The sequence below is a fragment of the Catharus ustulatus genome, chromosome 5 (assembly GCF_009819885.2).
Source record: "Catharus ustulatus isolate bCatUst1 chromosome 5, bCatUst1.pri.v2, whole genome shotgun sequence".
NCBI lineage: Eukaryota > Metazoa > Chordata > Aves > Passeriformes > Turdidae > Catharus > Catharus ustulatus.
Window position 1 is genome coordinate 47,927,720 of NC_046225.1, and position 72,089 is coordinate 47,999,808.

Genomic DNA, 72,089 nt, shown 5'->3' on the forward strand with positions numbered 1-72,089 from the left:
TCACACCCTCTGTGTAAACACCACCTTTGCCTCTGATATTGGCCTTTCCTCATCTATAGCTGCTCCTTTGCTGCCAGCTTTGAGCCAGGTTTAACTTTGGTTCATTTAATCTCTAGCACCTTCCCTCGCTGTGGACTTGTCTCTGCTCTTTTCATGCCTTTCCTCATTAGCCCAAGATACTCAGCTTTTCTTCTCAGCTCCCCATTTCTCATTAATTTATTTTCCAAGAAGCAAAAAATGAGAATAATTATACATCGAAAACCCCAGGAAGTACCAAATTAAAACCAGGGAGCTGATCTGTGTCCTGAGAAGACTCCAAGGTCACAGTCCTCTACCACTCCTCATTGTGACCAAGAAACCTCCTCGACAGCTTCAACACACCCAGAGAGCAGCTGTAGGAAAATAAAGGACAAACATCACCCCTCTCCAGCTGTGCCTTCACATACACAGACAAATCCTGCTAGGAAATGACAGGGAGCAGCTAAAGGAAATGGACTTCAGAGATACAAAACGCTCATCACTGCCTCGCTCGGAATGGACGAGATGAAAGAGGAAGTGTCAAATCCAAACCAGACCCTGCACGTACACCTGTGACTGTGTACACACAGCCAGCTGAACCTGCAGAAGATGAAAAGCAGATGAAGAACTGTATTTGATAAGGGAATATAGCTATTTATGTTATTACATGCTAATGACTGCATATAGGGCAGAGTATAAACCTGACTTTTTGGAAATGGGAGAGATAAATTGAAATAATTCATGGCTTTCTTGCAGTTCTGCTTTATGGGTGTGAATATCTGAGTGCCTGACTATCCTACTCTGTATAGATCCTGAACTTTATTTCAGTTGTATTCAGATTGCTGCTAGTCATTAAAGCTCAACAGGCAAATTCTAGAACTATTTAGCAACATTCTGGGATTCCTATTTTTAAAAGTACTTGCAAATGGAAAAATACAAGAGAAAGGATTTTTTTTCTCTGCCAAAGCCTGTAACTGAGTATACAACTCTACTTAATCAGCTGAATGCTGGTGGTTTTCCCACAGAGTGAATTTCTGGAGAAACCCTGTAATCTGTGAGTTCCTGTGGACTTCTGGCAGGAGAGTGGGACTGGTGATGGGCTGTATCAGGTTCCTTTGCCATGTCCTTGTGATGGATGCAGAAGTCCCAGCTACGGGAATCACAGATTGTTCACTTTCATTTGTGCATTGCTAACTCTCGTCATTAAAGATAAACAACATCATGTAAAACAAGCACAAACTTGAAAGTCCATCAAGTGCAACTGAAGAACCCAGCATGTTTTGTCTTGATTTCAAATCTTGCTTTGGAGGATCAGCTTATGACTCCTGTTATTTGGTACAGCAGTGCTTCAGGTTTTCTCTTGAGCACCATAATCATTTTGCTTCCTAGGCATCAACAGGGTTAATAAGGTCAGCCAGCAAGAAGCAGATTGCCCACTACATAATCAAGACAGACTTTGAGTCAAAATCTTTCTATGCCAGTAGGAATATTTTCAGACTTGTATTAGAAGATGAATAGGGATAAAACAACATATGAGGATTTTTTTAATAACCCTGTGATAGTATTTTGGAAGCAGAGATGAAAATGTGCCTTCATTTACAAAGGATTGAAGAGTCATGAATTGAGGAACTGGGGAGGATATTGGGCACTGTTGCATATTTTCCATTTATCATTTTGACAATACAGTTTCTCTGCTTTGTACGTCTCTTCTTCAATTCGAACATCTTGCATCAAAGTACATATTTTAAAATATACAATCCCACTGAGTTCCTGCACAGTTACTCACATGTACAGCCCTTCAAAACCTGTAGGTTTTAAACCCAAGGCCAATATATGATTCAAAGTATTGCAGTGAGCATGGAGTAAAGTACCTCGTTGAGCACTGAGCAAAGCGTGTGTCCTCCAGAGCAATGCTCAGGCAAATGACTCACAGCACCTGCAGGGAGGGAAGAAGGAGTCAAAATGATTTTCTGAAATACTGACCAAGTATCATGGGAGTGATGTGGCCTTAAGGGAGAGGAGGGACGTGAAAGGACAATAGTGTTGTTAGTTTGTGACTTCCACAATTATATGTTTGCAGAATTAGGAGGGAGGGAGGGAGGGAAGCAGGAAAGGCAGGTATTTATCAGTTGCCACTTTCTGCTTGTTGCATGCTAAGGAATATTTCTGCCAATTCCTTTGCTAAAAGAGCTGAGCTTGCTGAAACCTAAAGAGGGGGCATTAAATTGGGACAGGACATTGGCGAGCCACTGCCCAGGTAGCCCCTGCTCCTCCAGCTCTCCCAGGACCTTCTCAGTACCTAACATCCTTTGCTTTCATTGCTCTGTCCAACACAATAACTGCATTTTCATGCAAAATCTCCTCTGCTGAGAAACTGTGACCCTTTAAAGTAGATATCTAACTGTACATTCACATATTTAGCAGAATTTATGATACTGAATTACTGACAAATAAGATCACATGCAAAGGTTGATAAGCTAAAACTGCATTTCAACAAACCATTTTTATGTAGTCATGACAATTTGAAAGATGCACAATTTCTGTAATAAATGAATATTCACTTTTGTTCTGAAGTATTAGTACTTGTGTCTAGACTTTGAGTGCTTCCAATCACAGAGCTACTATAGCCAGAAGAATTCAGATGGTTAGTAACAATGGTATGTCTTCAAGATGTGCCTGCTGCACTAAAAAGATTTTATCTCAGCCTAGGCTGTGGGTCATGTGAGATAGAAAATAATTGATTTTATTATTTAATTTATTTATTGCTATTTTAAAATGTTTTTTTTTTTTCTATTATCTTTTCCCCAGATTCATTAAAAAATTAAGAACTTGCAAACATTCCTAATATTTGGAGTGCTTGTCTATTCAAAAAGAGAGAAGGTACAGTTAAATATCTATAAATATAGACAATACAATCTCATGACATCACATCAGGTTCAACAATATAATGATTGTTAATATAGTATAAATAATATAAATATAGATATTATATAAAATAATTTCATTATTATAAAAATAATGATCAGACAGTATTTTAACTGCTGCATGGCTACTTGATGTAAAACTGTAGGTGAAATGAAGACTGGGTGATTTTGGGAGTTGACAGAAATCCCCAGTGGTATCCTCAGGGGTCTGTGCTGAGACCAGTTCTGTTCAATATTTCTATTGATGACATAGATGAGGGTATTTGAGTCTTTCATTAGTAAATTCGCAGATGACACTAGTCTAGGAGCTTGTGTTGATCTGTTGCAAGGGAGGAGGGCTCTGCAGAGAGACCTGGAATGGTTGGGTGGATGGGCAGAATCCAATGGGATGAGGTTTAACAAATCCAAGTGTTGAGTCCTGCATTTTGGCCACAATAACCTCCTGCAGTGTTACAGGCTGGGGACGGTGTGGCTGCACAGTGCCCAGGCAGAAAGGGACCTGGGGTGCTGGTTGAAAGCTGAATAAACCTGAGCCAGCAGAGTGTCCTGGTGGCCAAGAAGGCCAACGGCCCCTGGCCTGTGTCAGGAACAGTGTGGCCAGCAGGAGCAGGGAGGTCATTCTTCCCCTGTACTCAGCACTGGTGAGGCCACACCTTGAGTGCTGTGTCCAGTTCTGGCCCCTCAGTTTAGGAAGGACCTTGAGATGGTTGAGCACATCCAAAGGAGGCAACGAGGCTGGGGAGGGGCTTGGAACACAAACCCTGTGAGGAACAGCTAAGGGAGCTGGGCTTGTTCAGCCTGGAGAAAAGGAGACTCAGGGGTGACCTTATCACTCTCTACAGCTCCCTGAAAGGTGGCTGTGGTCAGGTGGGGGTTGGCCTCTTTCTCCAGGCAGCAACCAACAGAACGAGAGGACACAGACTTGAGCTGTGCCAAAGGAAATACAGGTTGGATATTAGGAAAAAGTTTTTCACGGAAAGAGTGAAAAGTACTGGGATGGCTTGCCCAGGGAGGTGATGGAGTCACCATCTGTGGATGTGTTTAAAAAAGACTGGATGTGGCACTGGGTACCATGATTTAGTTGAGGTGTTAGCGCAAGGGTTGGACTTGATGATCTTGAAGGTCTCTTCCAACCTAGAGATTCTGTGATCAGTTGTCAGCTGTTCAAATCTAGCCCAGGCTGTCAACAGCAGCAGGAGTAGTAATGGAACTATCACCGCCATTGCCTTTTGGCTGCTGTTTGACTGGAGTAAAATGAGACAGTGGACCCTTTGGTTTAGGTTACCCATCCCTCTGTTCTCTAGACAGGGCAAAAACAGCTCTCAGACTACTCACCAGAAGAGAGATGTCAATGCACAAAACCTGGTGAAGATGTCTTGAGTGATGGTAAGCACATCTAGAAATAGGAAACTTCAAGCCAGAATCACAACATCCTTCGAGTTATAAAGGAGCCTCCTTCAATGCAGCAACTTCTTCTAAGGTTTTTGTGGAGGTGTCCTGGTGATATCCTCAAGGCTAAATCCTTAATTGTCCCTCCTGATGATCCAGGAGTGTCACACTTTTGATTCACTGATGTTGACCAGAGTCTTGCCCAATGCTTCTGTGGGAGTGAGAACAGAGGTGCTTTGTCCTGGGCAAAGTGACAGGGTTTAACCCTTGCTAGCACTCTATGTGCCATATTAGGATGTTCATCCTGTCTAGTGCTTACATGGTACGACTCCCTCTCCTACCACCTACAACTGTACAGGGGTCCTTCTACCTTCCTCACCAGCAGCAGATCCTGTTATTAGAGAGGCTCCTGGAACAGAGCTACTGTTCCCCCCACGCTATCAGTCAGACAGGTCTCAGCAGTAGGGACAGCAGTATGTGTGTGACTGAGGGACCTCATCAGGAGCCTGGAGACAGCATGATAGATAGGCTGCTGGAATCAGATATATAGTGGAGAGAGGAGAGGACAGGGAGGCAGGTTTACCATGAGCTCCATCACCACTGCTCAGAAGACATGTAAGAGAAATCTTCTTTTATACTGAGTGAGTACTCTTACAAGCCTCCTGCTCACTCCCTGGTGAGACAGAAGAAGATAACGTGAGCAGTATCGTGACAAAATTCAGTGCTGGCACAGCAGAGCTCCCCTGGCTGAGATGGTCTCAGGATTAATATGCGACAGGTTGGCAATGTCTTTTATGAGCCCCGCCCACATGGCTGGCAAGACCCAGGCAGCACTGGTGACGTCTCTGACTGGTGTGAAGTTGTAAGGTTGTGGTGGGGCTCAGAGCCCTCTTTCACCTTACTCCTGAGCCATAAAGGTGAGGTGCCCGTGGGCAGGGAGCAGCCAGCAGCCAGCAGGCAGACCTGTGTCCGCACCCGGGCACCACTGCGTTCTGCTCACACGTTTGAGCCCTCGTGTCAGGGAAAAGGAAGCTTCACTGGCTGCCACAGGGCAGAGCAGGAGAACAAAATGCATCTTTCATGCCTGGGTATCCCTTATCCACAGTCTGAGCAGCAACCCAGCAGACACAGTTCTTGTGCCCCTATCCTCTCTCAGCATTTATTTGGACTCTCAGGAGGGAGGTAAAAGTGTATTTCACCGGGTCACAAAACCCAATAGCTTGCTTTTTAGTCCATACCAAAAATCAAATTTTCAGAAAAAAAAATCTGAAAACCAAAATATTCAAGCCAAAAAATAAAGTTTTTAATTTTTGGCAGCTCAGGACAGGTTTGGGCTGCTCAGTTTTTGACAGTAAAGCAACATATATTCGCACCATTTTTTTCGTCTTCTTTTACAGTATGCTGACATTTTCAAATGCATTTTCTCTTGAAATGCAGTTTCTCTTGAACATTTTCAACAACGCTTTTTCACGGTATTTAATTCTCAGGGTTTCTCACTGCCAGGGCAACAGCCAAGGATCCAGGGAGGAGCCGTGGAAATGCATTAGCTATGCCAGCTCTCAAGAGCAACTTGAAGTAGCACTGGACCCCTTGAATTCTGGCCCTTGGCAGCAGCTGGTGTTGTCCAAGTTTGACCTGGGGCAGAAATGCAGCAGAGCTCCCAGGCTGAAAAGGGGAAGAGGAAGCTGAAAAGGGTAGGCACAGGAGAAAAGAGCCTAGTCAAATGCACCTTTGATCAAATGGTGCAATCTTAGCAAGACAGCAGAAAAAACAGACTGTGCCATTCCCCAGCATTGTCTCACTTCTTGTGGCAAGCCTTGCATTCAACAGAGAGCATCTCCTGACCAACCCATAGCTGTAAGAGAAGCATGGACAGTCCCCTGTACTTGCAACCAAAGGCAGTGTCAAAGCTTTCATGGTGTACTGTACACTGCAGCTGGAAATACCATGAAGGCTCCTCTATACATTCCTGCTTCTGCATACATAAAAACCAAGTGCAAGCAGCTCTGACCCAGCCCAGGAAGGGTTGGCAGTGGAACCCTCCTGCTCTTCACAGAGCAATCTCTGAGCCAACCAACAGGAAAACACAGGCCAAAGAAGCATGGGAAGGTATTGTGACAGAGTGGGAAAACACATTTAACTAAATTCACCTGCATGTTTTTACTGAATAGAAATGTTATGCCATTGGTTTTTTCCTACAGACATCTTTTCTCCTCCAGGCCAGTCCACCTCCACTAACTTCTGGCCAAAGGAGTTCTCACTTATATGCAGAGCATCAGAGTGTTGCACACACATAACCAGAACTGCTGCGGACACCAGGAAATACACTAACAAACAATTAAAATATGCTGATGAAATCCCACTTCCCTGCTCATCCAGCCCATCAGACTAGAAATGATGGGGTTTCTGAGCTCCTGAGCTCAATTCTGAGCAAATAGTGTGAAAATAAAAGTCTTGGTTTGGTGCATGCCCAGAGTGTTGAACTAATAACATTTGTCTCATATGTAAGCAGCTGCAAAACCTGATATTTACACAAGGATTCACAGAGATGAGAAAAGCCTGCTTTTTTTTTTCCTAGATGGCAGGCTCTGGTTCAAATGGGAATTAATTTGGGGAAACCCTCTGGTTTGTATCATACAGCATGCCAGGTTAAATGGCTAGAGTAGACTCTATTTTTTGCATAATTGAAGATTAGCTTTAGAGCATTGACAGCATTCACACATCAATCTAGTAGCATTTTTACCTACCAAAGCACCCATAATTTTGCATGTTGAATAGATTGTGAAAAAAGTAGAACTCTCCCTTTAAAAGTACTCAATCAATGAGATCACAAATGCACTTGGTACAAATGCAATTACACCTATATGCACTTGCTGGCAGGAGCCACTTTTTCAAAAAGCTGTCTCTGGGAATCTACACGTGCTTGGCTTACCTTAGACAAGGTGGGTGCAATTTCAAAGCTTAGAGTTGCCTTTAAATAGACTTTTCTTAGACTTGGGTATCAGCTGGCACATGCTTCTGCTGGCAAGACAAGGGCTGTTGTCTCAGCCACCCAGGAATAATATGCAAAAAACCAGCTTTTATGAGGCCAATTAGTAGAGCTAGAAAACACAACCCAAGCCCTACCTCAAGGGCCTGAGTACCTGATGTGAGTTTCTTCTCATTTTTTTTCAGATTTATCAGGTGGTCTAATAAATTACCTCCCCCTTCTTTCAAAGCTTGCATCACTTTTATGGAGAAATGATGAAGCAGAGGATGCTCCTGCTGGCAGAGCACAGCAGAGCTAATGGCAGGGTGGATACAGAAAAATCTGATGCATCAGATTGCTGCAGATTGATTGCAAACTCGAGCTAACCTGCAACCCCCATGTCTTCTGGGGGTTACATTTTGGGAGTCTTGGTACATACAGTAGGCTGGTCTCAACTATTTTTTTGAGTCTCATGAAGGCGCATGAACCTGGCCCTCAGCTCAGCAGTGCTTTTATCTCCCATCTAGCACCAGCACAACACTAAAGCAACAAAAGAACGAATGCAGAGAAACAGACTTTGTCTCAGGTGACGTCTAAGGTCTCACTTCTTGCCTCATTTAAAATAATATTTTTTTTAAATCCCTCCTCTCTCTCCACAAGAGGTAAGTTTTTTGAGGGAAAAGGCAGAGTGCAGGGGTATCAGGGTAGCAGGGCACTGTCAGGGGTAGCAAGGCAGTTGCCAGTCTCATCCTGTAAAAAATTACGGTTATCACAACAGGTTCAAAGTTCTTCCAAACAAAACAGCTGGAGTTGATGGACACTGTGTGTTCTTCCTATTGCTTTAAGAGCTCCAGCTGTTCTGCCTCTGCAGTGGCAGTACATCTCTGTTGCTGCACAAGCGAAAACAGAGAAAGGATAAGGAAAAAACAATTTCACATATTTTTGTCTGTTGCTTCCATCTTGTGGCCAACTTGGAAAAGAAGAATTTGGATCTTTATTTCAGTAAAGTTATTACTAACAAATGAAAGGAAAAACTGGAATTTTTAGAGTGGTTCTAATCCTTAACTCTAACTGTTTGGATGGGAATGAACTGAGGTTGGATGTTAGGTTTTCCCTTTGAAAAGCATTGAATATCAATGGTGGCAGAGCAAGGGTCTGGTGCCTCCTCTGCCACACACTCTGTTTTGGTCTCATATGAGCTGCTATGCCAAGAGGTACAGGACAGAGATGAGGTAGGAGGACAAGCCCATGAGTGCTGAGCCCAAACCCTGACCTTGCTGTAGGCAGCAGTGATGGGACTCTGGCAGAGTATGGACTCTGCTTCAGCTGCTGGCTTCATGAGCTAGCCCAGATCCATGAGGTGACTTTCTCTCTTCTTTGTTTTTGAGCCTACAAAGTCTTTTCTTCATTTGCCTTTCATTTTTCCTGGGGATTATGCCAGCACACAGCTTTCCATACCATGTAACCTCTCACAATGGGGATAAGTTGATGGGACACAGCGATCTTGTTGCAAAGGTACCATGCCTCGGGTTTCCAGAGCCATGGGGAGCATCTCAAGCTGGCTGGATAACTTCTTTCTGGCTCATGAATCTGATGTTTTTTGCACCACTCATAGCAACACAGAAGTTTAGCCAAAAATCTTTTTACCTGTGTAACCTAAAGCCATTCTCTTCCTATCCTCCTGCCCTTTTCTGGTCCTGGCACAATGCTGCCCTCTCACAGCTCCTGTTTCCTGGGCAGACTGCCTCTGCCATGTGCCATTGCACGACCTCAGCACATTTCCAGACAAATGATTGCTGAGGCCTTGAGACAGTGAGCAAGATGATGTGTGGGACTCATGTCCAACCCCCCAGTCTGGTGGAGCAAGGGGCTAGAATTTTGCCCAAAAGAAGACGAGAAATTCACTATCCATGCTGCCCAGCAAGAACAGATATGCTCACAGGCATGCACAGCCATGCCCTGTGCTTGGGAGCATGCTCTGTACCCAGGCTCTTGCATAGAGAGAGATTTTGGTACCCCCACCCTTCACCCCATGCAGAGAAATAAGGAGTCCATTAGTCCTTATGTCTCACACAGCTGCTGAGCTTCCAGAAGAGCAGGTGCACAGCTGAGCAGGATGTAAGGGACAAGCACTTCCAGGACTCTTTCCTGTCCCCCTGTGGTGACAGGAAGCGTTGTGTGTCTGTGCAGGGTTACAGGATAAAGACTCCTTTCAGCAAGGACACACAAAGGAGAGACATCCTACTGTAACTCGAATCTGAGGCAAGGGCCCAGGATGCTGCACCCCATTTGAATAGGGAGGGGGAGATGTTAGAGGGAGAGTTCATCCCCCAGCAAGTTCCCAGCAACAGCAGTAATCACCCCAAGGACAGAAGGCTGCTAACCTACCCACTCACAGAGCATTCCCACAGCCAGCCTTGCCTGGCTCCCACTGGGAAACCAAGACAGGCTATTTACAGGAAGTGAAGCTGCCAAGTTTAACTCTGATTTCAGGTTGAAATCTTGCAAATCTTCTCAAATTCACATTCAGTTACATACACTATGTAAAATTGATTACTGCGGGAGCACAGAACCATATCAAAAATCTGGTTTGATTCACAAAGGACGTGAGTTCAGCACAAGTTCAAAAAACCCTGTAGCCAGGGGTCTTTCCTGTGTGCAGATCAGCAGGCATCAACCCCCAGCACAAACAGTGCCAAGGTCAGGAGTTTCATCTTGTGCACGGAGCCCAGTGCCCACCCACCCACCCACCCACTGCTGGAGCACCATACCTGCTGTGTTTTGGGAGATAATATGACTCCCCACAGATATCACTTGGTATCCTGGTCATTTGCTGCCAGCACTTCCTTGCTATGACCTCTGGAAGGGCTCGGAGATATGCTTGTCATTACTGCCTGATGGCTTTGCAGAGAAATCTTGAGGGAAAAAAATCCCTCAGCAAGACTGATTCTTTATAACCATTTTTCAATAAGTGAGTATAGACCCCTCACATATCCTTAAATTATATATCATTTATTGAAATATAGAGATCTTAATTTACAAGATTTTTTCAAAGACAAAATATCAACAGGGGCATTTTTGAAATACATTTTGTGCCTACCATCACTCAGGCCAGTTTGCCCTTCTTCAAACATTTCACAACAGCCATCATTTTGGAAACACTTCCTTTTTTATTATTCTAAAATATAACTTTTGGACATTCAAAGTGCAACAGTTAACGTGCCTGTGGAATATATCACAGTAAAAAAAAATATAAACAAAGGCAGTGATATAGCTGTCATAAATGTTTTGGCAGTATTCTAGAAGTCTATATAAAAATACTTATATACATATTGATGTATAACATCATCATATCTCACGTCCTTCATCATGTAATAGGACCATTTTGTACAAGTTGCAGACCACGCTGTAAGGAATTGGTTGGCCATTCCAAATCAAAAGCTGCATTTCGTAGGATAACACTGATTGTCGTTATACAATTACTGTAGCAAAAAGTTTGGGAATACCTCTTCCAGTGGCTTCTCAAAAAGTAAGCCATAAAAAAAAAAGTCTGTAATACTGATAACATTGTGAAACTAAACAATTCATCCTCTCACACTTCTCTCTCTCTCTCTCTCTAGTAAATCCTCTCTCTTCCTCTCCTTCTCATTCCAGTTTCCAGGCCAGCTTGTCTGATTCCAAGCCTGCAGTGAGCTGGGTTTGGCTAGACCCTTGCCACAGATGCAATTGATCTGCACGATACTCATGACAAGATGGAGAATTTACATTATTGTGTACCAGTAAGTGAGCCAGCTCTGGTTCCCCATTTGAGTCTAGCCTGAGATGCACTGTGAGTTACAGAATGAGGCTGGTAAGGGGAAGGCAAATCTGCATGAAAACGTCCTTCGATTCCAGTAACTGATATAAGAAAACATGCTGGGGCTGATTTTTCAAACCCTGAAGAACACTAGGCCATGTGCAAAAATGCAGGTGAAATTGCTTGCCTAATTTGAATATGTAGTTGTAAAGACTACACATGCAAATTCAAGCACATGTCATCTCAAGTGACCATTCAGATATCGGAGATATCCATAGACAATTTGTGTTTCCTCAATTCATAGTTCGTAACTGGAGGGAGATTTCATACCATCTCATCTGTCCTGGCTATATCAAGAGTCTGTGTTTCACAGTTGTCCCCATACAGAGCTCAGTGACATGTTTGGCAAAGGAAGACACTTGTTCTTGGTCTGTTGAATACAAGAAGTAGAGAATGCACCATCAATCACCATTCCTTCTGATTGTCAGCTTCCATCGGGGTTGAAAATGTGGGGGCTCATTTCAGGTCCTGCTTTCACGCTTGCTGTGATCTTGTGCATGGCCTCAGCCAGGTGACAGCTGGAAACCCAGACCCAGAATTATTTACCTGTGCAGCGTCCCACAGTGTAACACTGCCAATATTGCATTTGCTTTTATTTGATCTGTAGCTGTCCACAGGTGAAGTCAAGGGGACTTAGGAAGATTTTTGTAGGGCCATTAGAAGGCAAACTGTAGTTTAACATGGCAGCATGTTCTGTCAGTCATTCTTTCACACTTCCTAGGAAAATACTGCAACACAGGAACGAGTTTGCACCACATTTGCATTGGTTGTGTCGTAACAGAGGTTGGCCATATCCTACGAGGTGCTCATTGCACTGCATTAAGGCAAAGTTTGAAAGTTGAGTACCAGAAAGGATGAGGCTCTTGGCAGTGATGTGCTTTTTTTTCACATGTAAGTCTTCCAAAGCATCATATCTCGATAACACATTGTACAGCGATAGCAGTAATCATAATACTTTGTTTGTATAAGTGGTGTCAAAAACCAAAATTACAGGCTGAGAGCAGGTTCATTTCATGCACCTTCTTTCAAACAACACTCCTAGAAGCATTTACCTTCTGTAGTTACAGTCTGCAAAGATAGAAGAGTTTTCTGCTCCTGTTTAAACTTGAAAACTAAGACAAGAATATTTTCTGTATATTTATTTCTGCTTATTTGAACTTGCATTTCAGGCTAGGAGAAACGTCTTTATTCCTTGAACAGTTCAAATATCAAATCAATTTTTCACAGCTAACCTCAGGATAAGATTTCTTTTGAGTACCCATGAAACACTAATAATGGGGTATTGCTGGTGGTTTATCATAATCTTCCATTCTCCAGCATCCTGGAAAACTGGCTTTTTTCTTTTAATTTAAATTTTTAGAATCCCACTTAATCACAGGAAAATTAATTGCTTCTAGTATATCTGATTAGAAAAGCTACTCAGATCATGAAAGAAAAAAAATCTTTTTTTTTTTTTTCCTTGGTTAAGTAGCTTTAGCTAACCAGAACAATTACCATTCTGTGTAGATGGAAAAAAAATTGTTCCATAAATTTTTTTGGGGGTGTAAATTTCTCCCCTGCACTTAAAAAACTGTTTTGATACTGTGCTTTTACTGAAGGACAATGGATTGTAAAATATACATTTAGTGTTACTGAAAACAGTAGTAGTATTATCTTGAAAACAGCTACCTTCTATAGTTAATAAAGACTTACTAGGTTTCTAACACCTATTATAGACTGACTTTTAATTATCATTATTATTATTATCATCATTATTATTCCCCTTTACTTGCATTAATGGTAGAAAGTAACATGTTTTATAGTACCAGTCACTCCCTTGTGGTTTTAGACCTATTTGGTCCAAAAGTGGTTTTTGCATGTTCTTCAATTCACATGATAATTCAACAGCAGCTGACATTGAGATTGAGGGAGGAAGTACACGAAATTCATGAATGACCTCTTCTGAAATCCATGGCATATGTTCAATGTGCACCTCAAAAGATCCTTGAGTAGACAGTTATTTACATAATTACAATGGTGAAGTATTGCTGCAGTGAAAAATTGATCCATCAAAGTCCTATGAATGCCCTTGAAACACAAAACTGGTCTGTTTGTGGCTTTTCCCTTCATCCTCCTACCAGTTGGAATGGCAAACAACACTGAGATGCTACTGAAGTACTGCAAGAAGCAACACTAAAAAAATCCATCTTCAACATGTCTCTTTCATTTATACTCAGGCTGATTCCTCTGCCCAGTTCTGGGAGTTCCTTTCTACAAATCCTCCTCTTCTTCACATCCTTGACGTTGCAATAAAGTGGTTTTCTCTGTGGAGCAGGAGTCTGTAGACAGCAGGGAGAGCTTCCCTGTGTGCAGAGCTGGCAGGTGTCTGTGGGTTACAGGAAGCTGTCCTCCACCAGGTCTGAGGAGTCGATCCCAATGTCGTCCATCATGTCAATGTCCTCAATGGTCTCATCCTCTCTCTTGATGAAGGTAGAGCTACTGGAACCAGTCTCAATGGCACTTTCTTCAGATGTCTGTGAACTGGAAGAGACAAATATTTCAGAAATAAGGTCCTGTGGTTGGGTAAATACTCCAGTCTCTAGCAGAACTGAATGCTACCTCCCCAGATGCTTTCTGATCCACAGTGCAATCTGAGGTGACTATGACCACCAATTTCTTAGGACATGACGTATCTTGTATATCAAAAGTAGTGAACCACCTTGAAATTCAAAGGAGTATGCTGTTCTTATGTTCCTCCAAGCACTCTCAGCCAAACACTTGTTGGAGAAATACTTTTATGAAACTACGGTGACAATAGGTCTCTTAGGTAAATCTAAGGAGATCAGGTGAAAATAAGATAGCAATAACAGATAGTAAGTTAAGAATAACAAGAATAAGAATACATCTTAATTTTGATAATACTTTTAGGCACTTCGTTCTTCCTTCGCTTAAGTAAAGCACAAAAATGTATTTTAAAAAAATACATTTCTAGGTTGCTGAATCTATATACAATTAATTAAGTGCTGAATTAAGCCTGCACCACTCACAATTAAAGTCATGCAGTGTTGTGTTGTAGTGGCACTGGTCAAATTGACAAGAGGGAAGTAAAAAGAAAAGTAAAAAGAAAAGTTGTGGACACTCTGCTTTCATAGATATTATCAACAACTTCTCCCAAATTTTAGAATTTGTCATATATCAATCATAAATCTCATATATATCTCATAAATCAATCCTTTGAGGTCTCATATGAAGCTCCAAGAAGGCAGGATATGTTGCAAAATGTGCCCAGAGATCCACCAGACAACCACTATGACTTGACCAAGCTATTAAAGGAGTCCCAAAAACACACTGAAGCACCCTACCAGCAGTCACCTTACCCTGGCAACCACAAAACAGGTAAAATATATTGTTTCCCATGAAAACATGGTGGCCACTCATACTACCATATTTATATGTGACTCCCTCAGTAAGTAAATAAATAATTTGCAGAGTATGATGCTGGAAAGTGTAAATGGACATTGCCAAACGTGACCCCAAATGGTGACTATGGGCTAAGGGATGTGTCTGTAAACTGCACCTACCTGTGTCTGTTTCTTTTGCCAAGCTCATCTTCAGAAACAGGGTCAATGTCAGGCAGGGGAATGATGTATCCGCTGTCAGCACTCAGCCTCTGCTCATCAAATCCACTCTCCCTGTCCTTTAGCTTGTCTTCATTCTTGTAGGTTACACCAATGTAAGCATTGTCACAGTCCCCCCTCATGCGTGTGACAGCTGGGTGATCACTTTTCAGGAAGTCCAGATGAATCTTCTCGTAGCTCTGAAAATATTAATTTCAACCCCCTCATTAGGTGCTATTCACTAAGGCTGCATTTCTTCAGATGGGCAGCTGTGATTCATTAGCCTAGCAAGTACTCTGCCCTATGAGCCAGCAACACTGGAGAGAGGAGTCCAGAATCTTCAGCTGCTTTGAAGGGAGAAGTTTTAGAGACGTAAGTTTTAGATGATGCAGGAGCAAAGCTTTGTGGCAGCACAAAGCAGACAAATAGATGTGAAGGAGAAGGAAGGTAGGTGGGGAAAATGAAACACTGACTGGTGGGGCAGGCACAACTTGTCCAGAGCTGTCAGAAGTGTGAGGGGAAAACTTGCTGGTGTCAGGGTCCAGAGAAGGAGACAGGAAGATTATACACATGGGCAAAGAAGTCTCTTTTATAGAATTATTGCACAGCCTACAAAAACCCATGAAAATATATAGAACTAGGTCTCCAGTAGAAAAAATGAGTTGTTAGGATTTAATAAGACATGAAGAGTTCTGCTTTCCAGTTAGTATTGCAGAATGGTTTCTCTCAGCAAGCTCAAATGAAGAAACTGAACATGAATCCCTGTGCTAATCACATCATTCACAGAGGTTAGAATGTGCCAGTTTGGTGCTCGTGGCTGGAACTATGCTTATAATTCCCTCCAAAGCAGTATACAGAAAACACAGAGAAAATTACAAAGAGCAAACCTTTTTGTACTCTCCAGGCAGCAAGCTCTCCACAATTTCACTCAAATGGTAGAAAGAAGGTCTTTTCTCTGGTTCACTATTCCAGCACTTCACCATAATCTCATACCTGCAGATAAGAAGGAAACCAGTTCAACCAGCTGGCAGGGGAATATAACTGATCTAACAGAAACTAAAGCCAAATTTCTCTGGAGATTGAGCAGGTGTGAAAAAGCCAAATGCACACTTACACTTCATTGGTAGCATGATCAGGTTTGGCCATTCGATATCCACTCTTGATCTTATTGTAGAAAGTAGAATCGACCATCATGCCAGGATATGGTGTGCCACCTGCAGGTAAAAGAGAAGCAAAAGTACTGCTCTGTACTTGACTATCCATGAAGAATTCCCAAATACTGTCTTCCTGTTCATGTCATGAACTGTTAACACTATAATTTAGCATGATATCAGAATGATTCTTTCCTAGTGTTTCACATCAGAGCTATTGTCTTGATGACATTAAGCCCTAACACTGGCTAGGAAAGATTGAAGTAGGTGCTAGTTAGAAAAAAATATCTTTACAGTGTTCATAGAATGTACTGGGGACAGAGACTAGGTGATACCTGGATCAGGTCATCAGCCTGCATTTGGCATGGCTGAGGTCACTGCTGTACCCTGCCACTGCCTTTCTGTGAGAACTTAGCCTAGATACTTGCTCTGTCTGGCGTGACTGCCTTTGGCACCTGTAGGACAGCTGAGAGGGACAGGGCCTGAGTAACACACCTCATCCTGGCTGCAAGGCCAGAGGCTTTGTGTTAGTCCCCTCCATACCCCACTAGTCCCAGCTGGGCAGCTGGCTTTAGACAGTATCTAACGTGTCACGCGCATGGGTTGTCAAAAAAGTTTGGACTTGGCCCAAGCTGACACAGTTAACTGATAATTTGGGGCTGCAACACAGAGATATCATTGCCGTCACGCTCAGTGGTTGCTGATGTGTAAAAGGATAATTCAAGCTGAAGTCAGCATGGTAGCAAGATGTCAAAATTGACCTTCTTAAAAAACACTGCTGAGGATATGTTTTCTCCATTTTCTCAGATGGAGGAGGCATGCTATATCATTACTTCAGAAAACTCTGCCCTTTCAAAAGCAGGATTTTCACCTAGGGTGGAGCTTCAGAACCTTCTTCACAGGTAGAGCAGTGATGTGTAGTGCTTCAGTTCCTGCACTGTCCAATGCCTCTCAGGGATATTGGGGAATGGCTATTTACAGGATCCTATGATGCCCAGAGATTACAGGAATCAATACCCAAAATAGTGGTGCAACTGTTGTTTTCTGAGAAGCAGTTATGTGACAACTTATTCTAGCAAATAACATTAGGCTGGGGGTTGCTGTGGGGCAGCAGTAGAAGCCGTACAGGCATGAGTAATTGTGTTGGCAGTAAATCTGGGCAATGCATGCTCACTGAAGCTGGCCATCCACCCGTCCAGGAGGCTAATTAATGAGGCTGAGGAGAGAGCCAGGCTGTTCCCAGCTGGGAACTGAACATTGTCTGTAACTGCTATATATTGTCATAACCACTTTACACTGCCATAAACCAACTGTGGGAACAGTGTTGACCTGGAAATGAGAAATCGGTGTCCCAGAAGATTGACATTTATTTTCATTCTGTAATAGGACTAAGACAGGCTCTTTTGAAACGTGTATGAAGAGACTGTTCCAAAGCAGCTGCTGAGCTGGGCTGCAGCCCCAGGCACCCCATTGCAAGGGAGAAATATGTTGCTTCTCATATTAGACAGAAAATCAATCCTGTTGTGGCACACCAATACTTTTCCATAAAAGATTTTCACAAAGTTCTCTTAGTTTTACAGGGGAAAAAGTATATTGCAAAAACAAACAAACAAAGAAAGAAGAAGAAAGGCCCCAAACAAACAAAAACTCCATACCAAAACTAAAGAGAACTTTGGGAGAGTATGGACATTTCACTTCACACCTAACACTGGAATCTGAAATCCCATACAGATGAACAACTAACAGTGGATTTCACACATATAGTTTTATATGCAGGATTTGAAGTACTTCATGCAGAACAGCTTGAATTGAAAAAAGTTAATCACTACACATAGGAAAATATTCACAGTACATACCAAGAGAAAATATTTCCCACAGCAGAATGCCGTAAGACCAGACATCACTCAATGTTGTGTACAGGTTGTCAAAAATACTTTCAGGTGCCATCCATTTTACTGGGAGGAAAGTCTGTAATAAACAGAAAGCACAAACACCAGAGATTAGTCATTAAATAAATGCTTACCATCGCAATTGTTGTTTGATAGCCAGGAATAACATCTCTCTGTAAGAAAAGTCATGTTAACCTTGGTAGTGTTTATTTTTAATTCAATTTAATACAGAGGTACCAGGATTATAAGCAATGCTACTTGTTGCTCCCCATAAAAACTAGTTAAATCATAACTGTATTAATTTCATTACTAGCAAAATACCAAGTAGCAAATGATTGAATGTATGCAAAATCTGGCAGTGCTGAACCAGGTCTGATATGTCATTGTTCAACAATTCCTTAATAGTTTATCCAGTCACAAAACCTGCCAGTTAAAAATTTCAGACTGGAAGTACTAAATGTGTACTTTTTGGCTTTAAAACAGAGTTAGAAAAATTACGGGAATTAATGATCTGAAGATAAATTTTCTGAGGTACATTCATCCCAATGGTCAATTACTATAACCAGGACTGAATGGCAAGAACATGAAATAGCCTTTAAAACTGACAACTTTCATTTCAGTTAAAGCAGAGCTCCAGAGATTAAGTACGTACACTGCCCTTGGAGACATAGTTGGAATCATGCATGATGTCTCTAGCCAGGCCAAAGTCACAGATCTTCACAATTTTTCCTTGAGCCAGGAGGACATTACGAGCGGCCAAGTCACGGTGCACACACTGTATGGAGAAAAATGAAGTTGTTCAAGGACATGCTTTTTCCATGAGGGCCACTGCCCTTTCAAGAGGGTTGACTTTCTAAGTCCAGTCCTAACAAGACTTTCTACTGAACAAGCACCTGCTAACAGGGGCAGGGAGGCACCAGGCTCCACGATCAGCAAGGTCTCACACAGATGCACTTTAGGGGGCAGGAGGCAAAATGAGGTCACCCTTTCCCATTCTACCCATCATGTACTAATGATATGCCTGTGCTTCTGACCATGCTGGCTTGGGACTGCATGGACCCTTCACCCACACCCTGCTTTGATCCTCCACCATCTCTGGCACCCTGACTTCAGCAATGTCACAGGATGCAGCAGGGAATGACAAGTGACTGCTGCTTTGATTTTTTCCCACCATGGTGGTCTCTATTTACAGGTAAGTGAGAAAGGTGTCTATATCTCAAAAAAGAATACTATGTTGTGTCATATGCTCAAAATCTAAATTTAAAACCATAGCTGCAGAAACTTTTTTTACACCTTATTCCATTTTGCTTACTTTTTTATTTACTTACATTTTTAGAAGCCAAGAATTCCATTCCCCGGGCAACCTGGTAGGTGAAACTCAGCAAATCCAGTAGGCTGAGACCCTCTGAACTATCATCTGAAAGAAGATTTTTGACTTCTGATTCTATTGAAAAAAGAAGAAAAATATGGTTTTGCTGTGGAGTGTGAAAATAGCATCCATCTTCCCCTACCTACCATGACTCTGAGCTGATAATTTTAGCAGAGTACCATGACCAAAACAGTCTTTTCATAGTAACTATTACCACTTCTGATGTCTGGCAGTCACTGGCACATACTGCATTTTTAAAACAGCCAGTATTAAATAATGGGTTTGGGTTTTCTCCTGTCTGTAATTTTTCCCTCTGAGAAGAGTAGGAAAAAGTAAAGTGAAAAAGAGGTGTTACTGGACATTACTGGACTGTCGCACAGGTTGTTTACTCAGTGCGTGGTACAAAAATATTTGTTTAGAGGTGATGTCTTCATTAGGGTTTTGTGCATGCATGTACATTCTTATCTGTTCACTTTTGCTGAACGCTGTTGTTGCCCAGGAGGTATTCACTGGGACTAATCCAATGCCAGCAAAAAGGGTCAGTAAGTCTATGGCAACAGTTCTTATTTCTTTTATGAAAAACGCCAGAAAAAAACCAGTCAGAATTCAGTGATTCATTTTCGCTGACAGTCCTAGAGCATGAGTACATAAGTCTGCCATGCAAATCTGGGACTGGATATGGTTCAGTTTCTGAGGCCTAGAGGCAGAAGTGATGGTGTCTGTTTTTAAAGAAAAGCATATCTGGTTTCTGAGAACAGGGACAGGGAATAGGATGGATTCATCATCTTCATTACATAATCCAGGAAAGTATTTGGGAGTGTTCTGCATTTGGTAAGTGTCAATGCAAAATGTAAGTGGAAATAGTACAACATAAACTTCTATTGTTATTGGTTGTTGCTATTGCTCAAAATCCTTCAAACTACAAGACTGATAAAATCGCTGCCTTCAAAGAGTTCCTACAGCCCCATTGCAGAGCACAGCTACACAGTGCTTCAGCACAGAAACAAATACACAACAGGACCCCTTCTGCTCCACAACATGCATTCCTACCCCCAGAGCAGAATGGAAGAACACAACCACAAGCTTTTAGCTTACAGCTTATGCTCACACTCTTGCTGAACAGAGCTTGTTCAGTAGTTTGTGTGTATTTAGAGGACAAAAATAAGATATGTGTTTACATGAGAGTAATTTGCATTAATGATGTATGAGGAAGGGACAGTTCTACATTACCTGACATGGATTTCTTCTTATATGAAGCTGGCCGATCATATATAGATCTCTGAATATCAGAGTATTTAGAGCCCTCCTTCCTTTCCAGCATTGGCACATACTGAGTGGTATCAGCTTGTTTCATGTCCATGTATTCTCCAGTGTTTTCAAATGACAGTATCACATAGCTGAAATTGGAAAAAAATAAAAGTGTATCAGCTAGTGACTCCCCTCTTACAGCATATGCCTATCTAACCATTCATTTAATCTGTACCGTTGTACTGATGTGAAATTCAACAGCTAGCTTCTTGTTAGGGAATATGTATGTATGTTTATAAAGATTTTTACCATGCATCACTTGTATTACTGTAGTCAGACACAAGCGCTTCAAACCTAGGCTTTTGCCAACAGTCAGGTGTGTAACCATGCCTTATTTCCCAAAATCCCACTGAATAAAATTATCAAGGGCTTTTAGCTCAAGGTATTCCAAATGATAGGTGTCATTTATTCATCCAGACAGTTTGCACCAAATCCAGTCCTGCTGAACAAACCCATGCCCAGATGAATAGTTTATTCAGCTACCAAGTCAGTTAATCTATTTGTCTGAGTGATTTTTTGAATGAATCTCTGTTCACCTTTTAAATCCTGGGCCATTTTATGGCATTACATTATTGCTGAATGTATGATGACAAACTTCCTCAGTTCTGGGATGGACATTAACTATTAGGACACTATTGAGACTGGCTAAGCCATTGGTAGATAAAGGAGAATACTTGAGCTTGGAGAAAAAGCTCTGCCAGGCTGTTGAAGGGAAGGAGTTTTAGACAGTGGAAATTCCCCGAGCATGGTAACAAGGAGACAGGTAGATGCACTTTACTTTTAAAGGTTTTTGGCATGTAGAGTCAAAAGGATTGCTTTTTGTTGGTTAGTCTGTTTGTTGGTTTGGGTTTTGGTGGGTTTTTTTTAAAGAAGAAGTAGAAACATTGGGCTGTGATTTATTATTAAAAATCTTTGGGGCATCAGGATATCTGTGGAGAAACCACAGGGGTCCTCAGAGTGCAGGCATGTCTTCATGCATGAAACACAAATGTAGGGCACATGTTAGAGAGATTGAATAAAAACTGATGAAACCTTCCCAGACCTATGAAACCTAAAAAGTCTAACAAGAAAATATAGGGAGGAGTTTAAACCAGTGAATGAGAGTAATGCAAAAAAGGTTAATAATGACTTAAGTCATTAAGTCGCAGGTCATGTATTTCTTTTTTTCATTTTTCCCTCACCTTCTTGTGCTTTCATCAGCAGGGTTCATCCCAAAGATATCCAAATCTTTTTTAGGCTTTTCTGGGTGTCGGTTCAGGAAATTATCCCTATTCTTGTGCAGGTAGTTCACCAAATCACCATAAAAACAGTATTCAGTGATGATATAAATGGGACCTGTTAAAATAAAGCAAAATTATGCATTGATGAGTGCAGTTTTTGAAAAACTGAAAGAAATACAAAAATACTCCAAAAGTAGTAGAAAATAGAGTTGTGAGTTAATACATTTCTATCTACTAAGTTATGACTGCAATTATTATCAAATATCAAGAAGTTTTCTGAAACTGTATTTGTTTATACTTATTGGTAAATCCTTTACTTGAAACCTGTATTGATGCCTGGAAACAGAACACAAACTTTTCCAAACAATGTTAGAATGGCAATATGAAAGCCTTCAGGTACGCAATATGACAAAAAAAATATATCTGCCCCAAATTAATTTTGTACAATTTTATAAAATAGGGCCAGTAGAATATCTAGCCAATATTGTGCAATTAGAGGAGCAGTTGGTTACATAACCCACCCCCTGGGTTCTGTCCCACTGGACCTCTCCCCCTGATCTCCTGCCCTACCTTTATTGTGTCTATCGTTACACGGTACAGTCATTAGTAAAGTAAAAGGCAAAAGTAGATAAAATTTAAAGAACACATTAAGGAACAAGCATTTGTTCACTGTGGGAAAGAAAGCTGGAAAAGTACTAGAACTTATACCTAGGCATTTAACAGTTTACAAAGCTACAAATACATTAAGATTACATTAAAAGCTAAAAATCTTTAGGCATCCATGTGCTTGCTAAATACTGAATGATGACTCCACAGCAAATCTTTATTTTGTCAGCCAAACCCACCTGATTTTGTACAAGCTCCAAGCAGATTCACAATATTCAGGTGGGGGCCAAGATGTGTCATTATCTTCAGTTCAGACATGAGTGCCTGTTTTTCACTGGATCTAGCCGTAGCTGTAGAAGAAACACATTAGCCACTCAGTGGAGCAGTCACATTTTCACATTAACAAAAGATTTCTCCTTGCTTGCCTCATTGGAGCATTGCTGCCACCATATCCTTTACTTGATAAGTCTCTCTTAAGACTTAAGAGAGGAGCCACAAATGATTAATAAGGGACTCACTCGATGCAGCTCAGTAGCTGACCCAGTCTGTTTGTCCCTCTGCAGGGGTGTAGTGGATTGCCATGTGGCACAGGAGCACTCTACAAGTTGCTCATTCAACACAAGCAAGATCCCCATGGTTCCTGCAGAATCACTGCACCAGATTCTCATGAACCAGAAAATCTTCATGAACTTAAGAGTCTTATACTAGACCTGGCTGTTTCCCCTTGTTGTATAGCTCTCATTTGTTCACAGGCATTTATGGTTACTTTATCTTTCTCAATATTTGTTATTGTAGCTGTTCAGCTAAACCTAAACATTGGATGTTTTCAAAAGCTTGGGTACCTTCAGGCTTGAAATGCCATAAAGCAATCTAACATGTAATTTTTTAATCCTGTCATTTCACCATTCATTTTTGACTTTAGATACAAAGAATTGATTTATAGCTAGCATGGGAAATGGAACCATGACAACTTACGTTTCAGCATTTTCACAGCTACTTTCATCACCGGCTGAGAGCGACTCAATCCATATGCAGTCCCTTCAACTACTTTTCCAAATGCACCTGAACCAAGGATCCGACCTGAACACAGGGGAGGATATTATTTATTGCAGAAGGTAACAACAATTCAGCTCTTTTTCTGTCTCCATTCCTATACAAGTTGATCCTTGTGTGGAAAGGACACGTTCCCTTAGCCAGACCACTGGTATTATTGCTATTATTGCTGTTTTTAAGCAGAAAAAGCAGATGTGAAATGCTGTCATTAAGTACAATTCTTAAAAAGATGTAAGCAAACATCAAGAGCACACCTGCACCTGGAACCTCAGTTCATTCAAATTCATCCCTTCCTGTAATCTGCCATCTTCAATTTATTCTCTCAAATCATGGATTGTCCTTGGTTTAAGCTGACCTTCTTGCCTCAGTCAGCACCTGATTACAATATAGGCGTGTTCCTGACTTACAAATCTGAATTGGGTCCCTCAGCTGTAGTTTCATTCTATTACAGAAAACTGCATACATCCAGCAGTAAAATGGACTAAAGCACACCAATAGCACATTCAGAAGTAGACAGGCAGCACCATTTCAGATCTGCAAGAAGCTGAAATGCATGTTGATCACATATGAGGGGAAACTTCTCTGAAGTTTAATGTACAAGTGTGTTTCATCTGCTGGAATAAATTGTATTGCAAATTTCCAAGTGCTGTAATGAAACAGCTAATGTTTATAGACCCTTTACTCTTCCCACAAATCAATTTAGACAAAAATTTGGGATTAATATATCCTGCCTTCTAATTTGGATACAGTCTCCAGAAGAATTTTGTACAGATTGAGATTTTAGAGAAATATGAACTGCACAAACATACTCCAAAATACTGTATTTCCTAGCTTCTGCACTGAAAACCAAGTTCATCAAGGGAACACTTAGTGAGCAAACCTGTATATGATGTCCAGATGCCAGAATATAATCACATGCCTGACAAGCGGTCGTTTTGATTTTATGTTAGTTTTTAACTTTGACTTTTTAACAGAAAGAATAACTAGTGCATTTTATTAGGGAGATATACAGCATTTTGTCTTTGACATTCATTTGCAGTTTGAACTTGTCACCTCTTACACTTGAAGGTGTTATCTGGCATGCAATGCCATATGTTTCTGTTATCCTCTAGCTACTGCCCCCACTTTCATTGTACACATGCTTTTGAAAGAAAATTTCCAGCCAAATATCTACATCATTAACAAGCACAAGAAATGGTTAAAGAATGCTTGGCTGAGTTAACGCTGGTGAACCTCTCCAAGATTATGACAGCATAGTTTGTCATGCTCACAGGAGCTATGTGATTTATTTTCAAGATTCCTGTGCTCCAAAGGTTATCCTTTCCAATCAGGATGTGAGAAAGCTTCACACTAAATTTCAGACTAATTCAAACAACCTGAGTTTGAAATTTGGCCCCTGAAACTTTTCAGACTGAAGGTCTGGGGGCCATATGGCAGGATGCAGCCCTTCAGAATGTGATGGCATTTGCTGATGCTCCTTGATCTTTTTGTCTTCACAAGCCAATTCCTCCCCAAAACCATATTGTCAGCTGAGCACGAGGCACACATCTCCCTCTCCATCACCTCTGCTGGGCTGGGGTGCATGTGGAGACAGTGAGAGCACTTCCGGAATGGCAGGGAGCCATCACTGCTATTTCCCCTTTTCAACCCTCTCTGCAGATGTAGCCCAAAGCCTCATGTCTTTTGCATTTGAAATTCAGAGCCAGGTGAGAGCTAACTGCCCAAGAACTGGAAGCATCTGTAATGCCATCATATTCTTGATGAGTGCTTCATTGGAGCTCTAAATTACAGTGTGAGTTTACTTTTCGGTATAAAGGCACTGCTGTGGTCTGCTCGCTGAAGGAGCAGTGCTGCTTCACCACCACAGAGGGACAGTGCAGACACAGAGATCCCACAAGACCCCTCAAACTAGTGCAGGAACAGCAGCTAATTCAGCCTCTGTACCCATCCACAGAGCTTATCTGCTGTGCCTGCCAGAGAGGTGCTGCTTTTCTGCTCAGAGGACACAAGGGTGAAGTGTGTGAATTTGTTCCAAATGCAACCATCACAGCTGGATGCTTCTTTTGCTAAAATTGGCCCGGGATAATTAACCCATCCCAAATGAAACCATAACTCTCTTAGTCTGTATTAAAAGCCAAACAAGTGTCAAGTTTTATAATCTACACCCAGTTTCTAGACTCATGAAATTATGTACCACATCTCTGACTGTTGTGTGACTTGAATCTTAACTTGCTTTTTTCAAATGGGCACAGGTCAGATTCTGTGTCAGACCAGCATTTCATTTTATTAAGGTCACCGGGACAAATAAATGCCTTGCTGGGAAGTGATGAGAGCAATTGTGCTGTGTCTGTACAGCCACCTTGGTGTCCTGAGCAGCAGCGCTCTGACCCCATGCCTCAAAAGGTGCTGCTCTCAGCTCTGTCAGCCAGATGAGGAGGTCCAGATCCTGCTGGGACCTCACAAATTCTCAGCAGAGCCAGCAGAAGGCAGTGGTGTTCAAACAGCTCGTGGCATTATGTGTTGTTCCTTCTGGTACACATCCCTTGGACTTGCACTGGTTCATGAGCCCTTTAAACAGAAGTGCACTGCATGCACTGTGGATCAGTGATTGCAAAGAGAAATTTGCAGTGTAACCCAGATTTGTCAATCGAAGCTCCATCCAGCCAACGTTCAGTGTTGGCGTTTAACACAGCACTGCACTCCAGGCACTACTGGCTAGAAAAAAGCAAATAAATGCCAGCTGGCTTACACAGCTAGGATGGGAAATACTCATCTGGCAGAGCCAGAATGGGTTTGTAACCTGCTTCAGAGGCTCCCTGAACTAAAGGTGTAATTGCTTTGCTGTCATCTCCCACTTAGATAAGAGAAAATCCACACAAACCAGAATTGTCAGCCCCAGAAACAAAAGGGGGCCCCGCCTTACCAGCAAGCATTTAATATGGCAAAAGTGCTGCTGGGAAAGCATGTCAAGTAGAGCAGTTGGGCAATCCAGATTGCCAAAGGGATTTGGAGCACTGGGTTTTAAAGTTACTGACTACTCTGAATACACTTGTAAACAAGAAGGCGTTGAAGCAGGCTGGTGCTCATGAGTCAGAGGGAGACAAAGTCACAATGGTGGTCTTTAACAACTCAGATCTGACAAATCCTATTTAGGCATATAATTAAAGTCTGGGTTGTAATAAAATAATTCCATAAAACGTTCATCCTCCTCTAGCCTTCAATTAGCAACATGAATTTAATTAAAGGATATTGTTCCTGAACCGGAAATCTTTCTCTTGCCTCTTTCAAGAATTAACTCTGTGAGGGTTAAGAACTACACCAGGGGAGTATGTTTCTTGAAATGTATCAAACAAAAGACACATTTCCTCTTCTTCTCCTCTGATTTGCAATACAATTTGGTCCACAGATGCCTCCAAGAGAGGGAAGCCTTCCATGCTTAAAGCACTATCTGGATAGGACATTAACATTTTCTATAGTCATTACACTTTCAATTGATTTAAATGAGAGATTGGGCTAGCCTTGAGGAATTAATTATGACTGAATTCTGTATGAATTCCAATGAGGTATAGCAAAGCAAGAAAGCAGAAGGGGAAGGAAGAAGAAAGAAGGACAGTAGCCACAAAAATATGCTGTTACTCAGCACTGATATGTGCATGGCATGGATTAATAATTTTAAAAATATTTTTAATAAAACTACATAACTAGTTGCAGATTTTCTTGGCCTCTGCACATAAGTATATAAATGTCTTGCAGATAAGAAATACCAACGTCCTTCTTGTGGATGCCTTAGCAGAAGTGAGGGCTGAAAAGGGTGTATAACACTGAGAAAGTCCCCTAAGCCTCATAGGGGTGGGCACTGCACACAGGGCACGTGGAGGAGAACTGGAACAGAGGCACAGGAGACACTAACACAAGGACCTCAGGGCTGATGCCACTGTGGAAGAGGATAAGGAAGGAGAACTGAGGAGAACAAACAGACACAGCAAGATTCTGGACTTTGTGGCCATGACTTCTATTGCAAATCCTGCAGAGACCTCAGAATGGTCACTGAATGTCTTTCTCCCCAAAGAAGGGCGAGGCTGCAGAAAACTTACCAAGCACTAACCCATCTCGAGGAAACTCCCATCTGGAGTCATAAGGCAGTTGCATTGGATCCACATAAATGTACTCGTGGCCATCAGGGCTGATAGACTCAATGACTCTCCATCTAATTTCATACCTTGGCTTCTGCGGAGCACATTGAATGCAAAACCAAGCGTTAGTCCTGGACCTGACTTTAGAGCAGATCAAAACCCAGCAGGGCTCAGCACCCAAAGTGAAATATTTTTCTGCATACCTGTTTCCATATGATGACCAGGACAATCAGTGAAATTATCACAATCACTAACAGCACTAAGACAGCAGCAGCCACCGTTAGCTCAGATCTTAAGGCTGTGGAGTAAAAAGACAGACCATATTTTCCTCATGAGCCATGAGGAGCATCACACACATAAGACACCCACCTCCCCACACATCCATCTCCGCAGTTCCTGTGTCCTGCAGAAGTGGCATGAGCAGTTCCTGAGGCTGGTGACTATAAAGTCTTTCCAAGCCCAGAGCTGCTCTGCCATCTTGTTTCAAAACCAAATGCAGATTTTCTAGAAGAATAATAACTACTAATAACATGGTAAATGGTAAAATGAATTATGGAACCACATAATAAGCAAAAAGCAGATGCATCATAAAGACCTGGAAAATGCCTCATCCTCAGAAACACCAGGGTGGATAAAAATCCACTTTAATTTATTATCTATGATAATTCATACTTTTATCCATTAGGACTGAGCTGGAGTGAGTTAGAGCAGGGTCAAACTGGTTGTTGTAATTGCATAGAAGGACAAAGCAAACTCACTGGGAGCCACAAGCTTCAGTTCTCGAGTAACAGCACCAAGGTCATTCCTTGCCACACATCGCACAGCCAGGGTTTCCTCTACCTTCTGAAAGGTCACCTGGCTTTCCACCATATTTTTCTCATCCAGGTGGGCTTCCATGTGTATATCAGAGATATTGTTAGTCAAAAGGGTCCATGAGGTGTCATTGCTGCACCTGCAGAGAATAATAATGGGAGAAATGGGTGTTGGGTGTAGGTACGGATAAATAAGTGAACAGAACAAGAATTACCTTTCCCTGCAAATTTCTTCTAATAACAACTTATTTAAGGACCAGAAGAGTCTTTAGATTGCATTTCTGAAAAACCGGCACCTTTCTTCCTTCAAAATAAAAATAATCCCTGAATTGAAGAACAGCTACTTCTCAAAATGCTTACTCAAACCTGGACTGTGAAATCCTTGGTGTTGGTTTACTGAACAGAAAGCTTTTATGAGAGAAACCTGAATTGATGCATTGTTTTATGTCCTATAGGATGTAAATAAGGGCACTGACAACTTCTCTTGAAATATAAGCAGCATGCCTCTAAAAAGCAGTAAGAATTATCTGAAACTTACTGGCTCTTGATGAGGAAAACATAGTACAGTAACTAATGAATTGAAGACACAAGTCATATTTCAGGCAAGAAACCACCCACTTCTCTTACTTTTTAATGTCCTTGCAAACCAGCCATTCCACATCGGGAAGTGGGGTCCCCTCTGCCAAGCATCTCACTGTCTGCCCACCTGCAGAGCCATGGTGATCATCCACGAGGGCTGAGATGAGAGCTGGAACTGGGAAGGAGTCAGAAGATTGTTAAAATATTTGTCAGTGCCTACAAAAAAAAGGTGCTTCAAATTTCAGAGCAGGACAGGCGTTGTTTGGCCAACACCTTAGCAAGAGCTACAGAACAGACTCAAACAGAGGTGCTTATCTCCTGAGCACAGACTGGATTCTAGGCTGGAGCAACGAGAAGGAAGTGCTGCAGTTGTGCCACGTCTTCATGTCATGTTAAATGAGCTATCGTCCTACTGTCAGCTGGAATAACTTAACTGGGTGGATAAAGTTTCTTTCTGGCTCAAGGCCAGCGCAGAAGTGAAAGCCAGGATCAGGCTAGAAAAGCTCCAGAGACTAACACGCACACACTCCTCTGCTTGCCCTGGTTGTGCCTTTCATGTATCTGTACTCCAGGCAATGCAGTGTGTAAGTGGATCAAGTCTTTGCTGCATGCCATGAGTTCTGGTGGGCAAGGCTTTGGGGCTGCTTACCTTGTATTTGCAATGAGAAGGTGTATCTTTTAATCTCATCTTCATTTTCAGCAACCAAAGTATAGTATCCACTGTCTTCCTCCTTGGCCCGTATCAATTTTAAAATACTCTGAAACCTGCAGAAATGCAAGTTTTTGTTTGTATTTTTAAAGCAGGCATAAAAAATCATTTTGGTGCAACATGTAATCTGGATATGTTGCAATTATAACATAGTGACATTTAGCATTTCTAGCATGCCTTTAAGTCATTACTCAAGTGGTAAATAACTATCAACATACTACTGAGAAAAAAAGTAGTCTTAGTTACTTTCTGCAAGGAACTGAAAAAGCCCTGATTTTACTGGAAAGAGTTGGAAATTGTTGGTGTGGAGAAATGTTAGAGGGAGTGAAGAGTTTTCTTGCTCAAGAACCTTGAAGAAGTTGATGTTATGAAGATAGTAAGAAGTAGTAAATTAGAACAGAAAACAAATCAACTATTTGCCACTGAGGAAGAAGCGGCAAACTGAGGTATAAAGAGTGAGCAGTGCCCAGGTTTCTGGGGGAGGAACTCAAGTCAGCACAGCAAAGTAAGGGTCAGAAGGTTTTTTACCTCGTTTCCTGGATTCTTCCTGAAGTAGTAACAATCTCTGTAAGATTTTCTATCAGAGTCACATTATCCTTCAACCAGTACATTTTTGGTGCTGGATAAGCCTGCACATCAACAACAAAGTTTTTGACTTCGTGCAGGTTGACAGATTCCAGAGCCCCAAACTGAGGCTCCAGGTGAACAAAGCCTTTGTCTGTAAATGAAAAAGCAATGTGTAAACAACACTATGCAACATTTTTCGAGAATGTTGTTTTCCAATGTGTTAATAATTTTGGGCACTAAAATCAGACTATACCATGAACTGTGATGACTACTTTCTTATTTTCCTTAACTTCCTTGGTTGCATGGCGAGCAGTACATTCATAATCCCCTGTGTCTTTCACTGATGCCTCAGGAATGGTCAAGGTGTAAACCAGCTTCTGCGATGGGACTTTGATGTCATCAAGTTTTATCAGACCTTTTTCTTTCTGTGGTTTGGAGAAGGAAAAAAAACCTTGATTAAGCAACTGAGCCGAAAGCACATCACTGAGGATCTTTGATACCCTGAAGTGAGAGCAAACATCTAAATCCTGTATGGCAGAAGACTTGTTTATTCAACTAAGGATGCCTTTTTCAGCTACAACTGTGCCTATAAAAGTACACCTTTTTGGGGGCAGGCACAGAAGGCTGAGGTTGAAAGCTCTTATTTTGTTCACGAGAAACAAATACCTTTGAAAATTTGGATAAACAACTTTACAGAGCAATTCATTCCTTATGCACTACCTTTTCCTCAGATGTAAAAGCCACTTGAGTCCCCTTTGTTCAATGTTCATGAAGTAGGAAGAATTTTTATACCCTTCACCAGACAAAACGTAACCAGTTAATAGATGCTATGCTCTGCCTCCTCTCAAAACAAGAATAATTTATTGACAAGAGGAAAACTTCTGAGAGTAAAGGGGTGGTGAAAATGGCAGACCATGTTATGAGGGGCTGGCACAAAAATATGCTGGGGCTAGCTTTGAAAGGTAGCATATAGAAGAGACTGTACTGATAGGTAAGATGGAAAACGAAACAAAACTCGTTCAAATAATTTTTCCTCTTGGGCTCTAAACTTACTTAAACAAAATGGAGTATTTGGAGTAACAACTAGGTACACTTCAATTATATTATTCCTTCAGCAACCAGACATTTTACGTGGGATATTGTGAAACTGCCTGAGACTGACCCTAGCCAAGTTTCACTGAATAAATGTTTTCACTTCAAAAGTATGTTAAACCAGTCCTAACAGTAACCAGTGTTATTTAATCAGTAAAAAAAAAATTGAAACGTCAGAGTTCTTTACAAGTTTTAATATTTTCTTACTAGATATTTCTCATTAGTAAATTCAGGGACTGTAAGAATTATATCAGTTTACATCTGCATAATGAAGAAGACTTGATTATAGACTTGCTTCTTCATTGTTGTTCATTATTCCCAAGAACCAGGATTTAACAGAGCTGTTTTAGAGCTGTTTTATCTTCAGCAGCAGAGCTCTAGTCAGATTCCCAACAAACCTAAATCTTTCTACTTTCGCAACATTTCTTTTTTTGCAGCAGCACAAGACGTGAGATAGAACATTCCTTCCTGAGCCATATCTCACCTTCTTCCCATGCTTTGCTTAGTTACTTACAGCAAATTTACCTTTTGTGACTGACTTTCTTTTATGGTAATCTAAAATTAAAAGGGCTTACTTGGTTTTCTCTCCTCAGCTGTCCTCATTCAGATAAGAGAATAATATTTTACAGCCCTACTTGCTTGCCTAATAAGTAACTACAAACATTGAGGAAAAAAAAGAAAAAAGGGAGATATTTACCACTTTGCCAGGATAATTCCACTGTAAATTAACCACCTCATTGTCAAAGACCACACAAGTTACTACAATGGTCTCGCCCGTTTTGTAGACAGTTTTAAGAGCTTCAATTTCAACAGGCAGCTGTGAAGTAGCTAAGAGAAGAGAGAGATCTCATTTAGTTTTTAAAACATTACAATTTTCACATTGTGCAGTTTCAGAGTAAGATTTACATTTCACTTCCTCTACTGAGGCATCACCTTGAAAATTCATCAAAAGTACTGCTGGTCTATACTAATATAAACAATTTGTATTTAAAGCATGAACTGCATAGGCATTGAGTTCAATCCCACAAAGAAATGTTCCACAAATAAAATTTTAATTACAGGTTCTTATCTCAAATCCTTCTATAAAAAGGCATTGGGTATAAAAGCTATTTCCCATTTTGATAATCAGTGACTGTGTTTGAGAATTCCTTGATGGCCAGGAAAAATGTTTTCAAGATAATTTATTCATTATGTTTTCAGACTACCCAGCTTGACAGTTCAAAGCCACTGGGAAGCACTAGCCTTTTAATTTGTGTTTCAGCAAATAAGATGAAAATAGATGGACTACAAAACATTTTTCTTGCAATAATTTTGGAGAGAGGATAAGGTTAGGGACACATTATTCTCAACAAAATTGTAAGTAAACTTGCAACTAAGTAACTGGCAGTACTGCCAGAGGAGCAAGGAGCTCATCATTGGAGAAATATCTGATACAACCCCATGATGCTGTTGGTCTGACAGTGAGAAGAAAGAGCACAATCTTTTTTTTTTTCTTTTTTTTTTTTTTTTAATGAACAGAAATAAATACCTTTTATAATGTAGATGAGAAACTCATCAGACTTGAACTCCACGCCTTTAACCATTGTTTTGCATATGTATGAGCCTGCAGGAAAATTCCCTATGAAACCTTGTTTGGTGTCATATAAAGCATGCACAGACTTGTCTAAACTGTTAACTAAAGTCACTTGAGCATCTGGGTCACTTGTCCGACAAGGGATAACTGCAGGATCACCTTCTTCTACTAGGATGAACTGGTCTTCTGGTATAGAAGGAACAAAAGGCATGTCTGGGTCTGTAAAAAACAAGAGGTAATGTTACACTGTCTTGTTTGTAGCAAGTCCATGTACAAGAATTTCATCTCAATAACCACTTATAGGTCATAAGTGAAACTCACACAGTTCATTATCCCAATGTTTCAGATATTGCAAGTAAGGTTTGCTAATTTCATTAGTATCAGTTTAGTTTCAGTGGTATCTCATTTTAGCTATTTAATGTGACATGTAATGAAACATTTCTCCTGAGCACAAAACAGGAAAGGGCTTAGGTTCCTCTGAGACAATTTGGGATGCAAAATAAAAAAGACAAACGATCTTCCCCCCAAAATGTTAAGTATTATTAACCACAGCTCACATGATTTAAAGTTAAATGTTTTTCCCCTTTTTTGTTACTAGCTGTCTCCTAACCAACATATAAGTAGGAAGGAAAATAAAAATAAAATAAAACATCCAAACACTTTCCAAGTTAAAAAAAAAAAAAAAGTAGAAGTCAGTTTTATGTTGTTTATGTTGAACACCGCTAAAGCCACATTTCATCAAAAATAGTTCAAGGTACTTATCTTCATGTATTTCTAACATGTCCAACATTACAGTTATGAGACATAGTTAATTGTGGTCACTGCATGTGGTTTTCAAAATATAGTATTCAACTAGGAAAAAAAGCAAACAAGGACCTAGTAGTTTTACTTCTTTTAAAGTCAACAAAATGCATTCCAACTTTCCTACCCAGCCAATCCAAAGTCTGAGTTTAAAACATAATTGCATAACATTATGCATAAAAAGCAATAACCCTCAAATCGTCTCCATTTGGCCATTCAGAATAAACAAATAATCCCTGCTAGCCTGAAGCTTCTGTGCAAAGCTTTATAATAAAATTTAATAAATAGCGATCCAAATCCCTCCAACAATAGACTTTCTGCTGCACTGGCAGGCTCTTTGTAGCAATATTCCAAACACAGCGCTCTGTCCCAAAAATGCTGCCAACTCCATGTATTCATTTTCCCACTGTAATTTAAAGCAGAAACAAGATTCACCTAGTTTGGTTTTCTATGTGCTGTTAGTGAAAATAGGATATTGTGTGAAGTCCCAATGTAATCCTCCCTGGCTAAAGTGGGTTGCTGCCACCCATTGCCCTCCTAATTCATTGCAGGAAAAACAATTGCAAAGACAAAGTTTATAGTGGAAACAGAGACATTCTCTATAATTTGGAGGAAAGGATATGTTTCTGCATTTATGACATCTTGATGGTTAGCAAGTGGAAAAAATTACAGGGTGTCTCTGCCCTGCAAATCTGGTAGGCTGATGTCTAGAGACTTTCGAAAACCAAACCAAAAAATCCTCTTGAAGAAATCTTCCATCTCTTGCTTTTATATTCCTCCACTGAGTGAGTTGCAAGACTGCTTAACATAAACAACATCTTCTGGTAATTTGGTTAGAGCTGTTTGGATATTGAGATGTATGTGCCAAAGCTGGCAGCCTCTGCTGAAACATCTTGCTTCAAGAACAAATGCAAACACTTTACATTCGTTGTGGGAAATGGAGAGAAAGTCTTGGAAGAATCACTGTCCTTGAATCACACAATGTCAACAGCAAAAACTTAATGCCGCTGCAAAATAGCCTTAAAAACAAGTCCTGTTATTGCTTCCTGGCTTTTTGCCCTTCCAGAATCTTCTTTGCCATTGCAGACATCATCTCCTTCAGAATATGCTGCAGTTTTTGAGGGATGATTTGCAATCTCTTCTCTCTTTTGTTCCTTGTTCAAAACATTTTCTGCAAATCCAGTGGCTTGATCTCTTCTGGCCCTGCAGTTGTGACCCTCACCCCCTGAAGCCCAGCCAATGCTGAGGAAACATCCAGACAGGGCTTTACAAAAGCAGTCAGTCGTGGCTCAGCCTTTGGTGCCTATCTCAGCTATGACAATAAAGATTTTCATCCCATAGAGATTGGGGAAAGCCTTTAAGTAGATTTCCAGTCAGAACAAGGGGGTGGGAGAGCAAAGCTGTAAATAGGTACTTCCAAAAAGAAGGGATGCCATTTTTTCTGAGTCCAACTGTTTTCCACCACTTAAGAGAAATGTGACACAGGGCCTGGGAAGGCTGTGTTTGCCTTGAAAAATTACAGGGCACTGCACAGTAGAACCATGTGTTTAATCTTGTGTCAGACTGGCCAGCAGGAACACTTTTTTCCCCTCCTTCTAACAGCCACCCCCAAGACATCTCCATTGCTTTACACTTCCCAGGTCCTGTCCACACAGGAGCTTTTTCCAGTTCTCAATTCAAGCCTAATTCAGGTTAAGAACAAGATATTGCCTTCCTTATCTGGCAGCAGTTTTAGTATCATACATGGCACTGGTTTGGTCAGTACACATCCCAGAAATGCCCCCTGAAAAGACTGGCATTCCTGTTGATCCCCACCTGGGAACCAGGCAAACCTGAAGACTGAACATTCTCCCACAGATGAGCTGACCTGGCCACCAAGGTCTGCTCTCCAGCCCCTGGTGGTCAGAAGACCTCAGCTCTAAAGCTCTGAGTTCATCACTCTTCTTGAGAGCTAAAACTCTTAGCAAAAGGTGAAAACCAATAGGAAGAAGGGAGACCATATCCATAGATTTACAGTTGTTGGTCTTGATTTACACCGGAGGAAATGGCCCTGAGGTTATTTCTACTCCTCAGAGAGTAAATTGCCACCAGCAACACACCTCTTCTGAACACCCAAGGTTCACCTCTCCCACCCAAAGCCCCAGGTACAGCTGTGGCATCCCCCACTTACCAGGCACATAGATGTAGATGTCCTGCCCTTCCACTTCCCCATCCTCCACCTGTGTGTGGTTATAATAGCAAACATACAATCCTGTATGAGCGGCCGAGGCGTTTCCTACTTCGAGCACTGTCACGAAGAGGCCACTGTTGTTTTCTTCATGTCTAATGTCTATCCTGTGGTTTCCCTCGGTCACTGGGTACTGCCAGCTCACTTCACTGTCTCCAGAGCATTTGAGTGTGAAATTGGAATACAGCTGTACCGCCATTTCATTCCTATCGGGAACAATAGTTGGCAGAGGAAGCTGGCAAAATGTTAGGAATGGTCCTGCAAAAAGACACAAATAAATAACATGTGAATACACAAAACAGCCTCAGCACAGGGATGTGAGAGGAAACAGAGAGGATCCAGAGCAGCTTTCTTTTCTGACTAATTCAGATCTGCTGATGTCCCAGGAAATTTGCCGTTGTTAAAAGCCAAAGCTTTGCCCCAGGAATAGCAAATGGCTTTCCTTTGAAATGTTAAGTGTTTGCTTGCTGACTTCTGTTTGTCAAATCAAGAGGTGAAAGACAGACAGAGGTGAAGTTAGAGATAGCTCCCAATCCACACACATCTTTCCAGCCCCAAAGGTGTACACAGCTCTACTGCAGAGCAGTGAATGACACACCCTGGCTGCTGGGTCACAAGCATCTCACACCTTCCTACAGCCATGGTCAGGAAACCAGCAGCCCTGTCAGCCTTCGAGTAAGCTTACTGCTGAAATTTGGAAACCACTTCCCAAGACTAAAACTTGCATTTCACATCTGACTTCAATTTTCTGCCAAGGGCCAGAGCAGGAGCTTGTACATCACGTCTACCTCTAGCCAAAATGTACAGCAGGCTTGTAGCCAACTAAAACTGCAATTCACTGAACTAGATGTTGTAAATGGCACTGGTTTTCAGATGCAATCTCCAGTTACAGACTCATATTTGCAAGTCTAGGGAGTTTGCAGGTGGGTTGATGCACGTCCAGATCTCAGAAGGAAAATTAAAGGATCCAAACCCTACAAAATTAGGAACTCACCAAGGAAATATGTTTGTGGTTTCAGTCTACCAAATGACCTGTACAATAAACAAGCACCTAGGCCCACTGAGTGAAATTGGCATTCTCTGCAATAAACTGGCTCCAGGAATCCAGACTGTCTTTGAAATCATTTTCCACTCCTGCCCAGAGCTACCTCGGTCTACAGGCCCTTTCTATATTTGGCACCCTGTGGCAAAGCCTGCCCTGCCCTCCCCTCAGCACTAGTGCAGCAGATGGAGGGAGGCTGGGCCGGCAGCCCCGGTGAGCGCGGTGCGGCGTGGGCGGATGGAGAGCCCACACAGGCAGCCTGGCCGGCACTGCTCTGCCTGGGACAGCTGCAGGTGGGCACATCACTTTCCCTGCACACTCAGACGAGTCGGGTGGGAGCTCACAGCAGCACAGGAGAGCCAAAGTGGCCAGTATGGGTCAGCAAAAGTGCTATCCTCTCAATAGGTCTTGTCATAGCCTCCCGGAGGGAAAAGTAGAAAAACCAGGTCTATGGCCACTGGCAACCATGTGGCATTTGTTATTGTGGGCAGAATGAAAGTAGGTTTAAATACAGATTTATGAAGAATTAGGGGTGGAGAGGCTTAGAGGACTGAGGAACTTTTACCTGTGAGAAAACATCCCAGGATCAGGAACGTCCATGGGGAAGTACCCATAGCTACCAACAACTGAAACAGAAAGGAGAAGGCAAGAGAGAGACCGTTAATGGACTGACAACGGTGTAAGACAGGAGGATCCCTCTTCTACAGTGCCCAAGTGCAGCTTCCCATCACCCCTCATGGTGCGCCAAAGAGGAATGGCCCAAGGACCCCAGTTCACAGCCACAGCCCAAATGAGACCCATGTCACAGGGTGCATGTGGCCACAGGCGGATCACAGGCAGATCAGACACCGTGACACCTTCTCTCCACTGGCAATGCAAGGAGCCAAGTCCTGGTGTTAGGAACAAAGTCCTGGTGCATCCCCCTTCCAACAGCCTGCAGCCAGCTCTGCTCCCACTGTAGCCTCTGGGACTGAGCCCACAGAAACACCCCTGCACACAAGCAGCACCCTCACAAGCATCAATGAAGATCTTCACACTGTAAGTTCTGACCTTTCAGCTGCAAGCAGCTTTTATGGGAGAAAAAGTACATTTCAAAGCTACTCTTATTACAAATAGTACAACCCTGAGTGATATTTTTGTTTTGCCATTGTACATATGTGTATATATAGCTTACAGAATACAATGTAATACAATGGTGCTTATTGAGCAAGAATTCCCTTGATCGAGAGACATGCTATTTAAAACACATGCTGAAATTTCCTAATGAAATAAATCCATGACAGACTGTAGGCTAGCAGAACCACTCGTAATGCATCTATTCTCCCCAACAGTGCAGAGAATCATAGATCACATGCAATTATTTCAGCTTTCAAACATACAATCCTAAAGCATTTGTCTTATAGAGGTAACAATAGCAATCAGCTTCTATGTAATTTTTGTGCCACGTAATGACATTTCTACATAAAACCCTCAAGTAGCATGCCAGGTAATTTCTAAAGGAGAAGGTCCTGCAACCCCTTCTCCCATAGAAACAAGCAGATGCTTTGTTGGTGACTTCTAATAACAACTCTATTTGGCTCAAAGCCAGTATAGATTTAAAAAACACTGCACAGAAGAGCCCCTGATTTGAAACACTGATCAAGGAATAAAATAAAGGATGATGTGCCAAGACAGGGACTACTTTTCAAAGGTTCTGGAGAGTTTCTATTCATCCTCTGGTATTCAGTTCCTGATGCTGAGATATGAAAGCACGTAGGTGTGTCTAGTTATTACAACCGTGGCAGTGCCATATGGGAGCTAAACACTTACAGCATGCCAAGGAGTGTTTCTGATCTAGTCCTGCTTTTCTCCTGCAATGGGTGGAGCAGACAGCACCCGCTTGCAGAGCAAAAGAATTACATACTCAAACATAAAGGTCTCAGAAGCAGGATTAGAAGAATACCTGCCTCAAAAACATGTACAAACACCTTCAGAAATTCAGCTAACAGCGTCCCAGCAGAGACAAGGAATCTTGCCTAATTCTTCAAATAGCAATGGTTGCCATGTGTTTATGTATCTGTCTCCCATCGATAACAGACTCTTGGATATCAAATCGTTCCCTCAGTTTCAAGTTCTTTACTCATTTTTATCACATTTAGACCCTGCATTGTTTTCTAATAAAGTAACCCTCTGCAACTCTTTAAAAATTTACCATGTCTGCTTTATTGATCTGACTCCTAATCTCCCAAGATCCACAAGACGATGTCACCCCATCTCTGCCAAGTTCCCTCCTTTTTCTCACTGAAAATGCAACTCTCTCCTCTGTTGTGTTGTTTTGTCAGACTATTCAGTGCAAGTGATGCACCACAGGAGGAGAAAACACAAAGCTAACTCATCTCTTGCACACCAGAAGCTCTGCTGAAGTGGACTTGGGTTATTGCAGAGCTGTGTGTGCAAGTGAGGACTGAAGCCCAGTGATGTAAATACAGGTGATGGCATTTCTAAAGTGCCACTTTGAACTTGCTGTCTTGGTTGGGCTGACGCTGAAATCAAGGAGTGTCTTAATGTAACATTGCAGTTTAAAAACACAAGGACTTAACTAAATTTGCTTTCTCCATCTGACTCTTCTTTCACAACCCAGAGCTTTGATCTTTCCTCAATGACCCGTTAATCTCATCAAGACCCAGAGCAACACTTCTTCACTGTGAAAGACAGAATAACGTACTAAGGATTCACCATCACTCCTGTTCAAAATCTATTTGTGCTGAATTTAGTTACATCACACATCTGACTCAAGAATGCTAGTTACATCGCCAGTACATCCTCACACATCCATTTCAGACTCAAGGTTTAACACAGGCACTGTTTCTCACGGGTAAGAGAGTTTACTCATTCCCCCAACACCAAGCTGGTATACCTATCCTGGTTTTCTTTACTCACAATCACATACACCTTTGTATGCACCTTTTTAGCTCCTTCACCTTCCTTATGGCAGACCAGTTGTCTTTGTCCCCAACTATCCAAATCTCAACCCTGGATAAATACATCAGATTCAGTTCCTGACGCTGGTCTATCAATCCATAACTTGGTATAGCCTTGCAGAGGTCAGTAGGTTTATGCAAGCTGATACCCAGTATTAACATGACACATAAAATGTGAGTTTTGGCAAACCTTAATTTCTTTCATACTTAGGATATTGCTAGCTAAAACAGAAACATGGGTGAGTATAGTAAACGCTAGGTAATGCCCTAGAAGATTTCCCAGCCTCTTTGCAGGGGTTTGCCCTGGGTTGAACAGCCATAGAATTTACATAGATTTTGAAAGGTTCTGACTGAAATCCTGCTACCTCTCTTGGGCACTTTAGCGGTGAAAAAAAGAAAAACCAGAAAACTAATTCTGAAGAGCTGTTATCATTCAGGAGTCAATTTTCCAAACACTAACTGCCAAGCACTGGCTTTCTATAAAGAAAGGTTTCATTGACTGTGCCACAAAAGACAAGGTAAAATCAATGTTCAGAAACTCAATATATGTTTAGAAAATTATTATATTCCTAGGTGAGTGCTCTAAGTGACCTAAAGAGAAAGAGCCGAGGGGGACCGAGAAGAGCCAGGGGTATATGTTATTTTCCTACCGCTGTGAATCAACCAAAGACCTCTTTCAAGACAGAAAACCAGCCCATCTCCCGGAGCGCTGGAGACTGCTGGGCTGATCTCCTACCAGCCACTGCAGCTCGTACTCGCCGCCACAGGATGGCAATGTTGATCCACATTAATGAGCCGCAGTGCTCGTCCTGCAAAAGGCAGCGCTGGTCTCCAGCACAGCAGCCTAAACTGAGTCTCCCGGATCAACTTAGAATTCACAATTCCTACATTTTTAATTTCTTGTGATTTAAATTAAAAAAAAAAGCAAAACAAATAAAAAAATAAACAAAGCCAACAAAAACCCCCAGAAAACCTCAAACAAACAAACAAAACCAACAAACAAAAAAACAAACCCCAACCAACAACACACCAACCCTGCTCCCATTTTCTCTGTATTTACATAAGTGATAGGACAGTATTTGGATTGTAAATCTTGGCACGTAATGATATGATTATCCTTGTTATGAGAGGGCTGGGTAATTTCAGTTGTGATTTTGTCAGAGTGGCAGTCTGTCCTTCTGGGAAAGTGATCTTTTCCAGGAAGAGCTAAGGCCAGCCCAAGAAAAGACATTTCTTTCTTGTGGTATATGTCACCAGCTGAATGTAAATGTTCGGACAGGACCTCTTGAAACATTTCTTGGTTCTCAGTTCCCAAACTGCAAACTCAACTCTCCACAAGAGCAGCACTGCCCTGCAGCACTAACATGTGGGTCTGATGGTTTTGCTGGGAAAAGGCTCAAAGCTCTTCAATTAAAAAGACTGGCATAAATATTCTTTCAAAATAAGGCATGTTCCATGCTCTTTTACAAATGTTTGAATCCAGTATAGCCTGTACATAGAAAAATGATGTAGTGAGAAAAACCCAAGAACAACTATACATCAAGGACAGCCCAGTGCTGGGCTCCTGATGAGTATTTCAGGCTCTACAGGACACACAGTGAGGCTGCCTCCCAACAAGCCTTCTAGTCCCAATTCTTCAGCCTAACTCTTCAGGACAGAATCCTTCAGTCTAGGAGCTAAAGGTGGTGGAGGAATTGCAAAGCCTGAAATTTCCCACTTTATCCAAGGTGGGTTTTCCAGACTGTCCCAGAAAACAGGGGGGGAAAGGAAAAAAAAATCCAGCTGGCACTTCCAAGTAATACATCTTCCTTAGGTTCTCAGAATCAAATCAAAGAACAGCTCAGATCCCAACTCAAGTGCTGAGAGGCATTGTGTGGAAAAAAATATCCATCTCTCTTGACCACAAAAACTAGGAAGCCTAGCTATTGCAAACTCTTCCCTGGAGTCCCCATGCAAAGCTTTATGGGCTTGAAGGAGATGAGTCAAGCAGGAGAGCAAGGCAAGAGGGAGAGAAAGGATCGCCTGCTTTCTTGCTTATTGTTTTTTTTTTTAAATTATCAGCAATTCTTACCACCATCAGGAAAAATCACCTCTCAGAAATCATTCCTTTAAGTATTCAAAAGAAAAAAAAAGCAAATATCTATTTAAAAAGTTAGAGTTCACGTGCAAAAAGTAGGTACCATTGTAGTCAAGATGAAATAAAGTAGCAAGCAAGGCAAGGATTATATAAAGCTATACATTTCAGCCTCCTTTTTAGACCAACTGGTATAGCTGGAAATAATCTGCGAGGTCTGGGCTATGCAAGATTTTTCTGTCTATATATACTTTACTTCAATCCTAGTCCAATAGTACAGAAGAGAGGTATTTTATTAAAATATTTATTACTTCCTGTTTTCTTGAAACCTAATACCCACATATTACCCTCAGAGCCACATGAAGATTTCCCATACAACAACAAACAAATAGCAAAAATGGCCCCAGTGCCCAATGGCAGCTGGACTGGCACACCACCTGCCCCTCAGTGCCTGGAGAGAAGCACCAGAACAAGAGATCTCTCTTAAAAGCAGCAGGAGAGTGCCTGCAGGCTGAGAGAGATGGTTTGCTTGTGGACTCCTAAATCCCGGTGTTTTGTGAGGTCTCTTTTTTCTGCAAACTTTTTTTCCCCAAGCTTTGAGGTTGGCTAAACCGCTGTTTAGCTGAGGGCCGTTCTAAAATACTCATTGTTAACTAGAAGCTAAACCCGACGTCCCTTGCTGGGAGACCTTCCCCTAGCGTTTCCACACACAGAGTTAAAAGTCGGATCTCCACAGCTCAGATTTTGATGAGACGACGACAGAGGAATCTTTGATGCCCCTCTCCTTGCTTTGATCCTGTGTCTTGTCCCATCTAAGGACATAGAGCTTAGTCAGCCGAGCCGGGACTCCAGCTGGGCTCTGCATCGGCCCTGGGAGATGCCGAGAGCATTACAAGCCATCCCGTTTCTCCCGGTGCGTCCCGTCGGGGGGACAGCGGCCGCCTGCAGCCCTCGGGGTGTGGATGGTGGTGGGGAGTCCCGTTCCCACTCTCCAGCCCCATCAGGCTACAGGCAGGACAGAGCTGCGGCCCGTGGGGAGCCCGGGCAGCAGCCCCCGGGGAGCGGCGCACCGGCGGCTCCCCCCCGGCCCGCCCGACGGCTGCAGCCGCCGCACATCAAAGGCTGCCCGGGACGCCGAGCAGACCTAGCAGAGATGGCAGCTCCCAGCCACTTCGCTGTTTGTCTGGAAACAATAGGAAAGCCTTTGCCAAGCTGGAGAGACGACTTTTTTTTTTTTTTTTCTTAATGCGAGGTAGCCGGGGAAAAGAAAAAACGGGATGGGGGAGACGGAGAGGAGCAGAGCACAGACGTGTTTCCCTACAGAAAACCGCCCGAAGCTTCTTCTCCAGCCCTATCCGTCAGACGAAGCACGAAGCTCCAGGGCACTGTGGGGGACAGAGGAACCCCTGTGGGGGACAGAGGTTGCGCCCCGCCTCGGAGCTGTGGGACCAAGAGGGAGTGATGCGCCCGCAGCCCCGGGAATGGGTTCGTAGGTTCCAATAAGTGCCGAGGCGATGCGCTGCCCTCCCGGAGGTGCAGACTTGGGCCCCGAAGGAGCGCTAGGCAGCTCGAGCACTGGCAAAAGACGCGCCGAAAATACCGTCGAGGGGCGCTGGAAAGGTGCCCCCGGCACTGGTGGGGGCCAGGGCATCGCTCCCGCCTCTGGTCCGCAGCCGCCTCCCCGACGGGGTGCGGACGAGCCCCGGGGGCTGGCGGCTGTGCCCTGGGACTGCTGCTGCCTTGCTAGATCTGTCGCTGCTGGCTCCAGAAAAAGCTGTCCAAGTCCTGTTCTCTGGAACGGTTCCTGAGCTATGGGATCCGCGTCCAAAAATGTTGAGCAATGCCGCGGACAGCCAAAAAGCCATTTCCTACTTGCTCCTAGGACTTTTCCAGGGGACTCCAGCCCGGCAGAGGCTGGCCAGTTTCAACTCCGCGCTTGACAAAATCCAAAAGGTGGCTGCGAAGACTTTGCCATTCCCGGGGTAGGAAGTAGGGGGGTCCAGCAGTCCGGCAGGACATACGGCAGGGCTGGCATTCCCGTTGAGAGAGGGGCTGCAGGCTGGAAAGGCTCCAGGTATTATCCCTGTCTAAATTCAGCATCTTCCCTTACACCGAGACACTTCAAAAAAAAGACGGGGCGCGCAGGGATGGAGATCGAGTCGCCTTTCGGGGGTTGTGTGCGCGCCTCCGCTCGGGATCTCGGGGCATTTTAGGCTACCGGGTCAGGGCGAGCGAGGTGAGAAAGGGAATCTAAAGGAGGGAAGGTGGTGAAAAACAAAGGGTGGGGGAAGGGACGGGAGAGCAGAGGGGTGAAGGAAGCGAGGGATGCGAGAAGAGACGGAGCCGCTTACTTGGTCGGTGCGCGTCCCCGCTTTGCCCCCTGGGGCGGGCACGGCCGCTGCCCGCGGAGCCCCGGTGGGTCGCTCCCGCCCCCGCGGCAGGAATGCGGCGCGGTGGCCCCGCCGTCCCAATGTGTTTGTCATTAGCGCTGCTCGCCGCCGCGCCCCGACGGCCGGCGCAGCGCAGCGCTGCACCCCCACTCCCCTCCGAGGGGTCGGCAGCGCCCGCCGCCTGCGCCCCGCGGAAAGGAGCCCTCCGCTCGGCTCAGAGCATCGGGGAGAAGGGGAAAAAAAATGAAAAAATAAAAAGTAAAAGAAAGAGGAAAAACCAGAACAAAAACCCCAACAAGTAAATAAAGAAAAACTAATAAAATAAACGAGGAAAAAAACCGCGGGAGAAAAGGTGCAAAAAAAGAAAAAGGTGGGGAAAATGCCCCTCACCTCTTACCTTCTCCTTTACAATCCGCAGCCCCAATCCTGCAGATTGTAAAACATCCAAAATATGTCCACGTCTTTTGTGACTTTCCCTGCTCAGCCGCGCTCTTTCCCTCCCGTTCGCCCTCCCTCCCGATCCGACTGTAATGGTCTCACAAACCGCGTCCCGTAATTGATTCAATGTTATAGACCATCCTTCCAAAACTAATCATTTGCTTTAAGTAAATAGCTGTCAGGAAATGAAGCCCCCTCACGCCCCTTCAGAATAAGAGCGTACTGGCTCGCCCGGCGCCCCCAGCCCCGCGGCCGGAGGCGGGCGCGCCGGCGGGAGGCTCTTACGCAGGCAGGGGGGCCAGTCTCTGCCTCCAGATTTCAGCAGCCTCGCAGGGGAGGGGGAGGTTGGCCATATGGCAGGGGCGAGGGGGAGGAAAGGGGGAAGCGGGGAGTTTTGCACTGCAGGGGGAGAAAATAAAAAAAAAAATAAAAAAAAAAAGGAGACCCAAAAAACTTTCATGAAAACTCAGAGTGCTCCCAAATTTCATGAATGAGCCTTCCCTCCTCAGACCCTCTAGGATGGTGGGTCGGGCGCCGGGTTCGATGTCCACGCTTACAGCATGGGTTTATGGATGGGGAGTTTGATTTGGAAACGAATTCGCGGCTTCCTCGTGTCCTTTGTACACCGCTGAGCTCGGGTTTGGGCTAGAAAACTGGATGGACGGTCGTGAGCCAGCCAGGACCAGGAGGCACAGAGAGACAGGGGGAGAGACGAATGACTAACATTTATGAATGAAAGGCACAACGAAAGGTAACCTTCTCCAGGAGTCAGCCCCCCCAAAGCCCGCAGCTCCGACGGGACCGAGAACACTCTTCTCTTCGTCTCTGCCTTCGCTTTGCCCAGCGCAAACAGACCCCAGTAATAACCAAACCAGGGACACGGCAAGGGCCGGAGGTGCCGGCGGAGGCGCGGGCAGCGCACGTCCGAGCCCGTCCCGTTGGAACACGCTCCAGACGGAGCTTTGATCCCCGCCGGGGAACTAGCGCTGGGTATCTCTGCTTTGTTGGCCGTCGCTATCACTGGCGATAAGGGGTGGCCGAGGGAGCTGCCGGGGAGCTGCCCTCGCCACCCTTTTGCTGCAGGCTTCGTGCGGAGCGAGGCGAGCGGGGCCGGCGGGGCGCGGCGATGCGGCGGCCGCGGAGAGGGGGCAGTGCAGCCCCAGGAACGGAGCGGAGCGGCTCCCCGCTCCCTTCTGGGGAGGGCACCGGCCCCACAGCTGCGTGCCGGGGCTTCTCCCGTTTCCTTCCCTCCCCAGTCCAGCACCACCACCACCCGCACCTCTTTCTCCCATTTAGTATTAAACGAAAGTTTGTTCTCGAAGTCAAGAGCCAGGACCCAGTGGTTTTCCTCTTTCCTAAGCGAGGGAGAGTTACGCCTCTGAAACGAAGATGCCCTGACGAGAACAGAGGCAGAAACGAGAACCAACTCTCAAGGATGCGCGCTCAGGCTGAGGTACCCCTGTCTGGGCTCTCAGGGCTCCCGGCCCTTTGCACGCCCTCCACTAGTGCATCCTCGGCTCGGGTGAGTGCACAACCCCGCTATTGCTTCCACATGTTCCTCCAGGAAATCATCGGAGTCAAATCTATGAGCAGCCCCTGGTCGGAATGCTAACAGGATACCGTAATGCTTGTGAATAAACAACAGGCTCCCAGTGAGTCAAAAAAAGCACGGAGGAAAAAAAAATGCCAAACCAAACAAATAAACAACATAGGAGGAAAAAACCCCACACCGCACCCTGGAACTCTCCATCTGAGAGGGCGAGCGCACCCAGCATCCTGAACCCCTTAATTTGTGGAGGGAAATGCTTTATCATGACTTGGATCAGAGCTGCGGGCTCTCGCAAATTTAAGTCCCTCCAAGATGAGCGACAATTGTCTATGCGCCGGGGCGATCCTGCAGGGCTCGGGCCACGATGTACCGGGCGTGAGAGTATCTGTTTTAATGTGCGGGGTGATTCCTGGCGAAATACCATCAGGATGGGATGTAATGCGAGAGTTACTCTTTCGAAAAGAAAGGAGCTAAAAGAAAGGGGAGGACGGGCCTTCTGGTTGCAATTACCTGCCTCATTTGAATAATGCCTTTGTCATGATCATTATCGAGAGCTCGTCAAGGCTTCCACGTGGGATCTCACAAGACCCAGCGAAAAATAAAAATTGCAGACTGAGGGACTGGCAAGGCTGCCTGCTAGGCCAATCTGGCTCTTGGGGCGGGGGCCCGACGGCTCTGTGGAGACTCTGTGAAGTGTTCCGTCGCCCAGGGACCCTTCTGGGGAACGGTGACACTTTCCCCGTCGTAGCTTTGCCTTCCCCACACTAAGGGCCCGGCTGTGCTGTCCCCATGCCCGCCCCCCGAGGAGCGCCGAGCCGGCGGGAGCAGGGCTCTGCTCGCTGGGCCGATCCCTCTCCGCTGTGCCGGCGGTGCCTATGGATTGGTCCCGCGCAGAGGAGGTGGTAGTTAAAATAAACCCTCCAGGACGGCTGCTGAGCTCTGCCTCCCGCCCCGTGTGGTGCAGGAGGGTCCCGTCCAGGGAGGCGAGGGGGACGTGGGGTTAGCGAGAGGACAGGCTGGGGGTGGGGGGATTTTTTACCTCTCCTCTCCCCTGTCCTCTCGCCTTCCCCTCCCCTGAAGGGCTGGAGCATAAAGTATCCCGTTAGCGTGTGTTTATGTGGTAACAGATGGAAGCTGCACGTCTCAAAGAAAGTGCGGCGCCGGGCTAGAGCTGCTCTCGCCTGTTTACACTCCCAAACTGTCCCCCGGGGTGGGCGGGGGTGTGTGTCCCCCTCCCCGGGCCCGCGGCACCGTCGGAGTCCGGGCGTCGGGAGCACCGACGGCTCGGGTTATTGCGGGGCGGCTCTCTCCACTCTCAGACGCTTCCAGGGGGGCTGGGGAGCCTTCGAGGCCCCTTTCCCCCCTCCCCCGCTCAGCAGCCCCCTCCCCGGGGAAATCACAATTTGTTTCAAGTAATAAATCCTTTCCTGCGGCTCTCTCCCAAGGGTGAGCCGGGGAGCGGTTAGCTGGATAAGCCGATTGAACAACCTAAGAGGTGGCTTGTATGGCCACTGTCGGGACTGGGCAGGCGAGAGGGGGTGCCCCGGCCTGGGCTCCGCGGGTGCCCCCACTGAGGGGCCGCAGCCTTTGGACTGGATGGGAAGGCATGTCTGGGTTTAATTAGCGATGCAGGGAGCAGTAGTCACCCTTTTTACCTTTTAGAGCAGGAACCCCTGCGTGAAGAGTAACTACAGCCTGGAGCAGACACCCCTCAAACCCCTGAGAGGGGGAGAAAGCAGAGCGGCCCCATGTCTGTGTCCACATCTATCTCCTCCTAAGGAGAAGAACACGGCGGTGAGGGCTGCCTCACCTAGGAAGGAGAGCTAAGCAGGAGACCACCAAGTCCCCGACCCCCTCCGGGAAATGTGTTCAGGCGGCGGGAGGGTCTTGTGTACCTTTACAGTCCTACCAGATTTTTAGATTTTTATTTCTTCCCATCTTTCCACGAATACAGATTCCCTCATTTTGTTTGTTCAACAGAATTTGGCTCTGAGTGGCAGGGATCCCGTGTCACTGAGAGGACAGGGAGCCAGACAAAAGAAATTAACTTTGCCCAGCCTGCCTTCCCTAGCCTTTATTTTTATTTTTTAAATTTTTATTCCCCACATGGCTGTTTGAGGTAGTTCCCCGTACCCGTCGTTTTCCTTCCTCATGCCCGTCGTTTTCCCACCGAGGCCGCTGCTGCCACGACGTCGAGCTGTTTTGCTTCCATTGTTGCGTTTGGCTCTTGACATTAAAAGACACCAAAACAGCCGTGGAAGCCTTCTTCTTTGAAAAACAGACTTTGTTTTTCCTTCTACTCCCGCCCAGACTTTTTTGACTGCGACAGAGCGAACAGCCCGTTCCGGTCCAGAGGCAGGGTGAACGCAGTTTAGGGGCGAGGCCAAGCAGGGGGAAAAGGGGTTGTTACCCGCCTGGCTCCGCGCTCCGCTCCGTGCCCCGGGCGGGGAGCGCCGGGGCATCCCGCACCGACGGGCGGGGAGGCAGCGCCTCCGGGCTGGGTGCTGGGAGCCTTCCCCGCCGTCCCAGAGCGCCCGGGCAGTGCCACCGCCGCCCGCGACACTAGAGGGCACCGGAGCCCGCGGGAGCGGCCGGCAGAGCCCGGCAGGGCACCGCGCCCCGCCAGCCGCTGCTGCTGCCTCTGCGCTTCGTCAGCGCCCGCCCGGCTCCGCAGGACATGGCCAAGAGGGGCCGTCCCGGGAATCTAATGGCTCCAGCCTCGCAGGTCCAGCCCGAGCCGGGCTCAGCGGCTCGGGGGATGTGGCATGTTGCAACCAAAGCAGTGAAGTAAATTCTTTCCGTGCCACAAATGAAAAGTTTTCCCTCTGAAATCAAAGGATCCTCTGCTGATTCAGCCCAGGTTTGACTTCGGTTCATAACTCCCGAGACCATTATCTCTGCCTTTGTTCTTTCGAGCTGCAGCAATTAATGGATTACAGCAGGACAAAACCACAGCCAGACCAAGCTGCTTTCGTTCTGCAGCTATTTACTATTAGTACCAGCTTTGCTCCCCTCGGGCTACTGTGCTTGGGAGCCCAGCCCTGAGTTCTGCACGGGGGAACTGGATGGTGTGAAGGCCACCCTGGATGTCGTGGTCACCGTGACACGGTGGGCATGTGCCAACATCTGTGTTAGTGTCGATCCTCACATATGCCTGGGGCTGATCACATCCACCATACATTCCTACCATGGGCACAGAACAACCAAGATAGGCTGAGCATCATGAAATGTCAGTCTCAGGAGAGAAATATATTTGTTAACCGAGTACCCAGAACCGCCCGTGCTCCAGGCAAGGGATGTCGTTTTTCTGCTTCATCACACAAGAGGTTTTCTTCTGACACTTCGTGATTAACACACACGTTTGGGGTGATTTGTTCTGGAAATCCTGGAGTTACAGCCAAGGTTTATGAATTGTAATTAAGTTTCTAAAAGGACCGCTCTCCTCGCCAGATCTTTCATGCTCCAAAATATCCATGCAAACAAAACATTGTCCCTCTGTTTCTGTGGCATGGACTGTTTCAGAACATGGATCTTCCCCATCCTAAGGATTAAGAAGACAGAAAGCTATTAATGCTTCCTAAGAGCTTGCAGAATTGAATTTTGTGTGGAGCTACCACTAGGAGTTGCAAGAATCAGCATCCATGTTGTCACAGTCAGCAAAAAGATCCAGACTTGGAAATGAATGTAGCCATTCCTCTTAGTCATTGATTTGCTCACTCGTTTTACTCATATTTACCAAGATTATACTGGAGGTATGTCAGCAGGAGGCATGAATCATGTTGTCATTCTTCTTGCAGCACTGTGTGTCTCCTGTACTCAAGATTCTATGACCCTAATCAGTGATGGAAGAAATCAAGCAGGCGCCAATCACACCTCAAGCCACTCCAAGGAATGCCCGTGTCCTCATTTTTCTTTCTTTAGTTCAGAGACAGGAGAGACTGAAACCCTGAAATGTCGGGGAAAACTATTCCTCTCTGTTTTGTTACTTCTCCAAAAGACTATTTGGCCTTTTTCTCTGAGATCACCTTGTTTTAGTCTGTACCTCATCTAATTCTGCAGAGAGCATTTTCTGCCTCAGTTGCATGATCATTTACCTGTTTGTTGTTGACTGAGTTCTCTAAACTGAGTTTAGAGAACTCAGTTATATGAACTCCTCTTGACCAAGGTGGTTGTGGAGAGGTAAATGAGAGAGTGAGGTGGGAGGAAAATGCAGGTAAAGGTTCCTGTAGCCATGCATGTGAAGCCACAGTTCAGGCTTTGACAGGAAAGCTCTGATGTGGCTCAAGAACAGAGGATACAGCAGCATTTAGTCACATTATGATCCTTAGACTGCTGGCTTTTTTTGGTTAGATATTTTGCTTAATTTAAATTATCTTTTGAGAAAGAGTCTAATGTGGAGACTGGGCCAGATTCTGCTTTGTGTAAACCTGGTGTAACTAACTTCAAGGGAAATATTCCAGATTGAATCTGGTATAATTAAGATTAAAAATTGGCTCTGGAAGTCTTTTCTTTGGCAATAAAGTTAGAGAAGTTCTGCAAAGAAAAATAATTAGAACCAGGACTTTATTTCAGTGCTCTTTCAAATAACATATGCTGTAGATGCTTTGAAGGCATTTGTTCTCTATGACAACAGTATTTTAAAACTTTCACTTAGGTTCCAGTAACCAAGTTAACCCTTGACAGCCAACTGTGCTTAAAATGTTATGTACAGAAACTTCTAATTTTGCAGGACATTGTCCAAACAAAAAACAAACTCCTTTCATAAGCTTCTGCTTGCTGGTGAAATCATGAATTTCGCTGCTCTAGCCACAACACAAGCACTGAAGTAATTCTGAATTTATACCTTAATCAACATGGGGTTTTTTCGTGGTACAAACCTTTTTACCTGACTGCTAAAGTCAACACATTGAGAAGGAGCAATTGTCAAGTTCTTTAGTATCCCTGGAAAGCAAACCAGAGCAACACTGAAATATTATAAACTACTACACAGTTTTCTTTAAGAAAATGAGATGTCATTTAACAGTTTCTGTGTCCACTATCACTATGTTTGTTAGGCCCATGCCCATCATAGAAAACACATCACCATAATTTGATTGCAATTGATGAGAAGATGCCAATCAATCTTTGTTAGGTTTGGCTTTCAGCCCCAAAGAAATCACAAGAACTTTTGTCATTCTCTTGGCTGATCCCAGATTTTCATCATGACTGAATCAGATCTCTCTTTAGGGTGTATAGGAAAAGAAGGGGTAAAGGGGAAAGAGTAATTTGTCTTTGATTTCTTGTGGTGCCTGAAGAATATGTATTTGAAAAATGTATTTTGCTCTTTTTAAGTGGGGTTGGTATGTAGGAGGAGTCAGATCTATTTGTTGTTTCAAAACATGAGTGTCAAGCCTTGTCAGCCTTTTTTTGGTAAAGGACTCCTTGCTGAATCAGTGAGCAAAGACACCATGGTGAAGCTGACTCTTTCACAGAGTAATCTTTTAATCTCTCTGTTGAGCAGGTTTGTAGAATTGGGAAGCACCAAGACACACATCACACCCCAACCTTCTGTTGCAATGAGCTTTTCCACCATCCTTTCTCTGTCCTGCATGAGTGCCTTGGGAGGCTGCAGAAAGCAAACATGGAGGAGAACCAAGACTGCAGCTTTGACAGAACATGTACTGCAAGGGCCAGGAAGATGGAGCCCATTCTGGTTTTACACATTTGAGATTTCTTTCAGAGAAAGGGAATTGTAGGGTAATCCCTCACCAACCCGGTCCCTATTCCCATCCATGTTTTGCTTCCTTTGTCCCTCATTAACAGGCTAAGTGCTGAAGGAATAACAGTAAGGATACCAAAAAAGGCCCAATTCAGAGCAGTTCTCTTTATCCATCAGTCATGAACACCTCAGAGAAGGAATAGGCACAGGTCACTTCATCTCTGTTTTTTATTCAATAGCCAAAGGAAATGCAAGCACGCTCTCCTTATTGTCAGGAGAGTACAGAATATTATTTCCCTCTCTTTGCAATGGGAGACAACATTTGTAAAGCCAACACAAATCCAAATAAATTCCTGGAATTCCTATACATCATTTCCATCACCAAACTTGTATTTGTCTTTTCTTACCTAGGTTTTTTTTTTCACAATGCATCATATACTACTGTAGGAAAAAGGTGCTATTGAAATCCACACCTCTATGAAACTTTGTTGGGAATCTCTTGCTAAGCAAGCTGCAACCAAGCAACTGGTAGTCTGAATGAATCCATGAAGCCTGCTCAGATTATCCTTTTCAGAAACATTGCAGGATTTAGTCAACTTGACAAGATGAAGGGTTGAGGAAATGCTTTACTCCAGAAACATTAGCAGCTGTACAGGAGGGGGCTGATCAAAACAGGGCTCAGAAATATAACTGTAGCCCCTGCCATTAACAGGGATGTTGGAAGCACACAGCTCTGTTTAGGGGAGTTAAAATATATAGGTAGTTAGACAGTTTGAGCGGATGAGCGGACAGAAGCCATTGTAAATATCTGAGGAGTCTAGTGCTTTCTTTGTGGGAGACAAATGGTCCCCCAGCCCACTTAGCACCTGCCAGTGTCTCTCTACTGCCCTTTGCCCTGTGAGGCTGCTTGTTCTGACGGCTTCTGCAGCTCTCCTGGCTTCAAATTCCTTCTCCGTATGTTGGCCTTTTTCATTGCTGCTTATCCTAATATTGACTTAGGAAAGGAGGAGAGTTAAAAATAGCTGGCTCCCTACTGTATTCAGACCTTCTGCCTAGCTTTGCTTTAGGCCTGTGAATCACAAACATTGGTTTAAACCATCATTAGAATCTGAATGGAGATAAAGGGACAAGAGGAGCTAGGGTAGGCAGTGTAAATATCACCCCTCAATTATTTTGAAGAGCAGGAGAGAAGCAGGATAACAGTGGAGGATGTTTGCCTCCCATTTCAGCAGTGAGGATTATTTGGAAATAAGGATGTAACAAACTGTCCTTCAAAAAACCATGCTGGATCCCTCTAGGCATCCACTGGAGCCTGAGTAAAGCCTGCTGTCATTCTTGGGTAGCTTTGTTTCCTCCCTTCTCTCTGCCATCATTGTTCCTAAACCGCTCTGCCTGCCCAAACCCAGGAGAAGCAAGGGTGAGGCCCCAGGTCACAGGGGTATGCAGTGTGAAGGGGAATGTGTGTGACGGGGGAGGCGGTCATACTGCAGTGGGTGGCACAGTTTTATGAAGGTCAGCAAACCTCAGCTCCATCAGACCACCAGAGAGAGTGGGTTTCCCAGCTGGAATCACTCAAACATGTGGCCCTGCACTGAAAAACACCCTCGCTCCAGCCTCCAGGAATGCATCTCTGCCATGGTTAGTAAAAGTGTCCCAGAATATCTCAGCGTCACAGTGTTACACAAGTAGAGAGCCTGACTCTGAGAAAGACACATTCAAATTGGGATTGAAACCAACTGCTGGCTTCCCACCCAGAAGCAAAAATAAAATGAGCATAGTCTGTAAGCACAGGCACCATGGGCTCCCTCCACCCAGCTCCATGGCTTCGCCAGCTCTGCAACTCCTGCAGCATCTCCAGAAACCACAGCAGAAAGGAGGCACCACAAAAGTCAAACCCAAAGGAGTCTGAGCTGAGGTGTCCTTCAGGGAGAAAATATTTCAGATCTCTGCAGAAGTTAAAAAGAGCCTGGGGTGATGGTTTTTAATCTGTTCAGGTAAAAAAATAACCCTTTCATTAGGACAGCAGGTAACGAATCCAAAATACAGCAGCACTGTGGAAAGCTTTGGTAAGGAGTCAGTGCTGAGAAACATGATGTCATCCTGATGTCAGTTTGAATGTGTCCCATTGGTATGGCAATGTGACGACTAACTCGTATGGACTTGTGTCTCCACCACCTCCTGGGGAGGCCCAAGGATCAGTCCCACCACATCTGAGCCCATAAATACGGACAGAGGGACAGGAGAGTAACACGCCGGAGGACAGACTTTCTGTTGGAAAAGACCTGGGTGCAGTCTGCTGTCTCCTGGGGCCAGGGATTATGCTGAGACATGGAATCAGAGCAGGACCACAGTGCAAGAAATGCCACATGCAGAGGGTGCAGGCAGGCTACTTCCTAGTCTCTAAGGTGCTGGTGACAGGATTCCAGGCATATTGAAATGCATTGGTGCCAGTCCTCAAACCCTCCATTTGGATGGAGAGTGGGCATGCTGATGATTAGATGATTAGGTCCACATTAGGGGCATGAGTTTGTCTCTGACAAGGAAAACCCAGGATAGGCAGAGCAGCTGAGCCTGTGGAGAAAGCACGGGCAGAGACCCGTGCCCTCATGCTGGCTTTTGTGTTAACCAAGCACTTAGCATTCACTGAAGCAGCTACAAGGCTACAAAGGTGAAAGTTCAGATCACCTACTATTTCTATCCATATTAGCTTGGAAAACCTTGGGCCCATGTTTACCAACACATTAGAATACCCTTTAGAGTTATGGTCCAGAAGACTGGGCTCAACCAAGTAAATGAAATGGATTGACTCATGTTTAGTGCTAATTGTGCAGGGAGAAAGACCAATCATTTCACAATTATTACAGCAACTTCACTAGTGTAAATGAGGGATAATGGTTGAAATCCACAAAGCTACAGTGAGCAAAGAATGGGACCAAGAGGGTGTCTTTTTTCTTTGAACTCATAGTGATCATCCATGATGTTTTTCACTTTTAGAAAACTGAAATGGTAAATCAGAAAATCTTTAAGGACTACATGATATGTAAAAAGCTGTACCTGCAGGGATATGTTAGGTGTCTCTCAGAAAAATCAGTATACTGAAGGTGGAGTTCTAAGAAAAGTTTTTAGTGTTTCTGTTGGGAATATCACCAAAAGGACTTTGTTTTGGAAACAATAAAAACCAGAGCCAACTTTCCACTTCCAGCATCTCCCATTCAGAAGGAATGTGCAGAAGACCTTGATATGATATGAATTAAAAGGATTCTGCCTTCGCCAGCTCTAAATTCCAGGAAGTGAGACACAGCATCCTCATCTGCTCTTGCAGGCAACATTTGTTTTTACTCTAGCCTAAATACCAGACTGTTTCCTAAATCCCAAGAAGTTGACCATTCACTTAAATTCCTCAGCCTCTCGCAACAGAGGAGCAGGCTCTACGCAGGCATTTCGAGTGTTCTTGCATGCCATCCAAAATTGACTCCTGCCCCTGGGGATTTAGAGGCGCCTCTGGAAGAAACACAACGGGATTCCAGTGTGTGCAGAGCTGGTGGGACAGAACTGCCCCGAGGCCCCTTGGTGGCAGTGCACAGGGTGATGGGACCAGGACATCCTTTCCTACCTGAAGCCAGACTGACACGACAGCTCACGACCCTGCAGGGGAGTAGATTCCATAAAGTAGATTCAGAGCTTTGTGAAATCCTTCCACAGCGTCTTTCATCATGCTGCTTTTTGCTCACAGGCAGCAGGCATCCTGCTTGCTTTGCGCACATACTCCCAAAAATGTGCAGAAATTCTCTGGCTCTGGATTCTGAACTGGCAGATATTACCAAGCCAATCTTTCACTCCCTGCAGATCAGCTGGGCTGATGCTCTCTGAATTTGAAGTGCATTGTGCTGGCAACATCTGACACTCTTGAAAGAGGTTGTGCTCTGCATCTGGTAGAGTCACTGCATTTGCTGCTATAGTGTAGAGGAAGGATGCAGATAAAGAGGCTTCTGTAGCCACCAGACAGCTATTAAAATTTAGAGGACAGCAGGGTCAATAGAAGTCTTAAATTTGTTAGGATGCCTATGCCTGCTATAGACTGGTAAACCACCATGCTCCTGGTTCCCTCTCCTCTCATCTAGTGGTGCCCACTCTGGTGTAAGGTAATCTAAAAAAAAATTATTAAAAATGTGCTGTAGCATGCTAAATATTTTACTAAATATTTTCTGAAGTTGCTGAGGGATTTAAGTGGTGAGCAACGTTACTCAGAGGTAGTATAGTAGCTTTTCATCTTGAAATATAATTTTTCAGATACAACTGAATATTTTTGCAAGCACCGTTCTTTCCCAAACATAAAAAAATAATTGTTGTATTAACTACACAAGAACTAATCAGAGACTCCATAAGCATTTGGCCAAAATCCATACCTCTGCATACTGCATGTAAAAAGTCTTTCTGCTTGGCCATACTACCTGAAGCCTGATTTAACATCAGGGTTCCTAAAACTCACTATAATATGGTTAAAAAATTTCAACAAGCTATACCAATATGTACATCTCCTCATGTCAGGGGTTCTTTTTCAGCATCACTATGGAAGAAATTCAGGACATTGAATGTAGCTTGTCAGGACAGGATAGATGTCCTATCACCAAGCAGGATATCCTCCATCTCAAATCCCTCTCTGGCAAACAGTGCAAAATCATGCTCCAAATGGGCTTCTGGCAGTTGTTAACATAAATTAAAAAGCTTCAATAAGCCAAAACAGATCACTGCTTTTTGGTGAAAATTTTTAACAGACCCTTGTGGAAGTTTTTTTCTTTTTCTCCAAGAAATCTCTTCCTTTTAGACAAAATTAAGAAGATCCAAATTGTAGCCTAGGGGAAAACAAACTATTTAAAACACTATCAGGTTCCCATCTTCCACATTTCTTTGAGTTTAATTTTTCCTTTTTTTTTTCTCCTCAAAGAATATAGCAAAAAAAAAAAAAAATGGGAGTGAGAGAGAGACAAGAATGGGAAACATCCCTGCAGCATGGTGACTCTCCCCAGCTTGAGAGCTGACACTGAGCATTGGGGTTATCTCAGCTCCATACTCCAGTTGAGCTTGTTTACTCCTTTGTGCAATGATGAAGTTGTGCTGGCTGACTTTCAAGCTATTGCAACAGTCACATCCTGAGACTCTTCCTCCATCTGTCTGTCTTCAGGCTGTAGCACATTCCCATTTATTGCACCAGGGACAGAGAAAAATTGGGTCAAGAGAAATGCAGGTCTGTGCTCGCTCCTTTGTGGCAAAGCCAGCACCAAGGCTTTCAGCTGTGCCTGTGGCAGAGCAGATGCCTGCTGCAGCTCTGCACTGAGTCAGCAGGTACATACCTGAGTGGGAAGGAGATGCTGATGGATTTGGTCAAGCTGGGCATGCAAGGCTTCTCTAAACAATTCTGAGAATAGACAGTGGTGAAAAACAAGAACAGGATCAAAAATTGCTCACAGCTCTTTTCCAGCCTCTTCTGCCTCCAGTATCATCTGGTTGATGCTGATGTGGCTCACCGTGGCTTGAATAGGAAGGGTGATGACTGCAATGCTAGATGTTCCTATGGTACACAAAAAGACAGGAAATTTTGAAAAAGTACACAGTTTTATGAAACTATTGATAGGTGGTATGCTGCCTCAGGAAAATGAGATATGCAGTACTTTCAGCAATGCAGATAATATTAATACAAGAAAAAATCAGGAGAATATGACTGTATAGAAAATTTAGGCTAATTTTTACATTATCTGACAACTGCTTTGAACAGAAAATAACATTTTAGAAAGATTTTTCATTTCTTATACTCATATTAAAAGATTTTGAGGTGCAAAGGTTACTCATTTTTAGTGAAGGGTGTGGTGACATAGATCAAAAAGTTATATCATGGCATTAAATTTGCTTCATTACAAACTTTGATCACTATTGGGTTGTTATGATTCTTATTGGAGAAACCCTTTGAAAAAATCAAGTCCCACCAGCACAGTTTTGAAATGCTATCTCAAGCATCTCTTTTGAAATTCCTTTGAAATATTTTTGTCACATTATTTGTTCATACTAGTTTGTTTTTCTAATCTTTGAGTTTAATATTTTCACAAGGAACCTTTTATCAAAAAGAAATTAATAGCTCCCTCATAAGAGAAAAAGATATGCCAAGTCTGCTGAGTATATTGTATATTACTTATCACTTTGAAAGTTACCTAATATGCAGACATGGGCAGAATTTCAAGTTGGTAGTGTTACCTTACTTTTTGATTTCAAGAATGCTGTTTTATTTACATGACCTGATATATTCCCATAAACTAGCAAAGTTGTGTAATTCTTCTCCTGTGCTTTCATCTCTCAGCACAGATGTGTAATTTTCAGAAGAGAAGGATATTGCAGCATTTCTCAATCAATGTAGGTAACTTCATAAATCACCCCTTCTAGAGAAAGATTACAATAATCTATCATTTGATATTCTAATACATAAACTGCTAAAACCAGATTCATTACTGTCTAGAATAAAGAACTGAAAAAATAAAACATAAGAAATCATATTAATAAATCATATACAGAAGCAATTTATTATTGGAGCCTTCTATGCACTTATATAGGCAAGCATACTTTTATCCATCAACTTTCCTAATTTATCTACATTTTCCCTTCACACTTGGGTTTGTTTCCAGCAGTGGCTTGTTTGGGAGTTTTTTTGCAGAATGTAATCAGGAAAGGAAAAGTGCAGGATTTGTAGACAAGACTATAAGAACAGCTGTACTGAGCCAGACCACAGGCCCATGGTCAATAGTAACACAGAAAAAGATGCAAATGCAGAAGGAGACATTTAATATTTTATGTTTAATAATTTCCAATGTCCATTAATTTTTCCAGTTGCACTTTTTACCCCAAGCGATTCTTAGCCCCTGTATATCCAGCATCAAGGAGTTCCTTGGAGAGAAAAATCATTAGAGGCTCAGGAGAGATGAGTACCACACAACAATGCAGAATCTGGCAGAGTTAGAGAGACTCAAAGTCAAAATGTGAAATCAGATAAATTACAGCCAGCAAATATTAGGCAGAAAATTAATAGGAAGAGTCATCATACATTTCATAAAAAAGAAGAACAAAAATGTTTAAAACAAACAGTAACCTGTATCAGGAGGAAGATCTTAAACAAAAAGAAAAGATGGGATTTTCTGGGTCACTGAGGATAAAAGGCAAAACTTAAAACAGACACAGTTGCCAAGAGGCTAGGTGAATTCCTTTCATTTATACTTGTCAGAAATATGGAAAGGTGAAGACACTGAAGTTGGTCACTTCCTTTAAGATACATTAGGCCATCTTGTAGATTAAAAAGTCAGAAATAGAATTTACAGTGCACTAAGTTTCCAGTTCCAGATGTTGTATATACATTGTAAAGGCTGTGATGAAGCTCAAGGCTGGATCTGCTGAGCAGCCAGTAACAACATACAGTATTCCTAGTAGCTCTTCCAAAGGACTGCAAAGGCCACAGCTGCTCTTCAAAAACCTTTCTAGAGCAGTACAGCAAGGAAGTGTCTGCCAATATGGTCTATTGGCATCAAGCTGGGAAGAGTCACTGGTAGGCAAAAGTACCAGGACAATGGGCAAAAAAGAAGTTATGAACTGAAGCAAGAGAAGTAAGATGAAATCTGTCATGAGAAAGTGCAAGATCATCTACCAATGGGATGTCAACAGTTTTTGCTGTGGATATAAGAAAGAATTGTAGACTGATGGGATAATTTTTATCTACAAACATTATGGTTAAAAAAAATAAATTAAAAAGCAAATGGATAACAGGATATATTAGGATGGAAATTCACATCAGAGAGCTGGAAGAACAAATACCATTCTGCAAGGCACTGGGTTGACCTTGTTCAGGTGTATTCAAGAATACTCATGAAAGGGAAATCCTTGGTACAGGAGAAGCACTACCTCAAAAGTGGGAGGACACCCAGAGAGCTTGGCTACCTTAGTCTGTCAAACTGAAAACTGAAGTGTAAATGTCTTGAAAATTTATCAACAGTATAAATACTGGAAGGGAGAAAACCCTTTTTAAAATAAAAGAGAAAAATGTGCTAAAATATATTAGTAAATAAAACATCAGCAATAAGGTAAATATTGATGATGCATGTGTTTAGGATGATAAATAGTACTTCCATTTTGTCCTCTGAAATGATGGGCTAGTCTCCAGGAGTACTGCAGCAGTCTGAGAGGCAAAAATCTCTCCTGGACCTCATCTCAGACTCCATATAATCCTGAAGAGCATTTGTTTTGCCAGAAGGAAGGGACAGCAAATGTAAGTGGGCATCAAAACTGTTGTATCCCAATCCCAGCTTGGAGAACCAAACTGTGAAGCAATGGCTCCTCTTATGGGGAGGAGGCATCCCCTAAACCAATACCCTCTGTTATATATATACACCAATTCATCCCTTGCTGGTGGCTGCAGTAACTGCAGTCTCATTTCCCAGAGCTTTAAGAGGCAGAGATTTATCCATGCTGAGAGTTAGTGCTGAATTACGACACTTCACAAAACACTGCAGTCCAGAGGTATGTATCTCTTTATCAGGATTTTTAAAGGTCCTAAATAAAAGGAAACCATTAATTGCACTGATAGTTCATTACTTGGCTCATTAGGAGTTCAGTATTTTCTTAGGATTACCTAGATTACCGAGCAGGTAACTTTCTGAAGTTTGCAGTATTAGTTGCTAGCTAGGAGTAGTCCTCAGTATTGAATACTGGGACAGCAGGCAAGAAAAAGACCAGGGATGGAACTAAAGCTGCAACCTGATAACTTCACTGATACCTGGCACCCTCCTCTGAGAGCAGCTCAGCACATTGTTAGTGCATCAGCTTGTGAAGGCTCCTTCTCAGCACACAGCCCTTCAAAAGTGGTGTGGAGGTGACAGCATTTCACTAAAAACCTTGGCCATGTGCTGACTCATCTTGTTACACTACCCCAAGTAAAGGAATGCTATTAAATCAGGCAAAACTGGAAGTCATATTTGCAGACTTATCTGGATCTCATGTTATTTATATCTGTAAAATAATTAACCCTTGAACTCTTCTTACAACACTCAATTCTATCTTCTTTTTGACATGATGAAGGGAATTAAGTTTGTGGGTATTTCTTAAGTAACTCTGAATACAGATGCTATCAGTGTGTTCTCAGGGATTCTCTCTCCTTTTCAGCACTCAACATCCAAGTTTCTTCAAATAATTTTGTATATGGGCTGGTGCTGTGCCAGCCTCTTCTCATTTGCGTACACTTGTTGTCTCTTTGCTGCTGATGGAAAACAAAGATTTTCCCAAGGTGGAGAGAAATCTTTTGTTCTGCGTGCTGAGGCTCACATGGCAAATGCCACCTTTGCTTTGTGAGTTTCCTTGTCATTTCTCAATCGCCCCGTCTTCTCTTCTGCTTCCAGAAGCAAAAATATTTTGCCTTGAAATAACTTTTCTGCATTCCACTTGCTATTTTTGTGAATGGTGTGAGGCAAGTGCCTGCTTTTATTACACTAGTGACCAGCTAGATTTTTTTTTTCTTAGAGCTTTGGAAATACTTGCCTGAACAGGTATGCTGGTACACCTCTGTGGGTGTGACTCACCCTTCACATCTGGGGACAGCACCTGCAACTCAGGGAGCAGAAATCAGTAATTTGAAGCTGAAACACAATACTTTGAGTGGAATGCCACAACTCTATTAACATACCCACAAAATCTATCAGAAAAATACACTGTCTGACTGCATTGAATGAAAATGCTGCATATTTCCTACAAAAAGTGACAAATTCCAGCATTAACCAGTAGAAAATGAGGTCTCTGTATCAGCACACATGGAGGCAGAAGGGGATTAGAGTCCTTTCAATAATTAAAAATGTATAAAATTGAGGCTTGACTCAAAGCCTGAATCACAACCCATTGAACTTTCTGGAGTGATTCCAGAAGCTGCAATTTGCCTTGGATCTGTTCCAGACTCCAAAAAAGAAGTAGGTGAAATTTAATAACCCGAGATATACGTGAGCCTGCATTAGACAAACTAATAATTTCATTTTGGGCTTCAACTGCACGCATCTTGTCAAGTCTGGGGCCTTTATAGCCTCTTTAAAACAGCTGTAGCATGAATGGTCTGAAGAGAACACAAAGTAGGTGTCTACACTACACAGCAGGGCACTCTACAGACACCCCAGAGCCACTGCTGGCTGCACATTGTCCCCTCAGCTGCATGGCACCATGCCCAGGCTAATAAGACCTGCTGAGCAACAACATAGTTTGTTAATGTCTCAGCAGCTTGGCTTTTGGAGCTTCCCAGTTCCTCTGCCCCTTGCACCCATCCCCACATGGAAACTCCACCAATTTCTGCCCTATCCACACACCTGCTCACAGGATTATTGATGTATTTCTCCTAAAATGGATCAGGTCAGCCAAAATTACCTCGTTAAGCCAATTAAGTTAAACTGGTCCATCTCTGTTGACTATTTAAAAAAAGGAATGGCTTTATGGGAGGTGCTCTACGGGCAGATGCAAGTGGTGTGGATCTGCTGGGAGTGGAATGACAAACAGCTGTGTCAGAACATCTGTCACCCAGCTGCCACCAAGGAGTTTACCCCAGAAATGTTGCCTTGGTCTGTCATTTAAAAGTGTCTGTGTCTTTTTCTCCCTTAAAAACAGTGCACCAAGCCCTAAACATCTTATCCCAGGCAATGCTCGCAGCCTTCTACCCTGGCATAACTGTTTTGTTCTTAAGCAAAGCTGTAGCTCAACTTGCAGTCTGGAATTTGGGATTCAACTTCATATTGACCAAAAAAACATCAAATGCAAGTAGGCCGATTACAAACAAAACCAGAAAAAACCTTAACTGACTTTTTTGGTCACATTTTAGTTCTTACAGGAGAGAAGGCAAGTGTATAAGGAGAATGGCATTGCTCCATCTGCTATGTGTTTCTAAGCAGAAAAAAAATCCTTGCAATCCTAAACACACCAACACCAGTATGGTAGAGCAATATTTTCCCCAACTTTGCTTTTGTCAAGTCTTATTCCTTCTTGAGGCTGTTGAGTAAGTTTCTATGTGAGAAGAAAGTCTATGATTTCAAGTTCCTCACTAGTATTTCACTTTCTAAATATTAAAAAGGCAGCAGGGTAAGTCTTCTCAAAAGAGTTGTGGTATGCAACATTTCCCCACCACGCTTTAATGTTGCTTTTAAAGTGGAGTGAATCAACACTGTTTTCCACATTCCAGGAAGAGGCTACAACTCTTATGAACTCTAGAGGAATGGAAACAACAGTTGGTCATTTTACTGCAAAAAGCAATATAGCTCCAATGCATCATTTGAAACCTTCACACCACTCGCTATAACTGGATTTTAAATCCATCTGCAAGGGAGTTAGCCCCATAAATCTGAAAATTGTCTAAGTCCTCTGGAAATTACAATACTTTCTTGATAAGCCAGTTTTTGCACTGCTGAAATGAAGAAAGATTTTTAGTTTCCTGGGAAAAGATGACAAACATGTTGTCAAAACTCAGCCCACTACTTTAAATTACAACAACACCAACTACACATATTGAGTGCTGTATTACAGGCATTTTCTCTCATCAGTCAAAATATTTTCCTTAGCAGTGTAAGAAAATGTTCATCAACTCAGCATGAAGAGATCCCACTCTTGCCTACACGGTCCAAATCAGGAGGAATCCCACTGAATTAATACCATCGCTGCATGCCCGATATATGAAAGGAGAATCAGGTAAGAGAATAAACAGTGTACATTTTATATAAACTAGGAAGGAAATCACTCCAGGAAATCACTTGAGAGACTTGTCAAACTAAGCACCTGTTAAAATTGTTATTCATCTGTATTATGTGTAGTTGAAAAAGAAATCTTTATATGTATGTGTTTGCATTTTAAAATAGATTATTTTCCATTAAAAAGGTGTCATTCTTTCTTGTCCATCACAAGAAAGTTTCTTTCAACATGCCAGATCCAATTACTGGCGTACAGCGTGGGTCTCCCCAGTTTGTGGTACCGCAGAAGTGCTTAATGAATTAGCAGTGCTTAAGAAGAGGAAGCAAAGAATACCAAGAAATCTTCCCAGTCTGGACAATATACATGCAGAGTAAATCTGGGGCCCAATACAGAAACTTATAAAGATGCTCTGAAACTGAGGTCAACACCAAAATGAAGAAGCAATGTCGTTAATAAAAGTGTATATAATATTTTATCCTGTATGCACTCTCTCCATCTGTAATTAATCTATATCGTGTGCAAAGGTGCTTCTGACTAAAACTTCACAGAAGTTACTGTATTAGATAAATATGGTACTTCCCTTTTTTTCTTATAAAGTTATCAAAATAGCACAGTAGATACCAATCAGGCCTCTAGGTTTTTGCCCAATCTTTGCCTCTTTGCCAGCACTGCATGAGCAGCGTTCACACAATAGCTCTTGACTTCATAACAGTGAGAGCAGAAAATCCCAATCCCTATTATTTCCTGACATATATGCCATGCAGCAACCAAGTGTGAGCTGCTCTGATGAGTTCACTCTGAAGCACACCCTACGCTCTGACAGCCATTGTACAGGTTGGATGGGGATAGAGGAACTGGGAGGAGCACGGGGCTTGACCTCACTTATTCCACATTTTCTGGCCAGTGGGTTTAATCTCTTGCCTACCAAACGACTAACGTCTAATCACTACACCAGACTGACTATTAATCTAGCCATAACTGCTATTCCTAAGTCAAATTATTCCAGATTTCTTCTGTTAGATCACCTGATCCAAAACAAAATCCCTTTGAGATGCTATTACTCTCTAAGGAGCAACCTTCTCCAGGAAGACCCAGAAAAAGTTCACAGAGGTGAATATATGGAATGCAGACAGGGCAGGACTGGAAAATAGACCTCCACCCACATAATAAAAAATACCTACACCTGAAAAATCCTCCCAGCTCTTCCTACATCACTACCCTGTGCCCAAAAAATGGGAAAATGTAGGAAAATCTCATATTAATTTCTGTGCTGGCAGGGAATACATCCACAAATACTTTTCTCCCAAACATTAAGGGTTACCATTTAGTAGTAAGAAAGCCAGTGGGAGGGTCAGACAAACTTGTGAGCAGAAAACACCCACTGCTGCAGCCTTCAGAGCTACAGCATAATGAGCAAGCAGAATTTGCCCAAGAGAGGGTAAAGCCAGTTTGAATTAGGTTTTTATGCAGCCAGACAGACCTGGAGAGGAAGACACTGGCTGGTGGAGCTTGATATAGGTGATCTGGAAATGAAAAATCGTCTAGCCTCCTTTTACAGTCATATCCACCAAGAAGGAACTTAGAGTAGCCAGCTCTAACTTTTTCTATATGCAAGTACCCAAACTGAGATGGTTGCCTCTGCATTCATGGAAAGAGAGAGGTGTCTCCAGAGAATGATTCAGGAAAGCACTTAATCACATACTTAACCTCTGAAGTGTGCTCAAACAATATTGAATTCTCTAGTTCAAAGGGAATGTTTCCAGTGTATAGCCATAGTGGTAAGAAATGCAATGGACATGAAATACTAAGAGCATCAATCCCCTGCTCCCTCTAGTTAGAAACTGCTCTCAAGATTTCTCTTTGGAGCACATGTCTTTAGCTGACCTACTGCAGAAGTAGAAGCTGGACCAGGTCAGTAAAGAAATAATCAAATAAGAAAGTCTTCTGATTCAAAGAGCTGTTGTACCTGGTTCCCAAGGGGAAATCCCTGTACACTTACACTGATGAGTGGGATTAACAATAGCACTGCCAACTCATCTTGTAAATCCACTACAGTACCTCTAAAATGGTTCACTTGAAACACTATAAACAAGACAACTTTTGTGTTCAAAGCAAATGAAATGTTTGCTTACAGTAAAGTGTGTGTCTCTCTCTGATGCTCTTTGAGTATTTCAAGCTGAAATCCTCTATGCAGTAAAATGACTGTTTTCCAAAGAATTTGAGCACACTACTGAATATTTAAGGCACGTAAAAGTAAAAATATCCCCTTGGCAATGTTTTATACTCTATTTCATTAAAAAAAAAAAAAGAGGAAGTATGTGTGTAAATGCCTAGGCATAGTTACATTTTATGATCATTACTTACAGCAGAGAGTGGGTAGTTGTCTTGGTTTTGACAGCTCTCATATTTTTGCAGTCTGGGGAAATGTGGAATAACAGGCAGCTCTGACACCCTGTAGGATATATAGCATCACCAATTCTTGTACTTTGGTTTTTTCTTTCTGCCAGTGAGGATTCATTTTGCCTCACCTCAGGCATAAAGTCTAAGAGTTTATTCAAGCAGGCTGGAACACAGTCCATTAAGGAAAATAGGTATGCTGAAATGAGCCAAACCTGTGCTTTTTACATGTTACTTTATTTTTTCTTGGGTTACTGTGCTTAAAATAAAATTGTTTTCAGGTGTGTGTTTAAATTCTTAGCTTCGGTATTAACAGAAAATAACCTATATACACATTTCTACTTGAAAGAAAAAAAAAAAAACAAAACCAGAAAAAAATTATATTTCCACTGAAGTTGGCTTGCTGTATGTAATTTTTTTTCTATTTGTATTTTATGGGGGTTTTTTGCATGAATGGGAACTTATTATAATGCCTCACCATCTTCAGAGCAAAGGCTGCAAGTTCAAGTTTTCACACTGAATGCCAGAAATACACATATCTCCCAAAATTTGCAGTAAAGCTTTAGGAGGATACCTGGATCTCAAAGCCAACAATCTGCTGCCCACAAAATGATACTAAAATCTGGTGTGCACAATAATTCAGTGTAAAAGTTCTCTCCCTGAGCATGTAGTAAGGCATATTCTTTTTGTTGTTGTTTGAAAATGTAGGTGTCTCAGGAGTGATGCATGACAATGCATAGAAGAATATCGTAGGAATAGCTGTCCTGTGTGACATTACAGTCCAGAATTTGTGTGCTCAAAGTTCTTACATCAGTCAAAACTATCTTAGAAACTGACCCTGCAGTCAATGAAATCAGAGTACTTTGTCCCTGATTTCAGAGGAACATGCTCAAAAAGAGTAGGCATTCCTCAAAGAGAAACACTTCCTTATCCTAAAACTTTCAGGTAACCTATAGGAAGACATAGAATATGGAATAGAATATGGAATGACAATCTGTTGAATGCAAAATGGCAGGTGGCCCCAGGGTATAAACAAGTGCATCAGCAATTCACCAGCACTCCGTCACACTGGGCTGGCTAACTTGGTAACATACTGAGTAACAAACAGCAGCATTTGCAAAACTTGGTCGTTGGTCTTGTGTCTCACATTTGTACTCAGTGGTGCATTATTTTCATCCTCCTTACTCAATGTAAGAACCAGGAATATTGTTCTCTGAGAAATAATTGTTCTCTAAGAAACAGAGCAGGAGAAGCTCCAACAAACAATACTTTCTGCAAGAAACTCAGAAACCGAAATAATTAAATAAAATCAGCTACAGCAGTGTAAAAACAGTGTCAGTTTTCCATACAATTTTAGCAGAGATCTGTTTTGAATCAAGGGGCAGTTTGCTCTACATAGCAAATGCAGCAGAGCTGTTTGGTTCCTTGAGGCTTAATATTGAACTAATGAAAACTTAGAAGACTAGAAAAAGAAAGATGATAGAAATTTTCCTGCACTCTTGTTATTTCTGGGTTGCCCACAGCATTGTTGACAATGCCATTGCTGCCTAAAAGCATTAGCTCTTTTTCGTGTGGATACCTACAATACAAACATCAGTGTCTTCAGGTTTGCATTTGAACATAAACCTTCAGAGAGAATACATTTCATTTAGACAAGATTGGCACCTCCTGCTATTTCATAACCTGCATATCTGGAAAATAATTTTTCCCTCATGTTGCTGAGATGCAAAAATGCATCTTTGATCCATTCAAATAAACACTTGCACTTATTTCAGTGCATAGCACTTCCAGCCTTCTCTTGTGCTTCTAAACCTATTCCTTTGACTCAGAATACTGATAATAAATTTAACATGAGATCATGGTGGGTAACGTCCAAATACCACAATAGCAGAAGAGCAATAGGGTCCAAAAAAGGAGCATTTTTAGATTATTATGTACCAGAAAGTACTAGAAAATGCAAATTAGGAAAAATAGCTAATTCCTCTGGCATGGATAATTAAAACAGAAATACACAAATACTTCTTTTGTTAGATGGAAGACTCAATTGAGGCCTAAAAGTAGTCTTCACCCATCCCATATCCTTACTGTCGTATGTATATTTTTAAAAATATATAATTTACATTATAAACTTAACCGCGGTGTATTTTCCCCCATAAGTTGCCCTTAAAATTGTCATTTATTTGCTAAAATAAATGGGATTTCTGAGCATTCTGATAATATGCCAAGTATATGTAGAGAGATATAGAGATACATAGATATCTGTAGTACTCACAAAATCTTTTAATCAGTTTTTAACAAATTCTGTTAACAAATTCAAATGGTAAGAGTTAGAGAATCACCTAACTGGAGAGACTTGGCTTTCACCTTGTCCCATACTTAACTCTCAGTCCTGCTGCACCCTTGCTCCAAATCTGGCTTTAAGCTTTAGCAGCTCTCTAACAGTCCCCAGGAGGTTTTCCACAAGGATGTGTTTGACCCTTGCTGTAATTCACTCCCGAATTCCTGCCCCACTTTTCTTGTAGCTGAATACAAACCCACCAAGCTGTGCCTACAAACCAGCAAAGCCTCCTCAACACCTTCCCAGGAGAGGGGGGAAATGGCCAACAGTGTAAAGTGACCCAGGCAAATATCACCATCCTGCTTCACTTTCCAAAATAGAATAAAACTTTCCTGCTACTTTCTGCTCCAGCTAGTTAGTGTATGTGGTCAAAATCCCATTTTACGTGTACATCCTGCTTTGCTTCTGCAAACTTATGTTTGCATGGACACTTCAAGGTTTGTTTGTGCCTCCAGTTGTGTTTGCACATATCTGAGCCAGGCACAGGGTTTGAAATGTTTGCCCCTTGACCTTTACTGCTGAGAATGCAGTTCATCTTAGCAAAAACATCCCGGTTTTGGAGTCCTCTAAGTGGATGGAATAGGCTGATACAGAAAGTATCGCTTTAGTCACTGCAACATCTCTTTCATGGTTCTATAGAACATTTAAAATCTATTTATTGGTTAACATTAACGTAATTATGATGTAGACTTCTGTTTTCCAAATATTAAAATGCATTTGCTAATTCACTGCTCCAGGGCTACAAGCATGCAGTCATTCTAGCAAGGAAATCAGCAAATTACACAAAATAGAGAGCCAAAGGGTGTTAGGACCACACAAGTGTACCTTGTTAGGACTGGAAAGGGTTACCTTTGTGCCATTCCCTTTCTCATTTACAATCATTGCCCCTAGAATGGATTCATGTTGTGCCATTTTCTCTTCTAGCTACAATAACAATGAAGTTTTCAAATCCCCATCCCCTCTTTGATTTGATGGTCATTCCTGTTCCCTCTTTCATACAGTCTGGCAGTCTGAACAGTAAAATCACCAATGAATCAAAATACTCCTTTTCTTAGGGAAAACTTTTGTTCTCCACTTTTTTTTTTTTTTCAACTTTCACCTTTTGCTTTCACCATACCTTCCAAAGGGAGTCCGGGGGGAACCACCACCCAGCTCCCCTGAACCGACCCTAAACTTCAATGTTTTCTTCTGCCGCAGTGATTCCCACTCTCCAATAGGTGGCATTAGTTCAAATTCTATCTTGGAGCAAATTGGTCCAAGGACAGTTTCCCTCTCCAAGTTGGCTGGACCACGTCTTCTTTCTCCCCTTGTTTCAGACCTGGATATTGCCCATCTGCAGAGCTGTTAATTCTGTAGGTTTGCCAGCGTCCCCTGCCAAATAAGGTCTTTGCAAATGTATACTATTTTGATTAGTAAATAATCTTTTCAAATAAAAAAAAATTCTGTTAGTTTCTATAGTCCCTTTCAATGTGTGGAAAGAGCTGTACATGCATATGTGTAATAGAACATATGTGTATAAAACCAACAAAAGAACAATAAACGATTGCCCAACATTATTACCCTTGTTTCCAAAGATTTATACTCTTGGGTGAAAGGGAAACATTTCTTTATCTCATTCTTCCTAAATAACCTCCAAAAAAGAAGAAGGGGATAGCACAAATCCAACACAACCACTTGTCTCTGTGTTGTTAATTCTGTGAAAGACAGCATTATATAATAGACAGGTTGGGGTATAATACACTCTGCTTTCCTATAAGTTTTTTTTAAATTATTACTGCAAAATGTGACCTAGAAGATTCACAAGTTCGCTCAAGATAAGCTGAAACCTGAATAAGATGAAATGGAAAAGCCAAGGTGAAGATACAGAGAGGGACATGCTGGCTGAGGACTGCAGCTTGCTGCAGAGGCTGGGGAAGTTGAAGCTGGCCCTTGTTTGTTAGGGTAGGACAGAAATAGTTTTCAAACATCTATATCTCTTATTTACTTTTTATACAAAAAATAGTCTTTAATTTCATATGTCAAATTTCTTCAAATGCCCAGGATTTTGCCTTGGGAAGGGCATCAGGAAGAACATGAACATAAGGAAAAAGATAGTGAATCTCTTCCATTTCTCTTTAGAGTATGGGAAGAATTAAACACAAGACTAACAAGGGGGGAAAACAGTTATGAAAGCAACAACAGATCAGTGCTGTCCTTTGCTCTAAATATGCACTATGTTTACTCTCTCCTCTTCCTGTAATTTTATGCAAGTCTTTTCTTTTTAAGTCAAAACACACTAGTTCTTACAGGCAAAGGACCACCAAAGTATGTCATCTTTCTGGCAGACCGTGGTTCCTGCTGATATTCCTGTATCTCAAGCACAGCAGAGATCTTCCTCTAGAAAAAAAACCTCTTTCAAAGCCTGCATTTACACTGAAGGTTTTATTTAAACCACCTCAACTTTGACCTAGCAGCTATGGGAGCGCAGGTTCTGCCAGCAGATGATACTGTAAATCCCGTATTCTAAAGAGACCAAAATTATGATATCAATCTGTCTGAACCTTCAGCTGTCTGTTTCTCAGGCTTGTCCCACCCACTCATCTCCCCTGCAATTTTGGTATCTATTAGGCAATGTCAATTAGAAAAGTGTAAAAGTCACACAGATGTACTGATGCTCTCTCCTGCCATGTAGGTGCAGGCTGTAAACAGGATGACCTGATCACATCCTCTGATTTTGTGTATTTCTCAAGAAATGGAATGAAGGCAAGGGCAGAAGTTTCCATAGGAAAGAAAAAAGAGAAAAACATGGGACAGTCCAGAGAACTGTGAATGACCAGAAGCAAAGGTCATCTTTTTCAGCAACAACACTGTCTTCTGTCATGAGATTCCAGCATAAACAAGGCTGACACACATCATTCTGGCAGCCTGCCCTTCTCAGGATTCACTTTCACTTACTTGTGCAGGATTTCCCTCAACACAAAAAGTAGCATCACCCCCTTTGCTTGTCTGATGGGCACAATGCCTGTACCCTCAGGATGGTCAGCTCCAGCACTGCTGCTCCAACCTCAGCAGCATCAAGTGGCTCAGGTCAGCACTGTGGCAGGGGGCACTTGTCCTCCCGCCCCATGGAGACACCTCCAGTAACTGCTGGCCCTATTACCAATGCTGATGGTACAGACAACAAAGACCGTCTCCAAGTATAAGGGTGATGATCTCAGTCTTTCTCCTGAATATTTCCAAAAGCATCAAGTCCCAAATCAAGGTGTTTGAAGGACTCAGTGCCTGTTTTGGAAAAGATCTTTACCTGGGAGTTTCTTTCTTCTCAAGCTCATCTATAATGGCAGCTCACCTGCAAGGTCTGAATTCCATCCCTAAATCAAATTTCTAGCTTAAACTCTTTCTGATAAGAAACTCTGAAGATAAAAAGGTCTGCTCATTTTCCCACAAACTGGTAGACTGCCTCAAGAAGTAATCCATTGCTGAGGCAGACTAGTGGGGAGTAATATGCATTTGGAACTCAATAAATTTTAGCTTTACCTAAGAAAGAAAAAATAAAAAGGCTTGAGAGCTACTTTCTGTGCATGCCATCACTTGCTCATATTTAATAGCAATTGGAAAAGAGAAAAAAAATGACAGCTTTACTGC

The 72,089-nt window shown here is 42.9% G+C and overlaps 1 protein-coding gene across 1 annotated transcript; it reads right to left on the reverse strand.

The window, feature by feature from the left end:
• Nucleotides 1-10,290: 10,290 nt before the first annotated feature.
• PDGFRA (platelet derived growth factor receptor alpha) lies at nt 10,291-44,895 on the reverse strand. The gene is made up of 23 exons (XM_033059289.2): nt 44,704-44,895; nt 37,448-37,508; nt 35,784-36,098; nt 32,768-33,031; nt 31,937-32,067; nt 30,401-30,572; nt 30,109-30,298; nt 29,521-29,636; nt 28,920-29,046; nt 28,239-28,432; nt 27,684-27,778; nt 27,442-27,574; nt 23,270-23,374; nt 22,534-22,644; nt 21,650-21,803; nt 20,391-20,557; nt 19,120-19,235; nt 18,444-18,566; nt 17,759-17,870; nt 15,866-15,965; nt 15,639-15,744; nt 14,716-14,951; nt 10,291-13,675 (listed from the first exon to the last, which is right to left on the reverse strand). The coding sequence occupies exons 2-23, from the start codon at nt 37,494-37,496 to the stop codon at nt 13,528-13,530; spliced, it is 3,264 nt and encodes a 1,087-aa protein (XP_032915180.1). The 5' UTR covers nt 37,497-37,508; nt 44,704-44,895; the 3' UTR covers nt 10,291-13,527.
• Nucleotides 44,896-72,089: the final 27,194 nt, after the last annotated feature.

Coding starts and splice junctions, on each gene's coding strand:
- PDGFRA (XM_033059289.2), bottom strand. CDS start 37,496: ATGGGTACTTCCCCATGGACGTTCCTGATCCTGGGATGTTTTCTCACA. Junction 27,779..28,238: donor ACTGAAGCTTGTGGCTCCCA/GTGAGTTTGCTT, acceptor TTTACTCCACAG/CCTTAAGATCTGAGCTAACG. Junction 20,558..21,649: donor GCTGATGAAAGCACAAGAAG/GTGAGGGAAAAA, acceptor TTCCAATTTCAG/CTATGTGATACTGTCATTTG.